General features: G+C 38.4%; 6 protein-coding genes and 1 pseudogene across 15 annotated transcripts; 4 read left to right on the top strand and 3 right to left on the bottom strand.

Annotated features, from left to right (window-relative positions):
• Window positions 1–12,530: 12,530 nt before the first annotated feature.
• On the top strand, window positions 12,531–24,375 carry LOC122309865 (tetratricopeptide repeat protein 5-like). 3 transcript variants are annotated; one of them, XM_043123594.1, is made up of 13 exons: window positions 12,531–12,827; window positions 14,488–14,597; window positions 14,740–14,850; window positions 14,949–15,006; window positions 15,424–15,513; window positions 15,769–15,863; window positions 16,022–16,075; window positions 21,684–21,821; window positions 22,313–22,370; window positions 22,475–22,589; window positions 22,694–22,763; window positions 23,667–23,738; window positions 23,917–24,375. In XM_043123594.1, the coding sequence occupies exons 1-13, from the start codon at window positions 12,662–12,664 to the stop codon at window positions 24,022–24,024; spliced, it is 1,245 nt and encodes a 414-aa protein (XP_042979528.1). In that variant the 5' UTR covers window positions 12,531–12,661; the 3' UTR covers window positions 24,025–24,375. The 3 variants fall into 3 exon arrangements, with proteins under 3 accessions (XP_042979528.1, XP_042979529.1, XP_042979527.1); XM_043123595.1 differs by having other exon boundaries at window positions 23,883–24,375; XM_043123593.1 differs by having other exon boundaries at window positions 12,533–12,827; window positions 23,908–24,375.
• Window positions 24,376–24,611: 236 nt separating this feature from the next.
• On the top strand, window positions 24,612–27,549 carry LOC122309866 (loganic acid O-methyltransferase-like). Of its 3 annotated transcripts, none has more exons than XM_043123597.1 (4): window positions 24,612–25,278; window positions 25,582–25,751; window positions 26,058–26,717; window positions 27,030–27,549. In XM_043123597.1, the coding sequence occupies exons 2-4, from the start codon at window positions 25,659–25,661 to the stop codon at window positions 27,369–27,371; spliced, it is 1,095 nt and encodes a 364-aa protein (XP_042979531.1). In that variant the 5' UTR covers window positions 24,612–25,278; window positions 25,582–25,658; the 3' UTR covers window positions 27,372–27,549. The 3 variants fall into 3 exon arrangements, with proteins under 3 accessions (XP_042979531.1, XP_042979532.1, XP_042979530.1); XM_043123598.1 differs by lacking the exon at window positions 24,612–25,278 and adding an exon at window positions 25,285–25,519 and having other exon boundaries at window positions 25,609–25,751; XM_043123596.1 differs by lacking the exon at window positions 24,612–25,278 and having other exon boundaries at window positions 25,285–25,751.
• A 12,156-nt stretch (window positions 27,550–39,705) lies between these two features.
• On the top strand, window positions 39,706–41,458 carry LOC122309196 (annotated as a pseudogene).
• Window positions 41,459–41,634: 176 nt separating this feature from the next.
• Window positions 41,635–58,887, bottom strand: LOC122309194 (vacuolar-sorting protein BRO1-like). The gene is made up of 8 exons (XM_043122576.1): window positions 58,102–58,887; window positions 56,870–57,820; window positions 47,642–47,731; window positions 46,112–46,180; window positions 43,817–43,957; window positions 43,485–43,533; window positions 42,603–42,706; window positions 41,635–42,420 (listed from the first exon to the last, which is right to left on the bottom strand). The coding sequence occupies exons 1-8, from the start codon at window positions 58,783–58,785 to the stop codon at window positions 41,899–41,901; spliced, it is 2,610 nt and encodes an 869-aa protein (XP_042978510.1). The 5' UTR covers window positions 58,786–58,887; the 3' UTR covers window positions 41,635–41,898.
• Window positions 58,888–59,087: 200 nt separating this feature from the next.
• Window positions 59,088–61,234, top strand: LOC122309198 (sarcoplasmic reticulum histidine-rich calcium-binding protein). Of its 4 annotated transcripts, none has more exons than XM_043122581.1 (3): window positions 59,088–59,248; window positions 59,843–59,917; window positions 60,136–61,234. In XM_043122581.1, exon 3 carries the CDS (start codon window positions 60,161–60,163, stop codon window positions 60,881–60,883), a length of 723 nt encoding a protein of 240 aa, XP_042978515.1. In that variant the 5' UTR covers window positions 59,088–59,248; window positions 59,843–59,917; window positions 60,136–60,160; the 3' UTR covers window positions 60,884–61,234. The 4 variants fall into 4 exon arrangements, with proteins under 4 accessions (XP_042978515.1, XP_042978516.1, XP_042978513.1 ...); XM_043122579.1 differs by having other exon boundaries at window positions 59,089–59,248; window positions 60,102–61,234; XM_043122582.1 differs by lacking the exon at window positions 59,843–59,917.
• A 199-nt stretch (window positions 61,235–61,433) lies between these two features.
• LOC122309197 (fruit protein pKIWI502-like) lies at window positions 61,434–64,880 on the bottom strand. 3 transcript variants are annotated; one of them, XR_006242374.1, is made up of 6 exons: window positions 64,150–64,880; window positions 63,562–63,661; window positions 63,360–63,455; window positions 63,196–63,276; window positions 61,847–61,988; window positions 61,434–61,766 (listed from the first exon to the last, which is right to left on the bottom strand). XR_006242374.1 is itself a non-coding variant. In XM_043122578.1 (5 exons), exons 1-5 carry the CDS (start codon window positions 64,707–64,709, stop codon window positions 61,926–61,928), a joined length of 900 nt encoding a protein of 299 aa, XP_042978512.1. In that variant the 5' UTR covers window positions 64,710–64,879; the 3' UTR covers window positions 61,434–61,925. The 3 variants fall into 3 exon arrangements, 1 of the variants encoding a protein (XP_042978512.1); XR_006242373.1 differs by having other exon boundaries at window positions 61,434–61,771; window positions 64,150–64,879; XM_043122578.1 differs by having other exon boundaries at window positions 61,434–61,988; window positions 64,150–64,879.
• Window positions 64,881–65,490: 610 nt separating this feature from the next.
• Window positions 65,491–69,778, bottom strand: LOC122309195 (ATP synthase subunit beta, mitochondrial). The gene is made up of 9 exons (XM_043122577.1): window positions 69,230–69,778; window positions 68,023–68,098; window positions 67,834–67,922; window positions 67,603–67,720; window positions 67,413–67,516; window positions 67,140–67,298; window positions 66,811–67,035; window positions 66,403–66,714; window positions 65,491–65,902 (listed from the first exon to the last, which is right to left on the bottom strand). The coding sequence occupies exons 1-9, from the start codon at window positions 69,710–69,712 to the stop codon at window positions 65,789–65,791; spliced, it is 1,680 nt and encodes a 559-aa protein (XP_042978511.1). The 5' UTR covers window positions 69,713–69,778; the 3' UTR covers window positions 65,491–65,788.
• Window positions 69,779–70,123: the final 345 nt, after the last annotated feature.

The raw sequence follows: 70,123 nt of genomic DNA, 5'->3' as shown, positions 1-70,123 counted from the left end.
AGTCATATGTCTCTTCTTGAAACACACGAGTATATATATTAAAACCACATACTACCCTTCATACCTTAAGAAATTCAAGCCTACTGACGACTAAAATTTCAATCCTAATGTTTGGTGCATTTCCTAAGGACATGTGGATTTACTACCCAGAGACGTATTGCTCTGATACCACCCTGTGACGCCCCCAAATTCCGTTTGGGATCGGACGGACATTTGAAGCGTCGAGACATGCAACACAAGGTTACCTGCCCCCGTTCATGACATATAAGATGCAATATTCCTAACATGCATCTAACAATATGCAATATTCGCAGCGGATAAATTTTTTCTTTAGCAATACTATGCACCAAATTGAAAATATCCCAAATGCTTAAAACATACTTCATACATAAAAATCCATTGAACAACTAAGATCACAACACTAGTCCAAAATGGTTATGATCCAAAAAGTAGTAGAGATGCAACTCAATCGTACAAATAGTAATTTACGTTAATTACTATATCAACATTTATGTCGCACCGTCACTTAGTCAACTGTGTCTAGTTGATCAGCTCCTGATTCTCCTTCAGGTCCTGTAACAAGATCTACCATTCGGGGGGAATGGTAGTTGGGACTACCAAAGTGAGATTTGATTACAAATCTCAGCAAGTTAACAAAAAACTTCCATACAGACTAATGATACATGTATGACAGTAAAAGCATAAATGCATAATCAAATTCATAAGTAATTAAAGCATAACTTAGCGTACAACATAGCATAATTGACATAGCTTAAATTGAATCATGAACTGAACTTGACTTGACATGAACTTGATCTGAAACTTGCCTTAGCATGAACTTGCTCTGAAACTTGAATTAACATGCAAAATACATACTCCACAGTTGTTGTGGCCCCATGTATTCTACACAAATTTGACTTAACATTAAAAATACATACTCCACAGTTGTTGTGGCCCCATGTATTCGACATAAACTTGACTTAACATGAAAAATACATACTCCACAGTTGTTGTGGCCCCATGTATTCTACGTGTAAATACATACTCCACAGTTGTTGTGGCCCCATGTATTCTACACAAACTTGACTTAACATTAAAAAATACATACTCCACAGTTGTTGTGGCCCCATGTATTCGACATAAACTTGACTTAACATGAAAAATACATACTCCACAGTTGTTGTGGCCCCATGTATTCTACGTGTAAATACATACTCCACAGTTGTTGTGGCCCCATGTATTCTACACAAACTTGACTTAACATGAAAAATACACACTCCACAGTTGTTGTGGCCCCATGTATTCTACGTGTAAATACATACTCCACAGTTGTTGTGGCCCCATGTATTCTACGCATCACAATTGTAGTAAAATACATACTCCACAGTTGTTGTGGCCCCATGTATTCTACACAAACATAATGTACTCAAGATGAAACGTGACTTGAACATAACTTGAAATACATGACCAACTTGAGATAGAAACATTTCGTAACATGGCATAACATATAATAGACAAAATATTTAACATGACATACTTGCAACAGTGAATATTACATGACTTGACATACATGTAATAGATGGCATACTTAGCATGACGTACTTGTAATGTACAGTAATACATAACAGAATATATTATATAACAGATAAAAATTGATGACAGAATAAATTCTGTATAATAAACAATTACGTGATAACTTGGCGTGGCATGACATATATGATAACACACATACATACACTATAGTTCTTTTACTTAGCACACATACACAGTAGACTGCTAGTAAGTTAAAAGCTAACTTACCTCGATCTCCGCGTTTCTTATAAAACCTCAAGCGCGATCACGAGGAACTGTAATTAGTGATTCTAAAAGTTAGTACTAAATCACTAATAATTTGAAATATGGAAAAATACTAACTTAAAGAGTAAAATTTCCATTTTACTTCTTACATGTAGGAAAATGACCGTTTTACCCATAACTTAAGGATTTTGCATACTAACTCCAAAAGTCACCAAAATTTACATGCCTCATGTAAATTTTATCCTCAACTCAAATATCAATTTAGAAAAATTTAAAACTAATCACAACTATTAAAACTCCATAGGGCCGAAATTCTCATATGCTATTTCTATTGATTTTTGTTTCTAACTTGTTTTGATCAACCTTTTGATCTATGACTTATAAATATGTAATCTTCAAACCAAACCATCACATGGTTTAAAAAGATGTCTTAAAACATATATAAGCTTCTAATTCAAGATCACATGGTTAAAAATTAACCAAAACATAAATTTAGCCAAGAACATCCACACTTTGGCTTATCTGAATATCTCTTTGTATAAAATTTCATATCTTTGAAACTAACATCAAATATCTTCAAAATAATAATATAACATGTATATAAGATGCTTAGGATCCTCCAATAAAATTATCAAAGTCATTAGAATAGGTTTAGACCACCAAAGAGTTAAACTTTCTCAAAATAGAAACTGTTTTTCTTCTTCCAGTTTCTAAGTTTCTAAATCTAAGCAAATATTTCATCAAAACCTTCAATCATGCAAAAATCCTCAACCAATAGTCATATATACATGTTAACAATACTCCATAAAAATTTCGGACCAATATCTATCCATTAGCTTGGTCAAAAACTCCAAACTATAACATATTCTCCAGTTTATCTCCCAGAATGACCTTTCTATAGTTTACACAATATTTGACTGACCAAATGATCTTCAAATGGGGCAAATAAGATATCCATGTAAACTAGACTCAAAAAGGAACAACTTATATGAAGGAGACTTTATGATAAAACACTTACAACAGCTTCGAAATGGGCATGCAAAAGAACTCCTAAAAGCTGTCCGAGAGAGAATGTTTGATATTCTTTTAAAGAAACGTGTAAATGAAGATCAGTTCGTGGGTGATGGCTGGAGATGCTTATGGAAGAAATAAGGGAGATGATAAGGCTGGAGTTGAGAGTTGAGTGTGGTTTTCTCCTACCCAAAATATCTATAAAATATTATCTCAAAATATTCTATCCAATAATATCTATAAAAATCAGCTCAATATATTTTCCAAATGTGGAGTAGACTTGGAAGAGTAAGGTGGCTAAAATCTTTCTATGTGTATTTTAAATCTCTATTCTTAAGATATTTTCCAAATGTGTATTTTGCTTAAGTGTCATGATCTCACACCTTGATTTCCTTCACAATTCCATCTAATGGTTTCTCTTTGTGCCAAGTATCTAATACTATTCATTATGTGTGGTTAAGATCTTGCCAAGTGTCCAAATAAAATATCGCTATCCTAATTTGGACATTTCACACTATGATTTTGAAAACACTGCGCTCAGTACATTTACCGAGGTTACTATTCACTCCAAAAATAAACGTAATAAACTTAGTACTGAAAAATTCTAAATATTTAATTAAGCCTAGTGGTGTAGACTATAATGTATTCTGACACTTTTAACTATCTCAAATAATTAAAATCGCATTTCTAGCACCATAGTGAGTGATAACACTAACTATGTTGACAAGCTAAAATTTATGCGATTAGTCGATTCGTGTAAACTTACAGAGTTTTCACGAGGTTCCTAAAGTCAATAGAAATTCCTTAATTGAATTTCTAGCGGGCTGTTACACTCCCCTGAGGTTCCACCTTGCGTAGGAAGGCTCCCACGAGGGAATGCTCCCTTGAGAGAATAAACAAAGGCTCCCCTGAGGCAATGACAACCTCCTCTGATGATCCATCTCACGTGGGAAAACTCCCATGAGGGAATACTCCCCTAAGGGAATGAATAAAGGCTCCACTGACGGAATGATGGACGTCCTATAGGAATCACCTCGCGCGAGAAAGCTCTTATGAGGGAATGAACGAGTCGGCATATAAGGTCCTTTGATGATCCATCTCGCGAGGAAAAGCTCCCCTGAGGGAATGAATGAAGGCTACTCCAAGGATCCACCTTGCATGGGAAAGCTCCCACAAGGGAATGCTCCCCTGAGGGAAAGCCCAACATGCCGAGTCGACAAGATAGGTCCGTAATGGTCAAGTTAAATTACATATATACACCTATGCATTGACTTTTGCAGCAAACTTGATTGTGTTTGGCTTACACGTCGCTCGGCCATCTACCAAAAAAACGCCAAATCAGTAAGACAACACATCGAGGAAATTTTCATCATGGCTTCAGGGATGGGGACCTTATGTGCAAGATTGCAAGCTAGTTACACTACAAATAGCCTCAGGGGTGGGCAAGGGTAGAAGGTCAGTTATGTCTAGGGGGCACCGGTAGGATAATCATCAACTCACTGTGATGTGAGCAAACGAACGGTGCATCGCTGCCCGTGAAAGGCGTGCGTAATGAAAAGTATCGCAAGTAAAAGCATCAAAAGTAAAGGCAACTGAACAGGAAGACATAAAGAATAGAATTTTATTCATCAATTGCCAAGACAATTATAACCAAGGGAATACGACATAACAATGAGAAACCATGCAAAGAAAAAAAAAAAAAAAGAACAGTTTGAAAGCCCAAGTCAGGTCCTGCACCATCGGTAGAAAGGGACAGCGGCTCCCAGGGTTCAAACAGCAAGTCCAGAGAGGCACCATCCCAGAAATGTAGAGGCAAGATTGGGAAGTAGGAAAGGAATTGGCTCAAAAGGGGGGCGTGGTTAGCCCGAACTCTATGGACTCCCCGAAGAGCTCGAGTTGAAGGAAAGTCTCTCCCATCACACGGGACCCCTTTCCTACTCCTATTCCTCCCTAGGCTGGAGAGGAAGTGTCCAGGTTTGAGCAAACCCAGGATGCCAGAAATCTCATTCAATAACCTGTCCAAGGAAGGAAGCCTTGCTCTTCCCTGATGTAGGGGCAACTCGGGATGTAAGGAAGAATCGTGAATTGTACGATGAGTTCTGAGGCAGAGAAATCCACTGAATAGTCGTCCCACAAAGTTGGAGACATGCCATCTTTTCAAAACATCGCCCGATAATGAAGAACAGCATAAATTTTGGAAAGGCATCCGCGTGAGCCTCAAGGAGGTCACCACATGCATGTCTCTATAAGAACTCATCACAGGATTTGGCATTACAAAGCCAACCCTGAGCCACGATACCCATTGAAGTTAAGAGCAACTAGTATGAGTGCAATGAGGAAAGAAAGAAAGTAGGATTTTAGAACGCTTGATGAAGCAGGAGAGAAGACTTGGTGGTAGGCAACGAAGAGGGGGAGACTTACATATAGGCTGGGAATGATGGTTCACATCCTGAAGTTCAGAATATATGCATGTCAAAAGGTTCTATCAGATTAGACACGAATCTCATGGAAACCTCCAGCACAAATTCCATGGCACGCATGAGGAAACGACACCCACACCATAAAGGTAGGACAACCAACGAATGAGCAATGAATGACTAACTGTTCGAAATCCTTCCGGATCGGCAAAAGAAATGCTAGTCATTAACTCACTTCCTCGGGAAGGCTAAAGGGCAGGTACAACAATAATGATAGAAGAGTAGAATTCAAAGTGTCACCTCAAAAAAGAAAATGCTACAAGTAAATAGCAGCCAGATGGTCTTCCCCAAGGAGGACCTCAAAGTGAACCAGGAGTGGGTGCTGAGTTGCCCAGTCCTACATGATCGCGATGCGATGCACTTCATCTAACGTGGCCATAGGGTGCACTGCCTTGTCATCCTACAATACTCCATAGGCTGCCTTTATTGAGAACTCAGCCTTGGAAACTTGCCCCACTGGGAATTCCCATCATCGGCCATCCACAAAGAAGAATCTACGGGACTAGTTCAAGACTTTGCGATATCTCGACTCCAGCACAACCAATGCAGGCGCCATTTCCCTAAAGTTGCAAATCTCTCATGTTCCTCTTTATACATGGTGAGTCAGGAGGAACTCACAGTAAGTAAGATCAACATTTTCTAGGTCAGACTTCAATAGAGCTCGCCGCCATAGCACGCAACAGCACATCAAATCCGCCAAGCATTCAGATGAAGCTAAGCGGGCGCCAGCCCCAAGCTGTACATGATTTCACAGACAGGACAGGGAAAGGGCAGTCTTAGCCTGCATGTTAACATGCTAGGAAAAAGGGCGACCCGCGGCCTCAAACCATCTACACCATAGCCCTTTCACATGGTCCAAGAACTTTTAGAGTATTTGAATTTGGAATGTGGTAGGTCAGTACCAGGGATTGAAGAAAGGTCGATGTGGCCCCAGAGTACCAGTGGCGACCCAAGAACCCAGGCTCTAATGAGCTGGCCTTAGAGCGATGCACGGAGCCAGTCAGGTTGGTGGATTTCTGAGAAGCCATCGGGGCTAGGAAAGCTAAGTTAAGCAAGGAAGGGTAGAAGTAGTAGACACAACGAAAATGCAAAAGGCAAAAGAAATGTAGCAATGCGGATGGAAGGGGGAGCAAATTTAAAAGCACGATCTCACAATTGTAAAAAAGGGGTAATATCTGATAGCCTAACTTGCAGGGTATGTGAAGTGACGGGAACCGTATCAACACCCCTGGTAGTAGTATAGGAGGAATCGACATCGGACAAGTGGTACGACCACTAACCAACCCATGTCGCCATTTGGTGACAAGAAGAGTGGTCAACCATGATAAGCAAGAAGCTATGAAAATTTCCATCAAATCAATCCGATGAGAATTGATAGGATAACTGTTAAGGGGTATTTTCGTCAAAGCCTAAAGCCCATAATACTGCCTAAGTCTCATTATTTCGCCAGGCTTCATGAGCCATAGGAATGCCGGCCCGAGCCCAGAAAGATCCTCCTTGGTAGCCCAAGACGGGTCCTAGACCTGTGCGGGTAGAGAGTAATCATTAACATTAAGATGTGACGTTGCAAAACGGCATAGGAAATCATGATCAGGGAAAAGGGAAGAGACGGTATCAGGAATTCTGCCAGAGACCCATGCCGCATTAAATGACTGACACCAATAAAACAACGTCATATTAAATGCAGTATGGAGATGAAGACTCTAGGGAGAGGTGTCCATCTACCCCAGAACACAAGGCATGGCCCTCCTAACCTGAAAGACCAAATATAAAGGTCGCCTAGAACTATAAGATAAGGAGGACGAATTCAAATTTGTTATCAATTACATACAATTGTTGTCTTCTTTTTTAAAGTATTTTGATCTCTATTCTATACTAATTTTGGCATCGGAGGTTCCTCGGGCCACTCCTCTCTTGCCTCAAGATCCGCCACGACTAAAGACTCGCAACGCTAAGCAACCGGCTCAAGGACGTACGAAACAAGACATTAACACATTCAATATATAAAGATCTATCGATCTTTCAAGAATACTATTATACATCTCTTATGCTGCTTAATAGCACTTATACATCTCCAAAATTTCACAATCTTACAACTAGGCATCACACATACCTGACACAAATATAAAATACAGGAAATACCACTTTAAACAGAAACCTTTTAATATTTAGAAACCAACAATCACCATGCTTCACAACCATTATTCATGCACAACACCTAACATACTCAAATCTTCCAATTCTTGAACCTCATGACTTTCAGTAGAATGATTTTTAGAATATCTCAATTCAGTTAAGAGTTAAACTTAAAAAAAAACACTAAAATTAAGTAGACGAAAGTCACTTCAATTTTAAAAATATAAGTGGGAGATAGAGTTGGAAAGAGGTAGATCTTGCAATATTTATATCATTAACATTGTTTATTATGCATATATGCCAAATACACGAGCTATCAGCTTTCTCCGTGATTTTCAGAGAATGATATTTATAATATCTTGGTTGAGTTAAGAGTTATACTCGGTAAAACTATAAACTTTAGTAGACAAAAGTCTCTTTGTATTTTAAAAATGCAAGTGGGAGATAGAGTTGTAAAGAGGTAGATCTTGCCATTTATATCTTTAATACTATCTCTTTTGAATACAAAGAAATTTCTTTGTAAAAATACAAAGAAATTTCTTTGTATTTTTACAAGTGGGAGATAGAATTGGAAAGAGGTATATCGTATAATTTATATCTTAAACACCGTCTCTTTTGAATATATGCTATATATAGTAATTAGCTTTCTCCACAGTTTTCAGGAGAATGATATTTAGAATATCCTGGTTGAGTTAAGAGTTATACTCGATAAAAACACTAAAATAAGATAGACGAAAGTCTCTTTGTATTTTTTTTTTTTTAAAGAAGACAATATTTTCATTGATTAAAAGCACCTCAAATGAGGGAAAGAATACAAGAGGGACAACTCTCTAACTCAACAATATATTCAGATATTCCTAGAGCACTCTTGGCTAGTACATCTACAACTTCATTTGACCCTCTTCTAATGTGAACTGCTTTTGAATACTCTAACTGTGCAAGAACAGTTTTTGTGTCCCAATTAATATCCCTCGAATAATGACATGAATCCAAGTTCTGATTAATGTGTTTGACAACACTTAAGGCATCACCTTCAAGAATTACCTTTCTAATGCCAATCTCTAAAGCAAATTTTACTGCTTGATAGGCCCCATATAATCAACCATATGAGAATCTTGAGCATACTTTTCCTACATTCTTTTTGTAGCAGTCACCTATCTGTCATAATCTCTTATTATAACTCCAATGCTCGCCTTACCATCTTTCCTACTCAAAGATGCATCCCAATTAACTTTATAGATCCCTTGAGGTGGTGGTTCACAACTAGCATTGTTAGAGCTCAAAATTATCACATTGCTGCTCTCCTTTTTATTTGCTTCTTGAAAATCTGCTGCCATCTTCATTGCCTAAACCATAAGTTTTGTTGGATGAATAAAGTATCTTTGTATTTTAAAAATACAAGTGAAAGATAGAGTTGGAAAGAGGTAGATCTTGTAATTTATATTTTTAACACCATCTCTTTTGAATTTATATCAAATACACTAATTAGCTTTCTCCACGATTTTCAGGTGAATAATTTTTAGAATATCCTGGTTGAGTTAAGAGTTAAACTCGGTAAAAAAATTAAAACTTAGTACACGAAAGTCTCTTGATATTTTAATAATATAAGTGAGAGATAGAGTTAGAAAGATGTTGATCTTATTATTTATATATTAGTTAGAAAGATGTTGATCTTATTATTTATATATTTAACATTGTTTATTAGAAATATATGTGAAATGTAAAGGTTAGTTTTCTCTACGACTTTTAGGAGATGATCCTCAGAATATCTTGATTAAGTTATGAGTTATACTCGATAAAAACACTCAAATGAGTTAAGAATTAGAATATCCACCTTTGCCTCCTTATCCACAATCTCATCCTCAATTATAGAATATTGTAACTGTCTGAAACCAAGAACCTAGTTGTCATTTTAGATATTAATTGTTTTCCCAGATCTCATTCTCCATCTACACCCTTGGGCTAACTTCTATTTAACTTCCCATATCCCTTTCCAAACATAGGATGTACTTCTTTCCATATTCAATTCAAGAAATTTTCCATGAGGAAAATATCTTACTTTGAAAATTCTGTGAAGCAAAGAATCTCTATTTTGCATTAATCTCTATCCCTCTATAGCAAGTAATCCTTCATTGAATATTCTGAGATCCTTAAATCCCATTCTACCAGCTTGTTTAGGAGTATACATTCTCTCCCAACTCATCCAATGGATTTTACTTTCCTCTCTTCTTTGTCCCCATCCTAAGTTGGCCATTATATGTTGTTCCCAAGCCCTTAGAGAGGATACCAGGAAGCTTGAAACAACTCATGGAATATCTTAGGATTAATAGTGTCACTACTTTAATAAGGATCTCCCTACCCCCTTATGACATAGCTTCTTCTTCCAGCCATGGAGTTTCTTCCACACCTATGCTAAATGTTAGAGAAAGCATTATACTTAGATAGTAACCACGTCTCTTTTGAATGTATGCCAAATACGCTAGCTAGTTTTCTCCATGATTTTAAGGAGAATGATATTAAAAATATCCTAGTTGAGTTAAGACAACTAGTTATACTCAGTAAAAACACAAAAAATTAAGTAGACGAAAGTCTCGTATTTTTAAAATACGAGTGAAAGATAAAGTTGGAAAAAGACAGATCTTATATTTTATATCTTTAACCTAGTCTCTTTTGAATAAATGCCAAATACATGAGTTAGTTTTCTCCACGATCTTTAAGAGAATGATATTTAGAATATCCTGGTCAAGTTAAGAGTTATATTCGGTAAAAATACTAAAATTAGGTAGACGAAAGATGTTCCTTCGTATTTTAAAAATATAATAGAGAGATAGAGTTGGAAAGATATAGATCTTGTAATTTATTTCTTTAACACTATCTTTTTTGAATATATGTCAAATACAGTAATTAGATTTCTCCACAGTTTTCAAGAGAATGATATTTAGAATATCCCGGTCGAACTAAGAGCTATACCTAGTAAAAAAACTAAAATCTAGTAGACGAAAGTCACGTTATATTTTAAAAATACAAGAGAGAAATAAAGTGGGAAAGATCCTAATCTTATTATTTATATCTTTAACATTGTTTATTATGAATATATGCTAAATACATGAGTTAGCTAATTTTTTCATGACTTTCAGGAGAATGATCTTTAGAATATCATGTCTGAGTTAAGAGTTATATTAAGTAAAATCACTAAAATTACTTAGATGAAAGTCTTTTTGTATTTTAAAAATACAAGTGAGATAGAGTTGGAAATAATTAGATCTTATTAGTTATATCTGTAACACCGTCTCTTTTAAATATATGCTAAATACACGAGTTAGCCTTCTCCACAATTTTAAGGAAAATGATATTTAGAATATCTTAGTTAAGTTAAGTCTAGTTATATTCGGTAAAAATACTAAAATTAAGTAAACAAAAGTCTCATTGTATTTTAAAAATACAAGTGAGAGATACAGTTGAAAAGAGGTAGATCTTATGATTTATATCTCTAACGCCGTCTCTTTTGAATATATGCCAGATATTGTAATAAGCATTCTCTACAATTTTTGGGAGAATGATTTTTAGGATATCCCGATCGAGTAAAGAGTTATACTCGGTAAAACTACTAAAATTGCATAGACGAAAGTCTCTTTGTATTTTAAAAATATATATGAGTGATAGAGTTGGAAAGATATAGATCTTATTATTTATATCTGTAACATATTTCTTTTAAATATATGTCAAATACATGAGTAAGCTTTCTCCACGATTTTAAGGAGAATGATATTTATAATATCCTAGTAGAGTTAAGACTAGTTATACACGGTAAAAACACTATAGTCTAAAGTCTGTTTGTATTTTAAAACTACAAGTAAGATATAGAGTTGGAAAGAGCGAGGTAGATCTTATAATTTATATCTTTAACACCGTCTCTTTTGAATATATGCCAAATACATTAATTAGTTTTCTCCACACCTTTTAGGATAATGACATTTAAAGTATCCTAGTTGAGTTAATAGTTATACTCCGTAAAAGTACTAAAATTAAGTAGAAGAAAGTCTATTTGTATTTTAAAAACATAAGAGAGAGGTAAAGTTGGAAATAGGATCTTCAATTTAGGTCCTTGACCCACTAGACCGAACCAGACTAATTACATCGCTACCTACAGTACACATCTTTTAAGGGAAAAAAATAAAAACAAATGTATAGGATATGAATGATAAGTAAAAGAACTCCTCAAAATAATAAGGTGAAATAAAAATTTTATGTACAGTCTTTTTACGTATTTCTTATGCACTCCATTAATGTGATAATTGGCTACATCATTTTTTAAAATTTAAAATAACTAATTTGGCCAATTATATTAATAGAGTACGCAAAGAATATGAAAAAATGATTATATATAACATAACTCAACTTAAAAGTATGGAGGTAGCTAACTAGCCAACAACATAGCCCGGCGATCACTCACCATGCTTCACTTGCAACGCAAATGTCCCTTTCCTCGTAACCATTCTCTCTCTCTCTCTCTCTCTCTCTCTATTATTTTGAGTTTTTTTTTTTCTTTTGAGTGCTGAGATTTTCTTTTTTCTAGATTCTTTTTTCTGAGTTCATTTTCTTTTAGGGAGGAGGAACGACATTCATAAACCTTATTCACATAGTATGATTAGATGGTTTGTTGAAGGAGATGTTAAGCAGGCACTTTTTGAATGAATAATATCACATTTGCACGGTTGAAGCTCGATTTTGTTAGTTATATATTTCTCCTAGTACGAAGACAAGCGCAGCGATAATGATGTGTTTCTTGATTCATCTTCATTCAAGTATGAAATCTATAGCCTCCACTAAGCTGCTAATTTATCATAAGAAAAAAGAAAATTAGGTATATAGCAGATAACAAATCAGATGGATAAGGAAAGAAATATTTTCTCTTTGTTCAAACATTTTTAGCATTTCCAAATCTTCCACAATTGTCTAAAAAAAAGATGGGATATTTGAGGATGGGAATCATGAGTAACAAACCTTGTGTTGGACTCCAAAATTGTTATTTTAAATACTTTTTAAGGCAAAAATCTTAAAATATATATATTTGAGTGGCTTGAGATGCACCAGTATTTAAAGTTGCACGACGCCGTTTAATGATCCCGTAAGGCCGCAATTCCTCGGGCAGTAAGAAACGGGTCATTTCGGGCATACTCTCGGATTATCTCTCCATCGCCACCTTCGTCTCTCTCCGCGGTGCGCATTCTCACTGGGAGATGAGCAACCAAGCAGAACAAGATCCCATGGCCAAAGCCACTATCGCAGCTGAAGAGCTTTACCACATTCGGGAAACTTATTTTCCTGCAAACCCAGATGAGAAAATCTCCAAACTGCAAACAGAATCCGATCTTGCTCTCAAGCTCCTCGATTCTGTTCCTCCAGGTTATTCCTCTTTTCATTTCAACCGCAAGCATTCATTTTTATTTTTTTCAATATCGCAAAAATTTCCTGGTATTATACGCCTTTGATTGCTGAGAAATAGGAAAAAGGGTGAAAAATGAATCTTTGGACTGGGCACACCCTGCTGTTTCGCTTTTGAAAGTTGAAAGAAGGAATCCTCTAAAACAAACATAGACAAACTTTTGTGTAAAAGGACTTATGAGGTTGCAAGAATGCTATTCAAGCATAGTTAACATTGTTAGCTATTCAAGCATGCTATCTTGGGATTTGCACTACTGAGTTTGGTATGGAATGCCAAGCTTGATTATTTTAATATTGCATCGTAATAAGGACGAAACCGGAATAGGGTCAATGGTCGAGAAACTGGGAAAAAATGAGTTAAGAACTTAAGAGAATTGAGAAATAAAATCTACTAGAGTACGTAAATTTTGTTGACGCCTTTGGGGTCTAGTGGATCAAAAACTCATAAAGAAGTAACATATGTTGTCCATTTTTTAAATTTGTTTTACTCTTCTCTCATCAATAAAATTCTTGTTTAGTGATAATAAAAAAATAAAAAAAAAAATCTTTCCCTCTTATTTGTTGCATCATTTTGTTATGCTGTTGAGGGTTAAAGATTTAACCAAATTCAACAGTCTTAAGCCTTTTGGATCAATGGTTAAGATTTTAACAATTTGTATCAGAACAGGAACATTACGAAGGGGGTGGTCGATATGTTAGATTAAAATGCTTTGATACTATGTATGAGCATAGTGTTAAGTCATTGAATACTAATAGATGAGTGAAGCCGCCAAGAGGGAAAGGGTTACTTTTTTTTTTATAAGTAATAAGAGAATTTTATTCATACGAATGAAGAAGACATAGCCCGTGTAAACAGGAAGTATACAAAAGAGACACCTAATTACATTCTAGCTAAGGAAAGAAAATCATGGACATTGTTTCCATCAAGTATAATGGCTGAAAACCACAACATTAAAGTGCGCATAAAAATACTACTTAGTCAGTGTCAATAGAGTAGGCCGCCGTGGACATTGCATTTGAAAGTGTGGTGGAATGTTATAATGCTGAGGGTTAAAAGTTTAACTAAACTAGTATCCAACTGTCCTAGGGCTTTTGGATCAATGGTTGAGCCTTTAATACATTTCGAGTGCTTTTTTTCCCATGTATAGAAGGGGTTTCTCCATAGCTTTCCGTTCATTCTCTCAAGATAATATTGTGTTAAGTCTTCCCCCCTTCTGGCAATGACTGGAAATTCTGTAACATAGTGTCCCCTCTTTTTATAGGTCTAACCATTTAGGAAGCCTTGAGTAAATAGGTTATCATATCATAGCTTTTTATCAGTAGTTCTATTTATGATTATATGGGTGCATCTGTCCATAGGAGCCATAGGCAGTTGGATGTGGAATTGAAACAAATGATTGCATTGCGAATATAAGATGAGCAGAAGAAGTTGGCATTTGCTTGTGCATAACCTCTTATGCTGTGCATCTGCACTTGTTATAGCACTCTAGATTGCTTCTGCCAATGATACAGCTGACTATAGATTAGTACTTCGGGAATTTGCCATTATTATTCATTCTTTGCTAATCTATATTTATGTCTCATTTGAGTCTATTTGAGACATTATTGTGTCATTGGGCAGAACAAAGGAAATTGCCCATGCAGCGTGCAGCATATGAATATCTGAGAGGAAAAATATTGGATGTATTTCCAGACTATAGGAAAGAAGCAGAGGATCATCTCTCAAAAGCTGTGAGTGAGAAGAAATTGTTGGTTTTCAAAAATCTTGTTTACCAATAAAAAAAAAAACATAAATTGTTAGTTTCAATACTGTAACCCATTTTAGTGCTCAGGCTGAAGTTCCTCTTTCAATTTTGGCTGTTCCCTGTTCCAGGTTAAATTGAATCCATCTCTTGCAGATGCTTGGCTGTGTTTAGGCAACTGCATTTGGAAGAAGGAAGATCTATCTGCAGCAAAGAACTGCTTCACTCTTGCATTAAGCAAGGTCATCACTTATATTGAAGTTCTGTTTTTCTTATAATCAGTCATCCCTTGTGCTTCCACATCAGTTTCTGATAGATCATTATAATTTGTCTCATGCAGGGTCCTAACAAAAAAATACTTTGTCAGTTATCCATGCTTGAAAGACGAATGGCTCAAGGCACAGCACTTTTCCATGTTACCTATTTATCCTATTTTCCAGTAAACAGCAGGAATCTTTTGGATAAGGATTCTTTTTCTCTGCTATATGCCACGATAAACCTTAAGTTGGAGAATTGAATTGTACCCTGATTACAATTAATGCTTCTCCATTCTTAATTAGCTGAAGTTGATATATAGATTCTTCTTTCATATTGGAGTTTAATGGTGACAAATCTGATGATTACACTTCTCTCTCTCTTGTTTGGATTGTTTTTTGGAGGGGGAGAGGGTTAGGAAAATAGGTATAGTAGGTTGAGGATAAAAACATACCTCTCCTACTGCACCCTCTTGTGAAAAGCTATACATAAGTTAAGAACTTTATTTTGGCCTTCAATATCTATGTGTCATTAAGCTTACAAAATTTCCCCTTTTAAAGGAACTGAGAATGAGGCAGAACTTATTGAGGAAAGCATCCATCATGCAAAGGAAGCTATTACTTTGGACGTCAAGGATGGGAATTCTTGGTGTAAGACTTCCTATAAAATCCATAATTTGCACAATATATAGATCTTCAAATGTGATATACATGTGGCATGTTGCAATGCATTCTAGAAGGCGTAATGACTTTATATCTGGTAGTCTTTATTCTGGCTTAAAGTATGATGTCTCATGTACATTTAAGCTGCTGGTTTACTTGCTTATTTATTTTATTAAAAAGCATACTGACGTTTGGTTGATTCCATCTCTGTTGAAAATCTTAATGGTTTCGTCTTATGCACAGACAACCTAGGAAATGCATGCCTCACCAGTTTCTTCGTGACCGGAGCTTGGGATCACAGCAAACTTCTGCAGTCTTTGAAAGCATACCAAAATGCTGTAAGTCTCCAGAGTAAGGGCTTCTCTTAGGCATTTTCTGGTCCTTTCTCATGATTTTGGTTGCCAATCTTGTTGAATTTTCTCTTATACTATAATATACAAGGGTTGTTTCCCTTTCATTTCTTGTGTTGTAATATCATTTTTTGATAATATTTCAGGAGAAAGATGAAAGAATGAAGTCCAATCCAGACCTTTATTTTAACAATGCTACTGTGAGTTGCAATCTCTCTCTGTCTTTTCCTTTATATTCTTGGTCATGTTGGTGGGGATTCTGTCCTTCCTTTCTCTCCATCACGAATGTACTCTCTCTCTCTCTCTAGGAAGAGCTCAATTTGGTTTAAGTGAAAGTTGGATGGGATAAAGAACTAGGATCTCAAGTCTTGTGAGGACACCTATGTATGAAACAGAGAAAATACAATGATCTAGTGTTTGTATTTGAGTGATGATTTTGAGGGACAGGTCTTTTGTGTCACAGACAGAGTTGTGATAAGACCTATATATAGAGAAAAGGATAATAGTATGTGTAATATGGTGCGGGATAGTTTTTTTTAATATATAATTTTTTTTTTTACTAGAACAAGTTATTAGGCATAGCCCAAGTAGATAAGGAGTATACAAGAGAGAAAACCTAATTACAAGCTAGGAGCTAGAAAAGGAAACAAGAAAATCATGAAAATTTTCCTGATGAAGAACAATTGCAGAGGCCCAAAGAAATAAGGTATGGATGGCATGGGATAGTTAAAGATTAGATTCATTGCTAAAAGAGCCATTTTAGATATAAGTCTGGTCTGAGATCTAGGTGATGTAGGACTGCAGATCAGATTTCAAAAGCGGATGGAGGCTCCTTGTTTCAGCACAATCCTGTGAGGTAATTCAGGATCTGAGGGAAATTGAGGGAAAATAAAGGAGGATGGTAATTTGACAGTGGGATGACTTTTTCTCTCCATACAAGTTGATGAAAAGTTTCCATTTTTTTTTTCTCTCTGATGACGTTTGGTGGTCTGTAGTGGTGAGATTAAGATTGAATTTATAGTTGTTAGGTGTGATTACGATGGGATTTTCAAAACACTTAGTGATAGAATCAAAGGTTCTTTCGTTATCAAAGGAGGGAAGCTTTTTGCTTATTACTGAGAGAAGCTGGAAGGTGTTGAACAAGCTGAGATTGGGGTTGTCCACGGTTCATTGGCTTGCTAAAGCATTGGAGGACTGTATGAAAGGAGTAAAAAATGACTTCCACACCATGGTAAGGGATGGGGATCACATCGTTGCCCAAATACTCACAGTTGTTTCATGGAAATAGTGGAATATGGTGGTGGTAGCAGGCGCAACCTTATCTTCCTACCAAAAGATATGGAGGGGAAGGGATAGAAGAGGATGATGGAGGCGCTGTGGGAGTTCACATACGAAGGGAGAGGCAAAAGCCACAACAGCGGAGGGGTAGCTTTGAGGCCATTGGTGGTAGTGCTTCAGTTGCAGAATCGCTCCTATAGGGAGGCTCTGGAGTCGGTGCAATCCCCATGAAAATAGGGGCAGAGGCTGCGGCAACGTGAAGGCTCGAAGAAGAGCCTTTGCAAGTCAGGGAAATGGGCATGGGTTGGGCAAAGCTCCTCTTACCGCTGTTAGATTCACTGCACAGTGGAAGGGTGGCAATGGCAAGCCTGGCAGAGGGGGGTGCACATAGTATGCTACCGGACGTGAAGGCACAAATGGGTGTACTTCAGGACATAGTGGATTATTTGATAAGGTGTGATGAGGAAAAAAGAGATACGGACGTGGGCTGGGAAATCAGTGGACTTGGTATAGGCTTGGGCTTGGAGATTAATAGAGCTTTAGATGGGCAGCTCAAAAGGGTTCAAATGGGACTAGGCTCAGATGTTATTGGACCCAGCATGGCAACTAGTTTGGAGAATCTCAGTAGCCTTCATGGACCTCGTAGAGCACAACAATAGAACGGGTGGGCTACTCCTTTGGGCCTTAGCCCGTGAGACAAAATGGAAGAAAGGAAAGGTTTAGGACCCAGGCCGTGTGGAGGATTAGAGAGGGGGGTGACCCATGGCCCTCTACTGGCTGGAGTCTAGCATCCTTGCTAGAAAAGGCTTCGGAACCGGCAGAGGGACACCCGACGGTGGCCCAGAGGGTTATAGTGACAATGGAGGAGTCATCGGAAGCTATTTCCGTTAGGGCTCTGGATGTTTCTTTACCAGAAAATGTTAGATCTCCAGCACATCTTGGCCAGAAAATGCCAACAAGTAGCAGGGAAGTGGTACCTCATCTAGCGAAGGCTTGACAACAAACTGAAGAAGGTCATGATGCTTGCTTCGATGCCTATTCCTTCCCTGGAAGTGAAGGGGAAGTTGTTGAGGGGTCCTCACAGATGCTTATCCCAATGTAGGGCCCCTCTAAATGGGAGGGTAGGAATCTCTTTGTGGAGGAGGAAAAGGGGACGTTGATAGATTCACAGTGGACTACTAGAGATGGAGAACCCATACCCCTAAACTGTATGTTACCAAGTCAGTCTAGTGTTTTTGATTGGATACTACATAAGGTGAAGGAAATTCAATATTATGTGGGGATGGAGTGTGAGGATTGGAGGAACAATTTATATCTTTTCTTATTGCCATTGAAGTGGGTCATGCTTAGCTTAAGAAATTTGGTTCCAAAAAACAGAGGGAGTTAAAGAGACTTACATGGTCTCTAAATTATGAGGGCAACTCAAGCTAAGAAAGATCCAAAAGGAAGGGGCTAGCTTCTTCTTTATAAAGCCAAAAATTGTTTTGGAATGTTCGAGGGCTCAACGAGGCCAATAAGCGTTTTCGTATATAAGATTTGCTTCATGAGTGGAAGGTGGACAGGAAAATAAGTTGAAATCTATTCCAAGAAGAATTGTTTGAAGTATTTGGAGTTGTACATATGTGGGTTGGGCTTATCTTGCATTGGATGAGGCTTCAAGAGGTGTTCTAGTGATATAGGAATGAAGAGTGGTGAAGAAAATGGAGGAATTCTTAGGGGAATACACAGTAGAAAATTCCTTTAAGAGTGTGGAAGACAATTTCTTGTGGGCTTTTGGTGGTATTTATGGGCTGAATTTGGACAGCAGCAGAAGACTTTTATGTGAGGAATTAGCTGGAGGTACCATGGTGCATAGGTTGGGATTTTAATGTTTTAAGGTTCCCAGGCAAACGTTCAGGCGAAAGTAGGATGTGACTAGTAATGATAGAATTCTTGGAGTGTATTTTTATTTGAGTTTGGTGGACATTCCTTTCGTGGGGAGAACATTCACGTGGTCTAATAATCAGACATGATCTAATAATTAGATATGGTCTAGATTTTCATTTAACTATCTGGATGTATGTCAAAAGAGGCTGCCTCGTCTTTGTTCGCATCATTTTCCTATATTGTTGGATTGTGGTGGTATCCAAGAAGGGCATCAATACTTTAAATTTGAAAATTTGTGGTTGAAACTTGAAGGTTTTGTGGACAGGGATAGGCAATGGTGGTCTTCATATTAGATTCATGGTATCCTTAGTTTCATCTTTGCAGGAAAATTGAAAGCTTTAAAAAAAAGATTTAAAACTTTGGAATACTCCACCCTTTGATGATATAGGTGAACATGAGAAATCCATGTTGGAGGAGCTACAACAGTTAGAGAGGATACAGGAGGGCCGGGTCCTTATCTTAGAAGAACTATCCTGGAAATCAGAGTTGGTCTTAGAATTAGAGAGGGTTACCTTATTAGAGGAGATCTCTTGTCACCAAAAATTAAGAGCTTTGTGGTTGAAAAAAGGGGATCAAAGTACGAAGTTCTTTCATAGAGTGGCTAACTCTTATAGGAGAACTAATAACATTGAGATGCTGAATATAGATGATGTGGATTGTATGGATGCCCCTATGATTCGAGAATATGTTGCTTATTTTTTTGAACACATGCTTACTGAGCAAGAGGGGTGGTGGCCAAAGCTTGATGGACTAGGTGTTACTTTACTTGGGAGGTGTGGATTTGGGGAAAGATGATGTATATCAATGGTGAAGTTTTCAATCTCGGTGAATGGCAGTCCAGTTGGTTTCTTTAATAGTTCTTGAGGCCTAAGACAAGGGGATCCGTCCCCACTCCCCTATCATTGTCATGGAGGCACCTAGTAAAATGATCTCGGCTTTGGTTACTAATGGTTTTGTGGCAAAATTCATGGTTGGTGACCCCAATAGGGGTACTCTTTAACATTTCTCACTTGTTGTTTGTAGATGATATACTAATATTTTGTGAGGCAAACCAAAACCAGATTCGAGCACTGAGAGCACTTCTACTCTGCTTTGAAGTCGCATCAAGTTTGAAAGTTAACTTTGAGAAATCACAGAACTAGTGCCAGTTGGCAATGTTCGTAACATCTAGCAGTTGACTAACACTCTTGGATGTAAGGTTTCCTTTCTTCCCATGAGTTACCTTGGCCTTCCGTTGGGGGCTGCCTCAAGGGCTAAATCAATCTGGGATATAGTGATTGAGTGAAGATAGAACATAAATTGACACGTTGGAAGAGAATGTACTTGTCAAAAGGTGGCAAAATCACCTTAATCAAGAGTACCCTGTATAATTTACCAACATACTTCCTATCTCTATTCCCAATTCCAACAAGTGTGGCGACTCGGATTGAGAAACTTCATCGTGATTTCCTCTGAAGTGTTTTGTAGATTAGGGCTAGCTTGGGTAATGCCCGCCATAGTGGTTGCATTGTTGGCCAACTGGATAGACTTAGGAAATATTCCACAAATCAAAGTTGTGTGGAAGATGGTTCCTATCTATATTCTGTGATGCTTGTGGCAAGAGCAAAATAACCGGACATTCAAAGACAAGGAGCGCATGATAGAGGAACTTAGATCTCTTTTTATTAGGACTTTATTTCTATGGGCCATAGCTATAGATTTTAATGGCCTCGATGTTCATGATTTTCTTGTTTCTATTGCTTCTTCCTAGATAGGTGTTACCTTTTGTATACCATCTTGTGTACTTGGGCTATGCCTATTCTTATTAATACAATCATTTTACTAATTAAAAAAAAAAAAAACTATGTAGAAGAAAAGGTAAACAAAAATAGAACAAACATAGGCATCACATCTGACGGAGAATGCACCACACAACCAGCATATGGCATCACTCCACACAATATATCATGGCAATCTAAACATAGTTTTTCATCATCCTTACAAGATACGGTAATATGTGATATGTAAAGGTCAAAAGAGCTTGCATGCAAGCTAGGATCCCAGCGAAATTGCTTGGCCATTTAAGCTAAGACTCCTACCTATTGAAACCTGTGAGAGCTGATCAAGACCAGACAGGCTAACAAAAGTTTCTAGAGACATCTGAATTCTGAACAGCTGCTGGCTAAAAGAGAAATGACCAAGATTCTCTTTTCATAGAAACGAGCAGGATGAAACTAGGGGGCATTAAGAGAGCTTTTTAGGGTATTCTTTTGTTACTTCAATTGTGGCTCCAAAGAACTTTTTTACTCATGAAAAAATATTTTGTGGACCTACAAAACTTTAAGTGCATTTCAGCCCCTCCTTGATTTGATTCCTAGCTTCTTCACTGGAAACAAAAACACTCTTATGGCTGAAGACCTGCGGCATTTACCTTATTTCAGCATACTAAGATTCCTATCTAATTTTATTTTATTAGCTACTGTGCTCGTCAAGCACACAAGTTCCTGGCTTATCATCAACAGATACTTTGTCCTATTGACTAACAGCAACAACAACCACATGAAGAATACAAGGATTTTGTCTGTTATGTTATTTACATTAAACAGATGGGATTTCTGTTTTCAGGTAAATAAATATTTAGAGAACTATGAGAGGGCCCTCAGAGGATTTGAAGCTGCTGCTTTGAAGGATCCTGGTCTTAATGCTGGAGAGGAGGTTCAAAAGATGGTTAACCTTCTTGACAAGTTGGAGAATATGTTGAGGGTAATTCATCTATTTGTAAATGTAGCAATATGTTAATTTAGTATTTATCTAAATCTAGTGGTTGGTCCCCATGTTCTTGGGCTATGCCTATCGATGTCATAGAAGTTTTATATAGCAATCAAAAAATAAATAAATCTAGTGGTTTTGGTTTGGTGGCCGAGACTCAATTTCGGTGCTCTGAAAGCGCCCTAACTAGAGAGATCTTTAAGGATATTGTGGAGAGAGCAGAGGTTTTCACTTTTCTTCTCGACAACAATTAGTATTCTTTTCTCCATTATTCCACAATGTGCTGAGACTATGAAACGGTATTCAGAAGCATGTTCAAGATGTTGACAATTTTTGCCATGGACATTTATTCACAGAAGCAGTCAATAAGTCAAGAAAATTCTTTAGTATATACTTTCACTTCTAGCAACATATTGTCTTTCTGAGGTCAGTAGAAGATCTAACGACAAAGATGCAACTAGTTCTTACAAAAGTTTTCTTTTCAGGGACATGCTCGAGCTAAGCGACTTGCATCTTTAGCATCATCACTGGGAGCTGTTAATTGTACTGTTCCTGAGTTCTCCATGTGTTTAAGTTTGTGGTTGATTGTGGATGAGTGAGCCTGATTTTTATTTTCTTTATTTCTTGTCTGCTTTTGTGTTTGAAAGTGAGTTCCTCATACAAACAAGCCACTATAGATCTTCTGGTGGAGGGTCTGAACAAAGCAGTGGCAGTAGTAGGGAAAGTGGTATTCTTCATTAAGCATGAAGGTGTTGCTCCCCTGTAAGTTTTCTGTGTGACAGCACTAAAATTTTAAATGTCACACACGCCCCCAATTTTGTTTTCTTTTTTTTACCGATGAATAAAAATTGTTTTCATTTTTGCAGATACTACCTGGTATGTGATTCAAATCAAATATGCTTCATTCTGTCACTCTATGGTACACGCAATGATGCGGTAAGATTAGCTGCCAAAATTTGTCTCTTTTCTACTTTCTTCATTTTTTTTCTTCTCTTTTCTATATATATATTTTTGAGAGGGGGATTGGGGATTGAAGCACCCCGTTGCCTCACTAATTTCTTCTGCATAACTATGTCTAAAGCTTCTTCTCATCATGTGCAGATTTATTCTTCTTCTTCCGTTTTCTTTCTTTTTTAATTTTCTGCAGTTCATTTTCCTGTATGAAGATATATTATTAGATCTTAGGAAACACTCCATTAATTCCCATTAAACTTAACTACTTCTAGGACTACTGCTACTGCTATTAATAATAATGATTAAGAATCTTAGTAATTGTAATTGAAGAAAGGTTTTTTTAATTAAAAAAAAAAGTGGAACACTTCTGTTCTATAGGTAATTGTCTCTCCTGGCCAAGTCAAAAGTTTCTTGATTCACCATTAGATCAACTTTTCTGTTCCATTGCTATATCAGCCAAATTCACTTATGTAGTTAAGACAACTATGGAGTTTGCATTTGCTCTCAAAGCCGTCCCTGAAATGTCCGCTGATTGTTGTCAATATTTTATCCCGAGGAAGATATCTATATTTCATTGCACTCTACGAAAGTATGAGCACTTGTATTTTTGTTGTTGCCTATGTGTACCCGTGTGGTTAAGCATATGGGTTTCTACTGATTTTTCCTTTAGTTCCTGGCTTCCCATGCTTACTGCTAGCCATCCTATGAATCTGGAGATTTTTAATAATTGATCATGGATAGGGTCAAGAAATTGTAGTCCAAAAATTATTCAATACATTGATTTGTCCTCAACCCTAGATATATTTTGCAAACACATGTTTCCCTCTGTTGCTCATTTTGTGAAACTAGTATTAGAACTGAACCTTATCCTTACTATCCTTACAGATCAAAGAAGGAGATCAGCTATCTTTATTGGAACCTTATTATCGTTATATTGATTTTTCTTGGAAGGGAAAGGTACTTTCTTTCGGAATATTTTTTCTGTTCTTGCTTTTTTGTTTGTAGATATAAAAACTAACTTGCATACTTCATGTAATGTTATATTGTCTACTTAATGAATAACTTCAAAATTTTCTTTTTCCTTTTATTCATGTATCCAAGTTAAATAATGAGTCCATTCTGGCAGCATTACCAGTTCAAGTCAATTCGTGTTGATTTCTTGGAACAAGTTCTTGTGAATGGCAAAGCTCTGTCTCCTCGCCAAGCAGTCCCTACATCCATCTTTGCACAACATAAACCATGAAAAGTTGAATCAAGTCACTTTTTTTCTTTGCTGGGTTTTGTTGGTCCTCGTTCACTTTGTGATGTATCATTTGTAAATAGTATAGGGATAAAAAACTAAAGGAAAATGGTATTTGCCTGGAGTGAAATAGTGCAAATGGATTAACTGGAAATGGTTTCATTATGTGGAATTGCGCATAGATGAATATTGAACTAAGTTACAAAATTGTTTCTTTCAGATATTTCTGAGGTTCTGTGGGATGGCCATGCATGGTTTTGTAATCACCATGTATTCAGTCCAAAATGTATCATGAACTACTCCATTATTTTACTCTGTTGACAGAATGCATTGCGCTAATTCTTTGCGTGGCCATGACAGTATTGCTTTACTCTGGCATTACCACTTCAAATAAACACGATATATTTTTACCTCGGATCGCGAAGTGCAGCGAATACAATCTTTTTTGTGGTGTTGATCTTTATATTTTAATAGAAATAGAGCTTTCCTAAATTGACTGGATTTTGTCAGATCGATTGATGCTTTAGCTGGAAACCATCCCTGCTGAAAGCTATTTGATGAAAATTGAGAAAATGCGGATATTTCTGATCAGCAATTTGAATAAGTTGGTTTGACTTTGTCTAAGATAAAGGCTGGTTTGCTTTTACCACTCTCCTACTGTCTCAAAGCTCACCCATCATTTACACATTATTTTTACATGTGAGAGTCGACTATGCAACATTCTGACTAAGATAAAGCTCTAGGAAGATAATTCACAATGAATGGTGGAAATGACCTCGACAGCTAAAGCCAGAATTCCAGATGAAGGAAAGTGACTTGGAGCCACAGAATCATTATGGAGACTTTCCAGTGTTTATCTTCCTAATATGTGGGTCTTAAAGTTAGCACATATAGTCTGGATTAATTGGGAGTACCAGATGCATCTAGAATGAGGCAGAATTCCTGAAGTTAGACCTCAAAACTCTTTGGTCGCATATGGACAATATCAAACCTCGCAATCTGAAATTAAGGTCGATAAGATGCACCACTCTTTGCCAGTTTCCTACTACCTTTGAATTGTTCTTTTCAAGGGCACTGACAGTGGCCAAAATTCTGTAAGATTTTTCTTTCTATCGCATTAATCAGCCACCCAAAGTTGTCTTCTTCTTCCCAGGTTTCTTGTCCTACGTACGCAGCGTTTACAGGTACTACGGCATTACAATCTATAAAGCAAGATGGAAGAGCAGGGAATTAAGGCGTCACGATCGAGGGGCCAAGGTCAGTCTGGGAATTGAATCTCTCTGCCGACAAAAATGGATGAGAATTATTTCTTGATGACTGAATTTCTCACCGATCACAAAGTGCATGCATCGATCATCATGCACTTCTAGCCTTTACACAGACTAAACTGTCAGTACTGGCATCATCAAGGACATCAGTCCCACCCTCTCTTACTTCAAAGATGTAAAAAGATTCATTGATTTAGCGTAAATCAAAGTGGCTAATCGTCTACAAATGGGTTTGTACTCACCAAATCTCTTGTCCTGCCTCTGATCTTGAACATATTCTTAACTTCTACAGACCTCTAAAACCAGACATGCACTTCAGCCTAGGTGTGCGTTTGTTTGAGCCCGTGTGTGTTTTTGAGAGGGAGAGAGATGGAGGATGAAAAAACCCGTGCGTTACCTGAATCAAAAGCAATGAATGGAGGCGAGGGCCCTTGCAGCTATGCTCAAAACTCCTCCTATCAGGTAATACTCTTTACTCTTTTTAACATTCCAGCCTACCTCTTTCTCTTTTCCTTTCTGTTTTGAGCCACACTGCCGTTTGATGGTCTTTTTTTAATCATCTACTACGTTACGAAATCTGAAGAACTAGAAAAACCAATTTATACCGTCCGAACTGATAAAAATTACCCAGAAACTACCAACAAGCGGACCGGTTGAGTTATAGAACTTCAGAATTAATGGATTCCTTTGAGATACATAGTGATTATCATGTCCTTGATTATGATAAATATTCAAAGTAATAATCAATACTTGGCACTTGCGATGTAGAGAGGAGTTGTGGAAGCTGCCAAAATAAGGATCAACGAGGCCATAGCCAATCACTTCGACATTGAGTCCCATTCTACTTCTCTAGGCCCAGTGTTTATAGCGGATTTGGGTTGTTCTGCAGGACCCAATGCCTTAATTGCAGTGCAAAACATATTAGAGGCCATTGATCTTAAATACAAATCAAAAGGACTAGACGCTCAGATCTCAGAATTCCTAGTGTTCTTCAATGACCACGTCTCCAATGACTTCAACACTCTCTTCAAATCCCTCCCACCCAACAGGCAATACTTTGCAGCTGGGGTGCCGGGTTCTTTCTACCGTCGCTTGTTTCCAAAGGCATCTCTTCATTTTATGCACTCCTCTTGTGCACTGAACTGGCTGTCGAGGGTCCCCAGACAGGTCATGGATGAGGCCTCTCCTGCATGGAATAAAGGGAGGATTCACTACACAAATGCGCCAAGGGAAGTTGTGGAGGCCTATGCAACTTGGTTTGCCAAGGACATGGAGTCCTTTCTGACAGCTAGAGCACAAGAGCTTGTTGTTGGAGGGCTATTGGCACTTTTCGTACCTGCCATCCCCGATGTCATGAGTAATTCTGACACATTTACGGGTACAGAGATGGAACTTCTAGGATCTTGCCTCATCGACATGGTCAAAGTGGTAAGTAAACGATGTTTTTCTTGTTTAAACTAGGATGATTGATACGAGAATGAAGTTTCTGTTCTTTATCCAACATTTTGAGATGAGATTGCTGCAAAGTTCTCCCCCATTAGTGGGGAAGTTTTGGTCAAGCTTGGGTGAAACGTTGCATATGATACAATTTGGCACCGACTATTGAACATGGTCGTCATTGGAGTTCCATTTTTCAGTGACTAGTGTGATTGGATAGTGTAGTATTGGTTCACCATTTTCCCGAGACTTAAATATGGTCGTTTTTTTTTTTTTTTTTTTTTTCTTTTTTTTCAACTGCAGGGATTGGTCGGTGAAGCAAAGGTGGATTCTTTCAATTTGCCGGTTTATTACACCTTCCCCAAGGAACTGAAGGCATTGATAGAAAGAAATGAGCATTTCAGCATTCAGAGAATGGAAAAATTGAATAACCAGAAGAAGCATCTCAGCCTGCCGAATCCCTCAATGCGTAGTTTATACTTGAGAGCCGTATTGGAAGGAGAAGTTGCTAAGCATTTTGGGAATGAGATCATGGACGATTTGTTTAATAGATACACTAAAAAGGTTGCAGGGTCGTCCTTTTTCTTAAACCCAGAGACCGATAAATCCACTATAATCTTTGTCCTTCTAAAGCGAAAGAATTAAACTGGTTTAGTTTCATCAAAACCAAATTGTGATGGGACACGAATTCCTACAGTTCTTTTTGAGTAATCGTCTTCGATGAGTTATATTCTTTTTAGCTCCTGTTTGCGTTCTGCACTAATTGGTGTGCTGAGATTTTGTATTGCCTACTCTGGTTGTAAAAGATTTATTCATTTGTTTCTGTCTATGTCCCTAAAAAAAATAAATAAATAAATAAAAGAAAAAAAAAAACAAAACAAAAGAAAGACGATATTTTTATGTGAGCTTGTTGCCATTCAAAGGTAGTAGAAAATTGGAAGAGCGTGATGCTTACATCGAGCATTCTTCTTTCTGTCATACATCATTTCCTTTCTGTCATTAAGATTGTCTTCTTCAAAGGTTTCGTAGTCGTGCAGTCTGTTTGCGGGGCCACAACATCACAACCTAAGCAAGCTAGAAGAGCACGGAAATGCGTCAGGAAGGGTGAGGACATTCTGAGATTTGAATCGTTCTACCGACAATAACGAACGATAATAATAGTGATGTTGTGTTTAGTAACTTGGGCAACTCAGCAGTTTCTCCCTTCGACTGGTAAGACCCAGGAAATAAAGGCTCAGGGTGGGGAGGAACACTTCCAATTAAGTTCAAATTATCTCTTTATATGTGATGTAAGGAGAAAAGTATTAAGAGAGCTCTACCTAAGCCCGGGACGTGTTTACATACCCGGTCGTGGTGGTCCTCACCCACTACTAGCAAATCGTGCAAGGGTGTACTAGACATTGTATTGGTGGCAAGTTTCTCCCTTGTCATGTCAACCGTCGTCCTGCCGCATTATGTGTGGGTCTCCAATTAGTCCCATGTGGCAAGCAAGGGTTGGAAGGTACCTTGACCACATAGGTGAGTGGGCATCTGGCTTTGTCGTTGCATGCTAGCTTCCCAAATCATAAATAAATCCCCTTCTCAAATAATATTTCAATGAATACATTCCTCATTCACTTTGACAAATGCACCAATCATGATTGATGCACTTTTTCTATTTCTTTTTTAAAAGTAAAACATTGTTCCATTCATTTATTAAAGTGGATAATTACAACTGTTAATTTATAAAATACAAGTCAAATTCTAACATTTTCCCGTTCTTCAACTCATAAATTTCTTTGTAACTGACAAGGTCTTGTTCAACGCTTTCAGACTAACTGTCTGAGAGACTTAACTCTGTCTTAGACTACCGTCTAAGACAGTCCACACAATTTCCCTTCCCAAGGAGTAAAGTACAAATTCTACGGACCCTCGATCATAGAGATAATGTTTCCTACTGCTATCTAAAACAAACTAAATGAACAAAAATACAACAAAAAAACACCACTTGTTGCCCAGATGACTAACACAAGAGGGGGGGTGAATTGAGTTGTATTAAAAAAAATAACAATTATAAATCAAATATATAATATAAAATATAAACAAAATATGAAATAACAATAAATATAAAGAGTAAGGGTAAGAGAGAAGCAAACTCAGTATGTTAACGAGGTTCGGCCCCACTGCCTACGTCCTCGCCTCAAGCTACCCCTTGAGGATTCCCAAATTCACTATTCAACCTCCTTCAGGTGGAGATAGAAACCTATTACACCTTTGAACAACACCGCTACAAAGGATCCGCGTAGAACACCCTCTACACTTGCAATCACCTTACACGTGGTGATTCAACTATTCCCTGTGTAGAATACTTTCTACACACACAAGGGTTATACACACCCTTTTTCTGATACAAAAGCTGATAGTGGGTAGGTTATCAGAAAACACTCCTCAACGAGTGAAATAAGAACAATACAGCGCAAGCTATATCTCTCAAAATGAACAAGGATTAAGGCTCAATGTTTAGAAAAGAGAGAATGAAAGCTTTGAATGAATGTTGTATGCTCTTGGTGTTGTAAATGTGAAGCTCTCAAATGATCTATTTATAGGCATATGAGACTTCATATTCAAATTTAAAAAGATTCACATGTCAAAGACAACATCATTCACTTTTTCAAAAAATTCAAATAAAAGGTTCTTCTTTTTCAATTGTCAAAGACAACATCATTCACTTTTTCAAAGAATTCAAATAAAAGGTTCTTCTTTTTCAATTGTCAAAGATAACATCATTCACTTTTTCAAAAAAATCAAACCTAATCTTTTACTTTTGGCATATGACAAAATGAGCATACTTTCATTTTCAAAAAATTCAAACCTAATCTTTTACTTTTTGTATAAGTCTAAAAAAGCATCAATCACTTTTGAAAATATTCAAATAAAACATGCACATGTGAAAGATGACAATCAATCATCTTTAATATTTTCAAAGTTCAACCCTTTAATCAAGGCATGCACATGCAAAAGATGACAATCAATCATCTTTCAAAATTTTCAAATTTAATTTTCAAAAATATTCATGCACATGTGGAAAATGTATTTTAATGCTTTATGATAAAATATTAATTTTGAGCATTAATCCTAATTTCGAATTTTGAAGAGATTTACAACATTACTCTATAATTTTAATGTGAACTTGTTCCCTTCTTGCTCATGCTTGTTTCCTTGATGTGCTTGACTCCATTGTGTAGACAACTTGAGCTTGAGACTTCTTTATTCTTTGAATTCATTTGTTATCATCAAAATCCATGTGTAGATTTATAATCACATGAAACTTGAAATCTTGAGTTCAACAATCTCCCCCTTTTTGATGATGACAAATATTTGATAGAACTTGAAACCTATATTAATACTTAAGCTCCCCCTGAAAATATGCGTTAGTTTTTCAAGCAAAAGTATAAATATAATTCCAAGCATATATAACAAGTTTAGCAATTTAAACAATGTTAATGTTCTAGTCTAACACTTCTCCCCCTTTTGGCATCATTAAAAAGGATCCGCAACAAGAAAATGGACTGAAGAAAACGATGCGTTTAATAGTCACTGTAGATAGTTGAAAAATGGAGCCGTCCGTGACCCGACAAGTGCTGCAAAGCCTCGAGGCCTAACTCTATGAATTTAATACGGCTGAAGATTTAAACAATCGCCTGATGTTGTTGACAAACGGGATTGAAGGCTCCGAGTTTCTATAAAAAAATGATCATTTTCATCTATCGGATGCCAAAAAAATAATCACTTCTTGACCTGAGTTCTGTTTTTCCACAACGATAGAATGGCTGAGCAATTCTCTTCCACTAATGTTCCAGACTTGAATCAGGAACCCTTGACGCATCAATCATCAATCTTCTCTCCTGAGGCCGTCAATACCATGATAGGAGCAGTGAACCGTTTTTCTAGTAAGGCTGATTCTGAGATTATTGCAGAATCAAGAATGCTCAGTAATCAATATGCTGCCTCTGTTACGATCATGTCTCGAAGGTTAATGGCGAGGGTGAGTGAGATTGATCATCTTAACATGCAAATATCTGAGTTACGACAGAAGCTTGCTAATAAGGATAGTGAGAATAAAATGTTAAAGCAAGAAAACCAAGAGTTGAAAAAATTTGCAGATTGGTATGCTCATGATCTGCAACCACGAATAGAAGAGCTGGAACGAGAAAGGGTTCAGATACAAGGTCAACATCGGCAGATAACAGCAGAGGTTCATCGTTTACTAGAAAAATAGGGACAATCTACTGTTAATCTCGCTGGCTTAGTAAGAAAACTTTTGACAATGTGTGTCCAGCATATCTTGTATTTCTTTTGACTAAATAAGATTTGAAGAGAAAATAGTTTGTCTTATTCTTTATGCTATCTCTATAAAATCAGTCCTGAAGTTCATCTAATCCGCATCAAGTTTTCATCTCATCTCTATAATTCATCTGCATTCCTTCAGCATTCTCGTTTTAAGCCTTCTATTCTTTTCTCAATGGCTCATTCTTCTAACATTTCTCTAGATCCATCCATGAGGCATTCTGCATCTCAACCTCCTGTTCTTTCTGCAGCTACCATTGGTGTCATGTTGCAGCAAGAAAATAATAATCTGACTAATAAGTCAGATTCTGATGCTATTTATGACTTGGTGAGTCTTGGGACTCGCTACTCTTCCTCTATTGTGGCTTTTTCTCAGCGGCTACAAGCCAAAAATCACGAAGTTGAAAAGCTCAAAGAACAAATTGTTGTACTTCAACAAATTGTTCAAGAGTCTCACACAAGGGAAGGAATCATTCGGCAGAAGAATAAACAGTTGAAATCTTTATTAGATTCTTCATTCCGCTTGCCGGTTCCCATGAATAAGAATGACATGATATTGTATGAAGAGAATGAGCGTCTCAAACATGAGGCTAAGAATCTCAAATTTATGTAAAAGTATTAAAAAAAATCTATCTCTATTTTTATTGACTCTGGTCTATCTTTTAAGAGATATTCATAGCATGCATCATACCTATTTCTCTTCTGATCATACATAATCTATCTTCTGGTAAAGGTTTTGTGAAAATATCTGCTAACTGATCGTGTGTGTTTGTGAACTCTAACATTATATCACCTTTTTGCACATGATCTCGAAGAAAATGATACCTTATTTCAATATGCTTAGTTCTAGAATGTTGTATAGGGTTCTTTGAAAGATTTATAGCACTTGTATTATCACATTTGATTGGAATGTGATTATACATGAGTTTAAAATCTTCAAGTTGTTGCTTCATGTAGAGAACTTGAGCACAACAACTACCCGCAGCAACATATTCTGTCTCAGCAGTAGATAGTGCAACAGAATTTTGTTTTTTACTAAACCAGGAAACTAATGCATGACCTAAGAAATGGCATGCTCCACTAGTGCTTTTTCGATCTATTTTACAGCCAGCATAATCTGCATCTGTGTAGCTGATTAGATCGAAAGATGTGTGCTTAGGGTACCATAACCCTAGGTTAATTGTACCACTAAGATATCTAAGAATGCGCTTAACTGCAATTAAATGTGATTCTTTTGGAGATGATTGAAAACGTGCACATAAGCACACACTAAACATAATATCTGGTCTACTGGCTGTTAAATATAATAAGCTACCAATCATACCTCGATATATCTTCGAGTCAACTGGCTTACCGGATTCATCTTTATCAAGTTTAGTTGATGGGCTCATTGGTGTTCCAATTTCCTTAGCATTTTCCATCCCAAACTTCTTCAGTAATTCCTTAATATATTTTGATTGATTAATGAATGTCCCACTTTTTGCTTGCTTAATTTGCAATCCGAGAAAGAATGTAAGTTCACCCATCATGCTCATCTCAAATTCTTCCTGCATAGTCTTAGCAAAAACTTGACACATATTTTCATTAGTAGCACCGAATATTATATCATCAACATAAATCTGAATCAAAAGAATATCATCATTTTCATATTTAATGAAAAGAGTTGTGTCGATTTTTCCTCTTGAAAAACCTTTTTCAATCAAGAAACCACTGAGTCTCTCGTACCAAGCTCTAGGAGCTTGTTTAAGTCCATATAGTGCTTTTGTGAGTTTGAAAACATGATTTGGGGAAATATGATTTTCAAAACCTGGAGGTTGCTCAACATATACCTCTTCATTTATAAAACCATTTAAGAAAGCACTTTTAACATCCATTTGAAAAAGTTTGAAATCTTTATAACAAGCATATGCAAGTAGCATTCGAATAGCTTCTAATCTTGCGACAGGTGCATATGTCTCATCATAATCGATTCCTTCTTCTTGATTAAAACCTTGGGCTACAAGTCGAGCCTTATTTCTAGTAATGACTCCAAACTCATCTTTCTTGTTTCTAAAAACCCATTTTGTTCCAATAATAGTATAATTTTTGGGTCTAGGAACAAGTGTCCAAACATCATTTCTTTCAAATTGATTCAACTCTTCTTGCATAGCTAGAATCCAAGATTCATCAAGAAGTGCGTCATCAATATTTTTGGGTTCAATTTGAGATAGAAAAGCAGTATGATTACAAATATTTCTAAGAGATGATCGAGTACTTACACCTTGTGAAGGTTCTCCCAAAATTTGTTCCACTGGATGATCTTTCACAAATTTCCACTGTTTGGTTGCATCTTGTATTAAATTTTGATGATCTTTCCTGATGGCTCCATGTTGAACTTCCTCTATTGCTTTCTCTTTGTTGAGATTGAGACTTTCCGTGTTATTTATACCTTCTGTTTCTTCATCAATAGATTTCTTGGAGAGTGGAGAATTAGATTCATCAAATACTACATGCATAGATTCTTGTACAGTTAAAGTCTTTTTGTTGAATACTCTATAAGCTTTACTATTAGTAGAATACCCGAGAAAAATACCTTCATCAGATTTTGCATCAAACTTGCCTAAATTATCTCTGTCATTCAAAATAAAACATTTGCATCCAAATACATGAAAGTAACCAATGTTGGGCCTTTTCTCATTCCAAAACTCATAGGGGGTTTTATCTAATTTAGACCTTAACATAACTCTATTTATAACATAACATGCAGTACTTACCGCTTCGGCCCAAAAATAACTAGGCAAGTTGTTCTCATTGAGCATTGTTCTTGCCATCTCTTGAAGAGATCTATTTTTCCTCTCTACTACCCCATTTTGTTGAGGAGTTCAAGGAGCAGAAAAATTATGAATAAAACCGTTTTCATCACAAAATGTTTCAATATTTTTATTAACAAACTCTTTTCCCCTATCACTTCGGATACTTGAAATAGTATAGCCCTTTTCATTTTGAATTCTCTTGCATAACTTGGTAAAGGCATTATGTGCCTCATCTTTATGAGCAAGAAAGATGACCCAAGTATATCTAGAGAAATCATCAACAATAACAAATGCATAATATTTTCCTCCTAGACTTGCAACTCTATTTGGTCCAAAAAGATCCATGTGTATCAGTTGCAATGGTCTAGTAGTGGAAATATGTTTCTTAGTTTTAAAAGAAGTTTTTGTTTGTTTACCAAATTGACATGCATCACAAATTTTGTCTTTAAGAAAATATGTTTTTGGTAAACCTCTCACAAGATCATTTTTTGAAAGTTTGGAAATAAGTTCCATGTTGGCATGACCTAATCTTCTATGCCATAACCAACTAGTTTCATTTTGAGCTGACAAGCAAATAGCATCTTGTGAGGTAATTTCTTCAAAATCAATTGTATAAACATTATTGTTTCTAAAAGCAATAAAACAAATATTACAATCATGATCATTCAAAATAATGCATTTATCCATTTTAAAAGTAACTGTAAATCCTTTATCACATAATTGACTTATGCTCAAAAGATTATGTTTTAAACCTTCAACAAATAGAACATCTTCAATTATGAGAGAAGATTCATTACCAATTTTACCTATTTCCACGATCTTCCCTTTCGAGTTGTCTCCAAATGTCACGTGTCCTTCTTCTTTAGATCTAAGATCAAAGAACTTAGTCTTGTCTCCCGTCATGTGTCTTGAACATCCACTATCTAAAAACCACTTATTTTTGCTTGTGGATGACTTCATGCATACCTATAAAAACAATTAAAATGATTTTTCTTGGTACCCAAGTTCTTTGGGTCCTTTATTTATTAGTATTAGAAGAAACAAGATTTTTAGGTACCCATATGGCCCTAATAGTCATTGTATGATTTCTTCGAATAGGACAAGTATGATAATTATGACCATTTCTATTACAAAAATTACAAATAGCATGTGACATATATGAAAAACTTGAATGATTATAATAATATCCTTTTTTGACAAAATTATTTTTATGAAAAGAATTTTGAATATTAGTCTTTGAGGTAGAATGATTATCAAAGAAATTTTTATAAGGTTTGTATTTTTGTTTTGGCATATATCCCAAACCTGCCTTGTCAAAAACACATCTTTGACTACCAAGAAGTTTTTCAAAATTTCTTTTTCCATTCGTAAAGTTTTCAACAATATTTTCTAAATCGGTTTTCTTCTTATTCAATTCAAGATTTTCATCTTTCAAAATGATACTTTCTTTTCTTAAAATTTCAATTTCGTTTGTTAAAGAAGAATTTTTCTTTTTCAAAGCAGTATACTTGATACCCAATTTTTCAAATTCCTCATAAATCTCTTCTAAAACATTTTGCAATTCTTCATATGAAGGATTTTCAATATTATCAAGATTTGTTACCTCAATGTCATCTTTAGCCATAAGACAAAGATTTGCTGATTCTTCATTGCTTACTTCACTATCTGAGCTACTTGAATCATCATCCCATGTAGCTTTCATTGCTTTCTTGCCCTTGTTTCGATCTTTCTTTAGCAGAGGACAATCTGGCTTGATATGACCAGGTTTATTGCATTTATAACAAATTAAAGTGTCGTTTTTACCTGAATCTTTCTTGGAAAACTTTTTGAAAGATTTCCTCGGAGGAGTTCTATTTTTCTTCAAGAACCTCTGAATTCTTCTTGTTATCATCGCAACTTCTTCATCTTTATCGTCATTTTCCTCATCTTCATCACTTTCACTTTCATGAGGAACAGCTTTAAGTGCTAAGCTCTTCTTTGGCTTTCCTTCTTCTTCTCCTCTTTTCAATGTGTACTCATGGGTGATAAGTGACCCGATGAGTTCATTGACTTCGAGCTTCTTGAGGTCTCTAACTTCAAGAATCGCTGTAACTTTTGATTCCCAACGTTTTGGTAAAGAGTTGAGAATTTTTCTTACTATCTCCACCTTGGAATAAACTTTGCCAAGAGCTGTCAAGCTGTTTATGATGTTAGTAAAACGAGTGTGCATACTAGAAATAGATTCATCATCATTCATCTTAAACATTTCATATTCATGAGTAAGAATATAAATTTTTGATTCCTTGACTTGCGAAGTTCCTTCATAAGTTACTTCCAAGTTATCCCAAATTTCCTTTGCCGTAGCGCAATTCATTATTCTATTAAACTCATTTCCATTAAGAGCATTATATAATAAATTCATAGCAGTTAAATTTAAAGTATAAAGTCTATCGTCTTCACGATCAAACTCTTCTTCTTCCTTTTTGACCTTTACTCCACCAACCACTTTTGTTGGAATATAAGGTCCATTTACAATACATTTCCATATTTCTCTACCTTGAGCTTGAAGAAATATTCTCATTCTAACTTTCCAGAATGAGTAATTATCTCCACAAAAGAGTGGAGGCCGACTACTAGATTGACCTTCACCAAATGAAGCTGCAATGTTAGCCATAAGATCTTAACTCAAAAGATAGTTAATCTTATAATAGAGCTCTTAGCTCTGATACCAATTGTTACTGATCATAGGCCGCACCTATGTCACCTAACAATTGTACCTACCAGACTAGCCGGCCACCGTCTCTACCGGTGCACCGTCACCCATGGTCGGAGAGTCTTGCTTCGGTGACACAGTCACAAGCGAGAGTTCCCATGAGTGATCTGCCTGTATGAACAGTACAGGTCAACTAGCTCTGATACCAATTGTTGCCCAGATGACTAACACAAAAGGGGGGCTGAATTGAGTTGTATTAAAAAAAAATAACAATTATAAATCAAATATATAATATAAAATATAAACAAAATATGAAATAACAATAAATATAAAGAGTAAGGGTAAGAGAGAAGCAAACTCAATATGTTAACGAGGTTCGGCCCCACTGCCTACGTCCTCGCCTCAAGCTACCCCTTGAGGATTCCCAAATTCACTATTCAACCTCCTTCAGGTGGAGATAGAAACCTATTACACCTTTGAACAACACCGCTACAAAGGATCCGTGTAGAACACCCTCTACACTTGCAATCACCTTACACGTGGTGATTCAACTATTCCCTGTGTAGAATACTTTCTACACACACAAGGGTTATACACACCATTTTTCTGATACAAAAGCTGATAGTGGGTAGGTTATCAGAAAACACTCCTCAACGAGTGAAATAAGAACAATACAGCGCAAGCTATATCTCTCAAAATGAACAAGGATTAAGGCTCAATGTTTAGAGAAGAGAGAATGAAAGCTTTGAATGAATGTTGTATGCTCTTGGTGTTGTAAATGTGAAGCTCTCAAATGATCTATTTATAGGCATATGAGACTTCATATTCAAATTTAAAAAGATTCACATGTCAAAGACAACATCATTCACTTTTTCAAAAAATTCAAATAAAAGGTTCTTCTTTTTCAATTGTCAAAGACAACATCATTCACTTTTTCAAAGAATTCAAATAAAAGGTTCTTCTTTTTCAATTGTCAAAGACAACATCATTCACGTTTTCAAAAAAATCAAACCTAATCTTTTACTTTTGGCATATGACAAAATGAGCATACTTTCATTTTCAAAAAATTCAAACCTAATCTTTTACTTTTTGTATAAGTCTAAAAAAGCATCAATCACTTTTGAAAATATTCAAATAAAACATGCACATGTGAAATATGACAATCAATCATCTTTAATATTTTCAAAGTTCAACCCTTTAATCAAGGCATGCACATGCAAAAGATGACAATCAATCATCTTTCAAAATTTTCAAATTTAATTTTCAAAAATATTCATGCACATGTGGAAAATGTATTTTAATGCTTTATGATAAAATATTAATTTTGAGCATTAATCCTAATTTCGAATTTTGAAGAGATTTACAACATTACTCTATAATTTTAATGTGAACTTGTTCCCTTCTTGCTCATGCTTGTTTCCTTGATGTGCTTGACTCCATTGTGTAGACAACTTGAGTTTGAGACTTCTTTATTCTTTGAATTCATTTGTTATCATCAAAATCCATGTGTAGATTTATAATCACATGAAACTTGAAATCTTGAGTTCAACACCACTTAAAAAACACCTTGGGCCAAGCCCAAAAGCCCAACCCAAACAAAAATCCAGCCCATTGGGAGAGCACTTAGGGTTTCATCTCTTCCTGCTGCTGCTACTCCCTCTTCGTGCTATGTCGTCCCTCCAAACAGGTGCAGAAACCACCAAGTGCAAAGAAAGCACTTCTCCTCCAAGCTCACAACTCCACATTCCTCCACGCCATTTGAAATACAATGACTACTCACGGCTCCAAGCTCCTCCACGTTGTCTAAAAACCCATATACATGCATGCTCTCCAGCGATCTTCTGCAAACCATAAAGAAAGCTCTACTCTCCGGTATCGTACGTCGACAAAGAAAACGGCAGGGCACCTTCCTCTTCATTCCATCTCCATGCACTTTTCTGACTTTTCATCTTCGTTCTGACCAGCACCAACTTGTACGCAGTGCGCCACCTTGTCTTTATTCCATCTCCACCAGCTCGTATACCGTGGGCCACGTCTATAACAGAGCTAGGGGCCATCTCAAGTCTGGACCTCTCATGACCGAGCAGATCATGCTTTTAGCCCCCGCTCTATGGCCTCGAGAACAAGCACCTCTCCCTTAAAACATCTGGACCTCATCCCCCTAACACCTTGCGCCATAGCGCCATAGCCATGAAGAATAGAGACCGTCTCATCTTATTAGCAACACCAGATCTAAATTAATAAGGACTGGAAAAAAAATAAAAATAAAACTAACGAAACAAAGAAATGAGTGAGAGGGAGGAGCCGAAGCTCCCACCTCCCTCTGGGGAGATTTTCTTTTTTTTTTTTTTGGTTCTAGAAAGATGAGAGAGTTTCTCTCTCTAAAACCTATCAATAATATGATAAGATGAGAGATGCACTTATAACCCTTGGATAAATGGATAATTATTAGGCGGGGGTGGTGGGAGCTTTGAGTGGCACATGTCATACCTCAAACTTCTTAAGAGCAACGCCGCAAACTTGCAACGTCTCTTCTTCATGCGCCACCCATAGTCAGAGCTCCAAATGACATACCCATTGCTTCATTAGATTCTTGAGTCTCGAATCTTCAAGATCTGATCATTCATACCCCTCCATATTTGACGCGTGCACCGCACACACCAGTACCTAGCTGTGTGCTTTTTAGATACAAGCAAGAGTGTGATTGAGTTGATTCTTTGTTCCAACCCAACTTACTACTTTTCCTAAAACTGCGGAGTAGGAGAATGAAACCTTCTTCAATTGCAACAATCTGTTCAGGGTGAATCCCATCTACGACAATCTCTCACGTATGGTTGTAGTATAAACTTTGGACAATTCACAAAACGAAAATCACCTTCATGGACAATATTTTAATCTATTAACCATGAGAATAAAGGGTCTATGCTACTTTGTTAGTCTCAACTTCCCCTCCCTATATTTTTTTTTAACATTTAATTAACTATTTAACAGACTTGAAAATCTTGAGAAGATTATAGGATTAGGGTCCCTAGCCCCACCTATTATACTTTGAATTATTACAATGAAATCATTTGCCTATATAAAGAATTTAAAGAATGTATTACAGCGTAAATCACGTGGTTTGGTACTCACCAAATCTCTTGTCCCAGTTGTCTCATAGGTATTTCTCTTATTTCTAACCAACACGTCTTAAAAAGCAGCACACACGGAAACATATGGCAGGTGGTCCGGTGGATGTGTATATGTTTGAGAGAGAGACGGAGAGAGAGAGAGAGAGAGAGAAAGATGGAGGAAGAAAAGACCCATCTTTTGCCTGAGTCATGTGTAATGAATGGAGGAGAGGGACCTTGTAGCTATGCTCTGAACTCCACCTATCAGGTACAACTCTCTCAACAGTCTAGCCTGCGTTTTTTTTTTCTCTTCTCCCGTTTGCTTGTACAACTCTGCCAATATTTAATGAAATCTGATGGACACTAGACCTACTTATAAGCAATTTCTGAATGAAATTATAGTAGAAATACAATAGAGAAAGTTATTTTACACTGGATTCTACTATTTGTGCTGTAGAGAGGAGTAGTTGAAGCTGCCAAAGAAGTGATCAAAGAGGTCATAGCCAATTACTTAGACGTCAGCACGCTTTCTACTTCTCTGAAGCCAGTGTGTATAGCGGACTTGGGTTGTTCTACAGGTCCCAATACCTTCATCACAGTACAAAACATAATAGAGGCCATTCAAATCCAATACAGATCAGGAGGACAAAACACTCGGATCCCAGAATTTGTAGTGTTCTTCAATGACCATGCCTCCAATGATTTCAACACTCTCTTCAAGTCCCTCCCACCCAACAGACAATACTTCGCAGCTGGGGTCCGGGTTCTTTCTATGGCCGCTTGTTTCCAAAGGCATCTCTTCCTTTCATTCACTCCTCTTATGCACTACACTGGCTGTCCACGGTCCCCATAGAGGTCATGGATAAGGGCTCTCCTGCATGGAATAAAGGGAGGATTCACTACACAAATGCGCCGAAGGAAGTTGTGGAGGCCTATGCAACTAGGTTTGCCAAGGACATGGAGTCCTTTCTCATTGCTAGAGCACAAGAGCTTGTTGTTGGAGGACTATTGGCACTTTTCATACCTGCCGTCCCCGATGTCTTGAGCAAATCTGACTCATTTACTGGTTTAGAGCTTGACCTTCTAGGATCTTGCCTAATGGACATGGCCAAAGTGGTAAGTAACTATTTTTTTTTCTTTTCTTCATTTAAAACAGGAAGAGTGATATCATGAAAGATTTTTTATGTTCTTGACCCAACATTATGAGACTGCTGCAAAGTCCATACGCTCGCTGTTCCATATAATACAATTTGGAATCGATTATTGAAGTGCTTGGAGTACCATTTTTCAGTACCAACTTAATGAGGCATAGCAAGGTGGGAAATTAAGCCCCGATGGCTGTTTTTTAACTGCAGGGATTAGTCAGTGAAGCAAAGGTGGATTCTTTCAATTTGCCGGTTTATTACACCTCCCCAAAGGAATTGAAGGCATTGATAGAAAGAAATGAGCATTACAGCATTGAGAGGATGGAAAATTTGAATAACCAGAAGAAGCATCTCATCCTGCCGAATCCCTCGATGCGTAGTTTATACCTGAGAGCAGCATTGGAAGGAGAATTTGCTAAGCATTTTGGGAATGAGATAATGGATGAGTTGTTTAATCGCTACTCTGAGAAAGTTGTAGGGTCCTCCTTTTTCTTAAACCCAGAGACCCATAAATCCATTATATTGTTTGCCCTTCTAAAGCGCAAGGATTAGGCTGTACTTAAATTTCATTCAAAGCAAATAATAATGGGACACCAATCAAACTCGTACAGCTAAGCTATTATTCCTATTCAATGATCTGAGGTAATGCAGCATATTTTTCGTTTTATTTATTGAACAGTTTCTTGTAATTATAGACCAATTCTTAATCACGATTATCATCTTGAAAATTGAAATTGCTAGACAACAAAAACCCCCAGGGAAATACTTCCTCAGAAAGAGACTCGACAGGAAATTTCCCTCTTCAATGTCTAACAACAAAAATGGCCCTCTAGTAATGGAAGGTTTTCTATCAAACATTGCACATTATTAGTGTCATTTCATAAATCCCAACATTCTTTAAATGCTATACATAGAAGAAAAATCCTTGTATAAGCCGTGCTATTCACGTACAAAGAACATTATGCAGACCAACGGAGGGACTATCAAGAAGGATATACTACGCAATCATATATTACATTAAACTATATCCAATCCATTTTACAATAAGTGACCGATCCCAAGCAATCCAATTATATAGCCAAAAAAAGGACATGCCACACCGCTACACTATTGTTGCTGATAGTAGCCACTTTGGTGAGGAGGAGGATATGGAGCTGGAATGGTATATGGAGGCCGAGGAACAGATCCATGTTGTTGTGCATGGGCATTGTAGTATGGGCCTCGCCACCCCGGATAAGCAGGTTGGCCATACTCGTGGCTTGCAGGAAGCTGCTGTTGGGCCTGAGGAGGTGGATACGGACCAGCAGAAGCAGCTGGAACTTGGTAAGGAGGCAGTGGTGGCTGAGGGGAGCTATAAGGGGGAGGGTTAGCATACCCTGGCATTGTCGGTAGCTCACGTGGCTGGTAATAAGGTGTCTGTGGACGAGGATCTGCTTGCTGCTGTGAATTAGATCTCTGATTCTGATGTCCTACCGAAGCGTAGTTGTGGTTGTACGCACTTGTGCTTTTACCATCCTGGAAACTGAGGCCTGCCATTTGTCTTTGCACATCTTCTATCATTTCCCGGCACTGGATGCTTCTGGTCATGACAAAATCACTACACTGCTGCTTTACATTTGTGATTGCATCCTATTTAAGAAAAGACAAAACATATATCAATTATTATGTGAAATTCACACACAAGCATCCAAACAAGGAGACATTTGAGCACATACACGACTACAAAAAGGAGCAGGTTCAACACATGAACAATAGCTTTTAAAGAAATAATCACACCATACAGTATAGAAGAACAATCGACAACTTGTTACCTGAAGAGTAACATAGAACTTCAATCCTTCATTGATGTTCTCCTTAATCTCTCGAAACTTTGCAATGGCAGCTTGAATCTGCTTGTAACATTTCTCACGCGATGCTGGAAAAGGAATTATGGTACCATATTAAGAAAGACTGAAAAGAACCTACTAAAGCAAGAATCGTAGTATTATTAGAGACAAAAAAGGACTGACAATCGAGGAATGTATAATACTAGCATCTCATTACGTGATGTCATTAGACCACGTGAATGTGAACTTCAGAGAAACTTGAATAGAATAGAGTAGAACTAATGGACAAGAGACCTCTAAACAAGCAAGCCCCAGGGCTCATTAGAAACAGCTATACCTGAGCCTAAGCGCTCTGCCATGGGGTGGTTCTCCCATCATATAATATATATATATTGTTCGAAACAGCTGGACATAACAAGCATGGATACTTGCTCATAAGGCTTGCAAAAACCTAGGATACCTTTAGTCAATCCCAGAAGCCAGGAGAAGCTGACACGACCACAGAATTGTGTATATTTGAACCTTGAGACATTCAAAACTGTTTGGTTCTAGAAAGCATTTTTTTTATTGGCACCGGGTGACTGGAACAAAGTCCTGACTAATTCCGGGGTTGCACAGGCCCACAGCAAGAAGATTCCCGTAGATGCACCTCAGGTAATTCAAGGGAAAATTCCCGCAGTCTGATAGTCCTTATAAATTACTTGCACTCAAAGGTTCAAACCTAAGGTTCTAGAAAGCATATCATGCACATCGTTCACATATTTAAAAATACATAAATGGCAGTAAATTGAATTCATACTTTAGAAAGAATTTTGTAATGTTAAACAAAAGTACAAATAATTATGATCCCCAACAAAAGCAACCAACCTTTATAATCTTCAAGATTAAAGATGGCAGAAAAATCATCATTTTGAGCCTGTAAGAAAACAAACAATTCTTAGAATCATGAAAACACCCCATTCAAATCTCCTTTTCTCCCATAGAGATATCAGAAGCTAACAATTATATAGATAAAGATGTCAGATTGATGCATAAACATTCTATAATCAAGATGAATTCTACAAAACCAAAAGCCTTACAATAAAACATCACACTCAACAAAAAAAAAAAAAAAAAAACAAAACAAAACAAAACAAAAACAAAAGGCTGATATTTATAGAAAATAAACGAAAGGACTGCAGTTAAATAAAGAACTAGACCTGGATTTGCAGCAATAATTGTTCCTGTGCTTCAATATTTTGGGCAATGTCTTCACATATGTGATCGTACTTTGATATCTCCTTTCTGAAAAGATCCTCATAGGAGCCAGTTGATGTCATCAGCTTTGGTAGTATATCATCCTGAAGATATATATAGACATAAGCACAACCAAGTATACAAAATGTATTGCAGGAAAACAAACAATCGCAGGCACAACAAAACGCATAAAGCAAGCATATATATGATAATGATACAATCTTCTAACCACCCTGTATATTTCCCATGTACTTAGGCACTTGCCTATACTAATTATCTATTTCTGTCGGGTGGCTTCTTTGGGCAAAGTTTTGACAATTGATAATCTTAGAAGGAGAGGACTGTTTATTTCTGATCGGTGTGTTACGTGCAAAAAGGATGGAGAATCTGTAAATCATCTTTTCCTTCACTGTGAAGTATCCAGATTCTTGTGGGATGAGGTTCTGAGTTGGACAGGTTTTCATTGGGTGATGCCCAAAGATGTAGTGGATTTAATGGTGGGATGGAAAGGTTTGAAGGGCTGTAAGAAGGCAGCGTCTGTTTGGAAGATGATTCCTCCTTGTCTCATGTGGTGCTTGTGGATAGAAAGAAATAGGAGATGTTTTGAAGATAAAGAAAGTACTTTGGAAGATCTTAGGGTTTTTTTCATGGGTACTTTGGGTTTTTGGGCGAAAGTTTATGTAATGGTGGATAATTTCCTGAACCTGTTTTAGTTTTCTGGGTTTTTTTTTTTCTTTTTGTTTTCTGGAAGTTGTAGGTTTATCCTTTGTATACTTTCTGTGAACTTGGGCTTATGCCTATTTCTTCAATAAAATTATTACTTATCAAAAAATTATCTATTTTTGTTTACCCCTAAAAAAACAATTTTCTAACCAGTACAATAGCCAGCTACATACAAAGAAAGAAACAACCAAATGATTGGTTTCTACATGCAAAAACCCAAACTATAATAATGCTCACATAGCATCGCATCCCATACAGTATTTTTGGTAAGTATACTTGCTTGGAACATAAAATGCCATAAACAAACATAAGTGCAAAACCCGGATATTCCAAAATTCGAACATATATTGCAAACCACCACCAAATACATCTGTATGCATCCCGATTCCCAATCCCTTGCAAAGCATCGAATATCAGTCCAAACCTTCTTGTACTACGTAATTCAACTGCTGTTTTTGTATAACCACTGTGAATATCGTATTCAAACCATATTAGCCTATAAATTTAGATCATATGCTTATTAGCAGTTTCAAAGTTTAGTTGTGTCTTTACTTCTATGAATATCCGCATGCTAAAATATTGATCCAGAATTACAAGTTTCTGAACTCAAAGGTGTTCGACCAAGCCCACTTTATACCTGCAGTGGTGGGACCTACGTTTGCATAATTTATACCCTAGTTTTTAATCATAATTTTGTAAAAATCTCAATGTGTCACACATCAGAAAAGTTGCCCCCTCCACCCCCCCCCCCCCCAAAAAAAAAGAAAAGAGAAATTGCTGGTTCTGTCACTGTATACATGTCTATTCACTGAACCCAAAATCATACCACAAGTATTAAGATCAATCTTTTTATATAATAAATGACCAAAATCAAAAGATATAATCTTAACAACACAAATTGAGACATTCCTTCTAATTAGGCCCTTTCAGCAAACAACTCATGGTCAGAGATACTGTTGTAATAGTTTTATGATCTTAACCCATGTAACTTTATTTATATTGCTGAAAATATTCCGAACAATAATGACCTCAAGATAATCCAAAAGAGAGGTCTACAGTAAGTCCCATGGTTAAGAATCAATTGAAAAGTAAACCACAAGGTCCTCGTTTAGCTTGAGGCAAATTAAGCCTAAGAGAACATATGTGTTGAACATAAAAAGAATTATCCTAGCTGAAACAATAGACCATATCAATCCAAGAATCACATTTCATTCTAGGTTTGATTGCTGCCTTTTTCTAATTCGTAAGTTATGTGCCCAACAGTCATGAACCCAAGGTGTCACCATCCACTTTATTTATATGGGAGGAAATGCCATTTGAAATAGAGTTCATTGGCATTTTAGGTTGAGACTGCAGGGAAATATAAATGTGACCTCAAAGATAAGATCTGCCCACTTAATAATCACATGCATACAATAAACAAGCCAAACAAGGTGTAATAACTTCACACTACCGGCATACAAGATTACACTCTTTTCTTGAATAAAAGCTTTATAACTTAATTTTAAAAAAATCAATAACTTAGTAATGCACACCTTCCTTTTCATCTCTTTAAGCATGTCTTCAAGACCAGCCCGTTGTGCACCAAGAGTTTCCAATTGCCTCTGTATCATTGAGCATGCAAAGTTAAAAGAATAGTCAAATATAAGCATAGCACATAAGTATACCAACCTTAAAACAACTCTAAGATTGGGTATATGACCTTTAGCTCTAATCCCAAATGCATAAAACCTTAAAAAATGACATAGTATTTCTTGGCCACTTTTCCTTAAGACTTGAAAGGTAAGAAAAGATGCTGTGTATTCCGGTTTTACACAATTTTCCAGTTCCTAATATACTTTATACGTGTTCAACATTCCTTTTCATTTTTATTTATTTATAGTAACATGTTCAACTTACCTAGCAGCTCATTGTTTTGCATGCCACTGCTCTCCAATATCTTGTCAGTTTTTAGCATAAGCCGTCAGAGGTATGTTTTGAGGATCGGTTAAGCACATGCATGTATTCATGTATGTACATAAATACACACATGGCATGCCAATGTACCACATGCCCATCATGAAGCACAAGTCCCAGTGCATGAGTGCAACTGTTTATCATCAAATTCTGACCTTGTATTCGCACCTCTTAACATTTTCTGAGCCACTTGCCATGCAGATTCATTTTTTTTTTATAGGTAAAAGAAACTGAAGCGGTTCATTGTTCCAATCATTCATTGAATAACTAAGAGTCTATGGCAAAGGTATCCTTACACCAATTCTAAGTATTAAAATTTACAATTTCCAAACCTATAATAACGGCACTATAAGTACGGTTCAACCACGAAAAAAATCCTAGTTTCCAGAGTCCCAGTTGTTTAGTCATTCTTTTTCATTCAATTTCTCTTTTATAGACCTATTTTTATAAGAAACACATATATATTCAAAATAATTATTTCAAACAACAACGTTAAGATCAGACATATCCAATAAAAGTAGCAAGATTTGTTCACTGTAAGCAATCTGAGACAACCAGTATGACCAGATTGTTGTCATCTTTTTAAAGCTTGAAAATGTTATAGAAGAAAATGAGAGGATGAAAAGATATGTAGCTTGCAAGATGTACATACTATTTTGCAGTAGGAAAATACTTTAGCCATAAGAGATTACACAAAAATAAATCCACAAACTGATGTGGCTTAATGTGATACATCAGATTAAGCCAGTTACTTTTATTATAAAGTAGATCTAACAGATTTCATGAAGACACGTCAGTTTGTAGGTTTATTTTGTGTAATCTCTGTCTGTAACAGTTCTCTTTGCAGTATCCTATTATTAGAATCATTATTGTTTGTCCATTACAAAGTTGATCATGTATGAAGAGAAAAGGAAAGATGAAACCAACAGACAACTGTCATAGGACATCAGGATAAAGGATAACATCAAAAGGGGAAAGCAAGGAGGGAGGGAGGCGAGAAGGGAAGAGTGGGTGATAAACCGAAAAGTATAATTACAAGCATTATAGATTGATAAGACAATCAGAAAATAACTTTCTGGCTCAGAAATTAAAGGAAAAAAATATTTTACCAAGCTCTGCTTCAGGGCCCCAACAACAGCATCTTCATTGGCATCTAGGGACATTATTGGCCTAGCCAACGTTGGGAGGGCTGATTCAATCTGACAAAAGAAAATGCACATATCAGATTTTGAAGCATATTCAACCCACAAAAGCAGAAAATTAAAGACTAACAACACTAGCCAATCTGTAATGCCAAAAACTACACCTAGGTTGGTAAATCTTAACCAGACAACACAGAATAAAAATGAAATAAAAATTGTGAGTAATTGCAAATTTGTTTCATTTTTTATAAGTAGTCATTGAAAATTCATACTAAGGAGATCCAAAAAAAGATGAGAAATTGGCAGCACAAAGGGCAGTATTTGAGAGCTGTTTTGCTTTGTTTTGAAGCGGTTTCAGGTCTGAAGGTAAGCCTTTCAAAGTCTGAAATGGTCCCTGTGGGTAGTGTGAAAAATATTCAAAGCTTTGCATCTATCTTGGACTGTCGGATTTCTTCACTGCCTTTGCAATACCTTGGTCTTCCATTGGGGGCAGCGTTCAAGACCAAATCTATTTGGGATGGAGTGGTAGAAAAAATTGAAAGAAGATTGGCTGGATGGAAACGGTTATATCTGTCCAAGGGTGGTAAATGGACTCTCATTAAGAGTACATTATCTAACCTCCCCATGTACTTTCTTTCCTTATTTCTGATACCTGCAAGTGTAGCTTCTCGTATTGAGAAAATTTTTCGTAATTTTCTTTGGGGAGGAATGAGGGATGAACCTAAAATCCATCTTGTGGGTTGGGATAAAGTTTGTTCTCCAATTCGATGGGGAGGATTGGGCATGCGTAATGCAACGGTTTTCAACAAAGCATTATTGGGGAAATGGTTGTGGAGGTATCATAGTGAAGGAGAGGGCTTGTGGAGAGAAGTGATAGAGTCTAAGTACGGGAGTCTTCGGGGGGGTTGGTGCTCTAACGAACTCAGGGGTGCACGTGGAGTGGGATTGTGGAAAAACGTAAGAGCTGGTTGGGACAGATTTTCTCAATTTTTCAGAGTTACAATTGGCAGCAGCAACAATGTTTTATTTTGGCACGATGTTTGGTGAGGGGGCATGGCTCTTATGTAGGTGTTTCCTATGCTTTACCAAATTGCATGGGATAAAGAGGTTGTTGTGGCTGATTTATTGATACGCTCTAATGGTGCTTTTCATTGGAGTGTGAGATTTCTAAGAGCAGCTCAAGATTGGGAGTTGGACATGTTTTCTGGTTTTTTTGACTCATTATATGCTATATCAATTGAAAATGAGATGAGGGATAGGCTGTTGTGGAATCCAAGTGGAAATAAAAAATTCTTGGTGCAGTCCTTTTACTCGGCTCTCTTGGGTTTATACAATGGTCATAGCTATCCTTGGAAGGCTATTTGGAAGTGCAAGGTACCTTCCAGAATTGCATTCTTTGTCTGGACAGCATCTATTGGGCAGATTCTTACCTCGGATAACTTGAAAAAACGTGGGTTCATTATTTCAGATTGGTGTTATATGTGATGGAGAACCAATTGATCATCTCTTATTACACTGTGAAGTGGCCCAATGTTTATGGTATGAAGTTTTTAATAGGATAGGGGTGGCATGGGTCATGCCTAGAAGTGTTCGGGATCTTATTTGCTATTGGAAAGGTATCCGGGGAAATGCTCAAATCGCTGCTGTGTGGAGAATGATACCTCACTGCATTATGTGGTGTGTGTGGTTGGAGAGAAACAAGAGGTGCTTCAAATATATGGAGCACTCTATGGCTGAACTGAAATGTTTTTTTTACAGTACACTGCTTTCCTAGGCTTTGGCTATTATTTGTAACACAGATAATCTCCATACTTTGCTTGTAACTCTCACTAGTACTTAGTTGTAACCTGGCATGTTCTTTGTATACCTCTAGTGTACTCAAGCTATGCCTCTTTTATCCATAAAACTTTTTTTGAGAGAAGTAAAAGAGTATATTAATAAAAGAATAGGCAAAATGCCACGTTCAGTACAAAGAATGTCCTAGATTATGTAGGATCCACAAACGTAAGAAAATCATGTAGGCTTTGGCCATTAAAACTAATAGCAATAGCCCAAGTACAAAGAGTTTTAAAAAAGAAAACCGTCAGGCTTTCAGCTCCTCCAATGATCTCTCTTTGTCCTCGAAAGTCCGTTCGTTGCGTTCCTTCCATATGCACCACATAATGCATATCGGGATCATCTTCCAAATCGCCTTTATCTGGTTATTGCCTCTCAAACCTGTCCAGCTAGCAATAGCCGCCACTACTGAATCTGGCATAACCGAGCCAAGTCGAGTCTACAAAAAACCTCATTCCATAACCCTCTAGCTACCTCACAATGTAATAATAGATGGTCCACGGATTCACACCCCTTCCTACACATACAACACCAATCTATAATGATAACCCTCCGTTTTCTCAAATTATCCGTTGTGAAGATCTTACCTAGAGAAGCGGTCCACACGAAAAACGCTGCTTTGAGAGGCGCCTTGTGTTTCCAAAGTTTTTTCCACAGGAACTGAGAGGGTTGCCCTTGTATTAGGGCCTTGTAGAAAGCGCGCACTGAAAACAGTCCTTTTCCTGATGGTATCCACCACAAAGAATCTATAAGCTAATTACTTGGTCTGGTTGAGTACAAAAGACTGAAAAAGGCTTCAAAAGTGTCCATTTCCCAATCTTGTGCCGCCCTGCTGAAACTGATGTTCCACTGGATATGCTCCCCCACTACCACCATGACTTCCGCCACTGATTTATCTTTGTCACTTGCCACTGCGAATAATGTTGGAAATAAATCTTTAAGTGCACAATTACCACACCAAGTGTCATACCAAAAATTGATCCTGTTTCCTTCTCCTAGAAAAAACCTAGTGTATTGAGAGAAAACCCCCCATCCTTATCTGATATATTTCCACACTCCTACACCATACGCCCCTCGCACTTCCTTAGTACACCACCCACCCCATAAACCCCCGTACTTACTTTCAATCACCACCTTCCAAAGAGCAGCTGGTTCTCTATGATATCTCCATAGCCACTTGCCAAGTAACGCCTGATTAAAGGTTTTTAGCTTTCTAATGCCCAACCTGCCACTCAAGATGGGTCTACAAACCTGCTCCCACCTGACAAGATGATATTTGAACTCCTCCCCTATTCCGCCCCACAGGAAGTCACGCTGTAATTTCTCAATGTGGAGTGCTACCCTTGCTGGAATGGGAAACAAAGATAGAAAATAGGTTGGGAGGTTAAAAAGAGTACTCTTTATTAGCGTAATCCGGCCCCCTTTAGAAAGGTACATTCTCTTCCACCCCGCTAAGCGTCGCTCGACTTTCTCAATCACTGTGTCCCAGAGCGTGACAGCTCTCGATGGAGCCTCCAAAGGAAGACCAAGATATGTCATGGGAAGAGTAGCAATCTTACACCCAAGAGTATTAGCCAACTGTCTTAAGCGTAGAACCCCACCCACCGGCACCATCTTTGATTTGTCCAGATTCACTTTCAAACCTGAAACTACCTCAAAGCATAGAAGAAGTGCATTCAGTACTCGAACCTGTGGTTGATTCGCCTCACAAAAAATTAGGGTGTCATCTGCAAACAACAGATGAGAAATGTTAATGCTAACCCCTCTTGGGGTTCCAATCGAAAAACCAGTCATCTGTCCATTTGCCACCAGTGCTACTATCATTCTGCTCAAAGCCTCCATCACAATAACAAAAAGTAATGGAGACAGTGGATCTCCTTGTCTTAGGCCTCGAGTACTGTTGAAAAATCCAGTAGGGCTTCCATTTATAAGAACTGAAAATTTTACCGTAGATATGCACCAACGGATCCATGCTCGCCATCTCTCCCCGAAGCCACACTTCCCCAAAATGTCAATAAGAAAATCCCACTTAACATGATCATACGCCTTCTCCATGTCTAACTTGCATATAATCTCTGGTAAACCAGCCTTCATTCTAGGGTCCAGGCATTCCTTAGCGATGAGCACAGCATCTAAAATTTGTCTATCCTTTACAAAAGCATTTTGGGGCTTCGAAATTATCTTCCCTACAGCCTCGCTAAGTCGGTTTGCAAGTACCTTAGATAGAATCTTATAGACCCCATTGACTAGGCTAATGGGCCTATACTCCTTAATATCCTCTGCCCCCACCCTTTTTGGAATCAAGGCTAGAAAAGTTGCATTTAAGCTTTTCTCGAACTTTCCATACGAATGAAACTCCTGGAACACCTTCATAAGATCATCCTTTAGAATCTCCCAACAAGATTAGAAAAATCCCATAGAGAACCCATCAGGACCCGGGGCCTTATCTTTAGTCATTTTCCTTACCACTTCTAATATCTCTGCTTCTTCAAACGGCCTCTCCATACGGCTAACATCCATTGGCCCAATGGATTCGAACGCCATACCCTCTAGCTTTGGTCTCCACCCCTCCTGTTCAGTAAGAAGTTGTTCAAAAAAATGAACCACGTGATTGTTGATCACCTGCTCATCCCTACACTCTGCCCCATCAATCTTCAGTGTCTCAATGTTGTTGGATCTCCTGTGGGAGTTAGCTACTTTGTGGAAAAACTTAGTGCTACGATCACCTTCCTTCAACCATAGTGCTCTAGACTTTTGCCTCCACGAGATCTCTTCTAATAGGATAAGCCTCTCAAGCTCTACAACCAAAGCTAGCTTTTGGGCTACTTCCTCCGGATTCAATGGCCTTGACTCTTGAACCCTTTCTAGTTCTTGTAACTCCCTTAGCTTTATCTCTTGAGTTCCCCGACATTACCAAAAGACTGCAAATTCCATAGCTTTAAATCTTGCTTTAAAGCCTTTAGTTTTCCAGCAAAAATGAAACTAGGGGTACCCTGGATCTGGTATGAAGACCACCACTGTCCGACCCTATCCACAAAAACTTCTAATTTCAGCCACATGTTTTCAAACTTGAAGTGCTGCCTCCTTCTTTGAATCCCCCCACAATCTAACAAGATGGGCCAATGGTCCGAGCACAAATGAGGCAGTCTCTTTTGCCACACCTCGGGAAAGTGGATTTCCCACTCTGGGGAAATTAAAAATCTATCTAATCTAGTCCAAGTCTGATTATTAGCCCACGTATATAGACCCCCTGCCAGTGGTAGATCCACGAGGTTCAGCTCAAAAATGCATTCCGAAAATTCAGACATTGCAGGACGCATTCTTCTATTTCCAAAACACTCGCTTGTGAATCTTATAGCATTAAAGTCACCACCAATACAGCACGGAAGGTCCCACCAGCTATGTAGACCAGCTAGTCCATCCCACAATAGTCTACGGTCCCTATCTATGTTAGGACCATAGACACCTGCAAATGCCCACTTGAACCCGTCACTCGCACTTCTAAAGGAGCATGCTACTGTGAACAAACCCACGGCCACCTCCAATTTCTCCACCACCCGTTGGTCCCACATCAATAACACACCTCCCGAGGCCCCATTAGCTGCCAAAAATGCCCAATCAATATAAACACAGCTCCATATACTTCGTATAATGTTCGTAGTGACCGTTTTCAACTTCGTCTCCTGTAAACACACAATGTCCGCATTGCATCCCCGCAATAAGTTTCTTACTTGAAGACGCTTACCGGCATCATTTAGACCACGGACATTCCAAGAAATGATTTTTGGTTTCATTTATTGGAAGAAGCTAGCCCTTTCCCTTTTGATCTCTCCCTGCTTGAGCTACCTTCAAAATTCATTGACCAAGTTAGCCTATTGAGTTCTCGCTGCTTCTTGGACCCCGTTTTCCTTTGTTGTTGATGACTCACTTCAATGGCGGTAAGTAACGCCATGAATTGCTCTTCATAACCTTCACACTTTAGTCCCACCATGTCCTTAATGTCATTTACTGTCTGGAACACCCAATCTGTTACGCTTGCTGAGTCTGGGTACATACACTTCAGGGGAATTGGATTCTGCACCCTAAAGTCCCTCTGTCCCTCTATGTTCAGGTCACCTGTCACTAAGCCAAGCTCCCCTCCATGATCATTTGTCCCCTGTAATAACCTCTGTGAACTCTCTTCATTTGATAGGAACAATTCACTGGCCGAGTCTTCTACTTCACCATTCTCACTATTTTCCACCTCCACAATGGCACTGTTCATCCCTGAATTTCTCAGCTGGCCTCCATCCTTTTCCTCTTGTCCTGTCGGCATGATCTGTATCATATCCACAGAATGACAGTCCCCTTGTCCCGTCGGCAAGATCTGACTCCCCAAGAGCATTGTGTCGTTTTCCCCTCCCGTCGACAGTTTCGCCGTCGTTTGTTGAAAGGCCGACAGGTTCTGATCAGTCGCCATAGGTGGACCACCACACGGAGGTGGAGTGAGCACCACCACAGGTTCTGGAGTAGGGTCTGCCGGTAACAACTGGGTGAGCGGAACAACTTCGACACCATCGCCGGCGTCGGATCTGTTGCCTTCCGCTTCCGGTGACTTCGTCAGCGCCGTCTGTTGGTCGGACGGCCTTTGCTGCCGTCGATGAGAGGCTTTTGGGTTGGGTACGTTCCTTTCGTACCCGGGCACCGGGTCTTTGCCTCTAACCCGTGCCTTTCATGCCTGGCGGACCGGGCTCTTCTTATGATAAGGCCCAGGCCCAGCCCAAAAGGTTGGCCTTCCCACTCTGTCCCTACCCGAGTGATAGCTATGGGCCTTGGGCTTCGGCCTATATCCAGCCCAACCCACTGCCCTTCCGTCCCACCTTAAGTGATTCTGGTCGTTATTAAAGCTATGCCTTAAACGCATCGTTTCATCCCCTTCCCTATATGCCTCGACCACCTTTCTGGCCCAGGACACTTCCTCCTGTAAATTCCTCATTTGGACCTGCAGATCACGTACAGCAACCAGCGTCTCCCTCACGTCTCTTCCGTCCTCTCTCTCTGTGGACACGGCACCCTCTCCGACACCAGAAAACATCTCATACGTTCCTTCCATTGTAACTGCTTCTTTGTAAGACTTCACCATCTTACCCCCTGGTTTCTTCTGGACAACTACAGACTTGCCATGGTTGTTGCTTGCCACCTGAAGACTTTCCCGCAACGCCTCACACAGTTTTCTCCACCCCCGACCACCCTCTTCCTCAGGAATAAAGATGGCAATGTTTCGTCCCCCTTCACCGTAAACCGCCACCTTCACGTAACGGCCCCGACTGTTTGAGGACCTTTGTACAATGAAACTCCGGTATCCTTCCCTCTTTGCCAAATAAAAATCTTCCCTTTTATCTGACGCACATCCCTCCAAAGCTCCCCCTAGCCATTGCGCAGTTCCCAGTCCGAGAAGTAGCTCCTGTTTGAACCTCCTTCCTCTCTCAGAGATACGGATCAAGCCGCCCTCTCTTTTTACAGAAAATAACTTAGTTTCAATCACAAACTCTTTAATAAAACTCATCACGAAGTACCGTCGATGTATAGATCACTAAGAAACCATCTTCGACGATGAAACTAACGTAGAAAGTTTTTTCACACTCGTACGGAGAGAAAATATTTCACACTCGTATGTATTATGAAATATTTCATAAAACTTACTTTTACCTATCAAAAAAAAACAAGGTGAATGAGAACCTAGGCTGTATTTGTTTCTTTTTTGGTATAGAATTGGCATAATTGTTCCACTAAAAATAATATTCCAGGAAAAATATTTTCTCTCTACCTATTTCAGAGATAAATTCTTGAAAACTTCAAAAGTAAGGTCATAAAGTAGGAAAATAGCATCTTCATATTTAGAAATAGATTCCTGGAAAAAAAAATTCTATCTATCCATTTCATAGATAACCAAATTCTTGAAAACTTCAAAAATAGAATCATATGGAAAATAGGATCCAGGAAGGGGTGGAAGGTGTTTGCTACACACATTAACTGTGAGTTCGGACAGGGTACAAGAATTAGGTTCTGGTTTGATGAGTGGTGTGGTGAGAGAGCACTACCTTCCGTTTTTCCAGGTGTTTTCAGATTGGCTGGAAATCAGCGGGCCGCTTTTTCAGATATGCTGTGTCGAGCCAATGGTTCCCATGCATTGGAATATAATATTTTCTAGAAATGTGCAGGACTGGGATGTCAAGGAGATAGCAGATTTTTTCAGCTTGCTCTATTCAAGGAGGATAGGAGGCAATGGGAGCAATAGAATGTTGTGGAAACCTTCGGAGAGTAAAACATTTTCAGTTAAATCTTTCTATAAGGTGCTGACTAATTACCAGCCCATTGTGTTTCAATGGAACGTATTTGGAGAGTTCCTGTGCCTCCCAAAGTTTCTTTTTTCACTTGGACCACAGCTTTAGGAAAGATTTTGACGGCCGACAACTCAATGAAATGGGGGATGGTCGTAACGGAGTGGTGTTATATGTGCAAGAACAATGGCAAATCAATCGACCACCTTCTTCTACATTGCAAGGTGGCAAAGGAGTCATGGGATGGCCTGCTTGGTAGAGCCGGGCTGTCTTGAGTTACGCTTAAGAGGGTTGCGGAGCTCTTAGCATGCTGGAATAGACATCATCAGAATCCTCAACTGGCTGCAATGTGGAGGATGGCCCCTTTGTGCTTATTGTGGTGTATACGGATGGAAAGAAATGACAGCTGCTTCAACTACAAAGAGAGAGCTCGGGGGGAATTATGGATTTTTTTTGGACTTTCTTTGGTTCAATGGCTTTCTGCTATAGTTTTAAAGGGAGGGAATGTTCATGAGTTTTTGCTTTCTTTTCAGCTTTCTAGAATGTAACTAGGTGTCTCTTTTGTATACTTCCTGTATATATGGGCTTTTCCTAATTTTATTCCATCAATGATATTTCTTATAAAAAAAAAAAAAAATAGGATCCAGAGTATTATTGAAGAATACTTTTTTTCCAACTCTCTTCTAGAATTAACTTTAACGTCCCTTTTTGGTGATCATGATACTTCCCAGAAAGAAAAATCTAAACTTGGTAATGAATTTATTTTGGAGATATCTCATAAAGAAAAATCTTCATAAATCAAATAATCAAACAGAGACATAAGGGAAAAAAAAAAAAAACACACACACACACACACACACACATACACACACATGCTTTAGTGATAAATAACTTAAAATAAATTTTCTACTAAAACAAAAAAAGCCTCAATACTAAAAATTTTGCACCAAGAAACTAAGCATGCAAAATCAAGAACCTTTAAAAATCTTTATGAGATAACAATTTAATATAAATAACAAAAAAAGTTGCACAAACATACTGGACGGCGATCAAGGATTGACATAAGTGCTGAATGTTCCCTCACTGAACGCTCGATCCGGCCATCACTTTCTGCAGCTTGCTTCAAGTTAGCTGCAAATCTGTTCAACCTATCCTGTAAGTTCTTTGTAAGAGTGCTGGACTGAGGTCTAGTCCAACGCGTTCCAAATTGGCTTCTAAATTGAGCATCTTCTCTTGCCTCTTTCTGCAAGAGTTCCTCTACCTGGATCAGCATTTCCTGGTTCACCCTCCTCAGATCCCTAAGTTGCTGTAACTCTGCTTCCAAACCAGCTGGGCCCCCACTTATCTGCACTGCCTCCACATCTTCTTTAAGATCTGTTGGAAGAGTAAAATTCCCTTCTAAAGCAAGAATAGATTCCGGTAGGTCCATCTCCTTGAGCCTTACTCGGGTCAACTCACTGGCTTGTTGTAACTTTTCAGCTTGCGTTCTGATAATGTCATCCGCCATTTCAGTGTACCTGGAAAGTGCCTTAGCACTGCTGTCTGGAACAAGGCTTGCAAACATCTTCTCCCTGCTTGCATCCAGTACCTCATTCATTGCCACTGGCTTGACCAGGGAGAATGCTGAAAGAGGTGGCAAGGAACTCGGGGAAGGAACCCTCATGAGGTAAACTCTATCGTTCTCCTTCATGGCCCTCTCCAAATTTCGGTTGAGATTAGCCTCTAACTTGCTGATTGCTTCCAGAAGTTGCGCTGAAGCTCCCTTTGAGGATTTCTTTACCTCGGTTAAAGCACTGACCCCACTCCTCAACCGTGCGATTTCCTCTGCAATGTCTTCCTTCTCGTGAAGCTCTAGACTGTACCTATAGCAAGCTTCTGCGTAAAACAGAGCTGCCTTTAGTTGCACATGAGATATCCAGGCCTTTTCAAAATGCTGGTTTAAAGGTGCAACATTCAGGGCTGCCAAAGCTTCTTCGTAGTACACCCCAACCTGTAATGTCCACATCTCAAAGCACTTAACAAAAAGAAAATCGATCACTGACTAAACCTACAAGACCCGTACTTGTGGATTATAAACATGCACTTGATAGTCTCGAATTATAGTTATCAAAGGCAACTATAGTCCACTAAAGCAGCACATAACTCTATTGCAAAAATGCTAGTTTTACACTTCTTGCGAATCAACCAAATTGACATTCATATCTATTTGACCGAAACTGATCGCTTATCTAATTCATTTAGCTGTTATAAAAGGAAATTTTGTACACATACCTGCCTGGAGATCTTGGCGCAGACCCCCGGGGTACTCCCTTTAGCTATGCTATTCTCGAACACGCACTCCTGGGCCTGCGCAAGCATTAGGCGCTCGAGCATCCCGGCGCACTCCAAGGATATGTCCACGGTGGTCGAGCTCCCGATCGACGCTTTGGTTGAAGCATTGTCTCTTAAAAACGCGAACGCCCCGGCCGCCCCCATGAACGCGTGCGATGCCAGCTTCCGCCCATCGACCGTGGACCGATCGTAGGAGAGCCCAATCTGGCTGTACACAGCGCCCAGATTGAATAGCACGGCAGCCTTCTCCAAATGAATATTCTGCTGCGAGGCTTTCTGCTTCTGCTTAAACGCGTCGTGCCAGGTGAAGGTGACGGTGTTGATGTGGTCCTTGTCTGGTGAGATTGGGAAGCGAGTCTCGACGAGACAAAGGGCCTTGAAGTAATTCTGGAGGAGGTCGCGACGGGCTGAAGGGGTCGGATCGGGTTGGCGCTCGAGATCGGAGCGGAACTGCTTTAGGGTTTGGAGGTCATCCTCGAGGTTCTGGGCCTCGCGGTCAGAGTAGTTGAAGGCGATGTAGTTGCGGAGCGGGCGGTAGAGATCAACGGAGGTGGTCTTCTTCTCGAATATCGCAAGCATTACGTTGGTGGCAGTCGCCGACGACGACGGAGAAGAAGCGGCCATAGCGGAGGACGTTGGAATGGAGTCGAAGGAAGTAGAACAAGAGGAAGGAGTAATAACCAATAAGGATCGGTTAGTCAAACTGAGAGTAGCATGGTGCCACGGGTATGGCTTTTCTTAGGCAGGAAGCAAAAGCGTTTCGTTGGGATGGGATGGGCCGGGCCGGACAGGTCCGGGAGTAACGCAATCTGAACCCATTCGCTGGATGACCCAGTCCAATGCAAAGGCATCGGGTCGCAGGCTGGCTTCGGAATATATCGTAAGTCGTAACCCCCAAAAAAGAAAAACGTGTTTTTTGAACTCTAGCGTGGGCGGTGCGCGATCGTCTATATACACCCAATCAGACGTCGAAGAAAATTCTGGAGAGAAGCGTGAGACCAGAGAAAGTCAAGCCCGAGTTCAATCTAGAAGCCGGCTCGACCACGCCTCTTCGATCTGGGTCTCCTTCGCTTATTCTTCGACTCAGGTACCAGATCTTGATCGTCGGTTTTACGTTTTACTCACCTGCTGAGTCGTTCTAGTGTTTTCTCCGTCATTTTTTTTGTTGATTAATTTTTCCGAAGTTTGATGATCTGGAAGATGCAGGTTTTCTTGTTAATTTATATTGTAATTGTTAAATTTCTGGATTTGTTCTTGATCAATATTGGTTTGTATAGATTCGTATTTTATGCGTTCTCGATGTGTTCTATAGTTTTTTGTTGCTTGCAATTCATAATGATAAATGCGTTATATCTCCGGTTTCTCAATTACATGTTTGGTTGCTAAGATAAATAAGTTGAAGGGAAAAATACAATTTTTAACCTTTTGCTGGATTGGGGACTCTAGGAAACAAAAGATCTCAACTTCAACACTCGCAAAAGAACTCTTTGCATAGTTGACGGGATGTTGACAATGGATATACTTGAACTGCTCTTTTATTTATTTTCTTTCTTTTTGGTATCAAAAAATGATGTCCATTTTTTTCATTTTGAGTTTTAATGATTAAAGAGTCGTAGTACGTAGGATTATGATTGTGGACGGATTGTCTGATCTACTTGTTTTCATTGTCTTCTTTCTACAGATCTGTGTTGGGTAGCCTGGTGTGCCACACACATTGTCATTTTCATTGTCATTGTCAGTCTGGTGAATATTGAAAGTATGTTCCATGTTCATTGTCAATCTGATGAATTACATTACCTATATTTGAGTATATTATTTGTGTAACTCATTAGGAGGAATATTGAAAATTTGAAAGTATGTTTTATTGTACATTACATGTTATTCTGCAAAGCTATGATTCGATGATGGAAGAGCTAACATTGTTTTTTCTCTTCTGTGAGATGTACTTCTGGTCATCATCATACCAAAATGCAGGTATTGAACTGGTTTTTGTATTTCAATGGACGCCAAGAGGTTCATCCAATTGGTTGAGGAGAAAAAGAAGAGAGCTTTGGAGAAGAAGGAGGCCCCTTTGAAATGGGAGCAGAAGCTAGAAGCTGCTGCTAAGGCAAAGGCTGATGCTGAAGCCAAAGAGAGGAAGCTGAAGGCTACAAAGCATAAAAGAAAATCAGTGTCCCATTCAGATAATGACAGTGATAGTAACAGCAGTGATGGGGGAAGGAAGTCGAATAAAAGAAGCCACAAGAGGCACAGGAAGCATGCCCACTCTGACTCGAGTGGTGACAATGAAAGAAAAAAGGAGAAGAAAACCAAGCAAAAGATGAGGAGACAATCCTCTAGCTCAAGTGATGATAGTGCTGATGACCATGAAGGTGGATCAGGTGAAGATTGGAAGAGAAAAAGGCAAAACCACAGAAGGCACAGGCATCATGATTCAAGATCTGATTCTGATAGTTCTTCGAGTGATGATGATGGTGAGGTAATCAAGAGGAGAGGCCATGCAAAGCGTCACAAACACCACAGACGGTTGGAATCTAGTACTTCAGATTCTTTTAGTGAGAACGATGCAAAAATTCGAAAGAGAAGTCATGCAAAGCACCACAAACGCCATGAAAGGAGTGAATCTATTGAAAGTGCATCAGATGACAACCATGAAGAAGCAGGTAAACGAGCAAGGCACATGACGTCTGGCCCCCAAGGCCACTACCGCCACAAACATTGACGCCATCACTTCGATGGGGACAGAAACCATTTGCCCAGGGAAGATTGAGAACAAAAATTTTGCTCGTGATGGTGACATGTATGAAGATTTCTGATATCCGTGATGATCAAGCTACCTTATTAGCGTTAATTTGCTTTGTTTTTTGGTTCATGGATTCCATGAAATTTTGATGCAAACTGGACGTGATTGGTACCAAAATTTGTGGAAGTCTCATGTTCAGACTTGATTAGTAATTAATTCCTAACGTATTTCTAAACCAGACTGACAGTTTTTGAACCAAATTTTAACTTGTGGTTTTGTATGGATTCTTGAGGTTTAAATTTTAGCTTCCAATATATATTGATTTTTTAAGTTTTAGCTTCCAATCTGATTGATCATGATTTCCCATGACTACCACCCTCAATTGTCTCTGCGATTCCATCCGTGGTAGCTTTGTCTGAGTATTTACTTTTGACTTGACCCCGTATTGAATTCCATGGTGGCATTTTCATAGGGATGTAATTGGACTGGTTCCTCGATTGCAGATTTCCAAATAATCCAAACACATTGATTACGATATCGACTAAGAATTTTTGGAATCCATTGGATTGTTCACTATTCTGTGCACGACTCTTGCGGCTAAAGCAACAAGAAAATTGCAGACAAAATTATTGTCAACATGAAAAAGTCAAGCTGCGGGGGTCATCATCTCCTTGTACACTTGTCCTTTAATTCAAGTCCATTGCAGGATAGCACGTACCTCCATATTCTGTTCTCATATAACCGCAGGTTCACTTGAGGTCTACGACCTGTATGATACACCCAGATTCCTGGATAGAAAAGAAAAATTGTAGACATCCACTGGAAAGGATCCTATTATTGCTAGACTTGTCATCGTTCAGATCTGCACTGCAAGTTTACTCCTTTGTCAAAACTCATGTATGAATCCTGTAATTTAGCTTTGCTGCAATGTATCTCACGTACCAAGAAGATTATCATAAATCTCAAAATTGAGTCTTATTTTTTTATGAAAAGCTGACATAAATATTGAGTATCTGGTTTGTCAAAAGTTCTTTAGTATCTTCTCACTTGACACTCCATCTGATACAAGAATCGTGGTAACTTCCTGCAAAAAGCGGAATATTGTTAATCCTAAACATTCAATTTTGTTGATGATGACGTGATGCTTGAATTTGTAAATGCTAAAATCACTAGCTCCTTATCAGTGACTTACATAATACTGTGTTTTTGGGTTTTTTTTTTTTTTTTTTTTTTTTTTGGGAAAAGGGGGAGGGGGTTTGTTAATACATATAATTTGGGGGAGCAACACCGGTCTGACATGGGGCAATGACATAAATAACAGCAGCTATACTATCATATAGCATCCAAGAAAGGGTCTCATAACTATCTGCGGGAGGAGAACAAAAAAAGAAAGTGGCATGTACAGACAAAGGTAAAGTAATGTAGATTAACAGAAGACAGATACCATGCTGCTGCTATCAGAAAGCATCTACAATTATAAATTGGTTTCATGCAGCATTGTGCATGCTACATTAGTGATCTATAAAGGCTTTGAAAATATGGCACAGCACTCTTCAAAAGAAAAGACCTTAACAGTGGTAGATCTAAACAGCAGAAAAGTGTGCGCGCCGCATCTCATGTAGTTAACCTAAAATTATGGGTATTCAAGGCTTTTCCCAAGCTAACTGTTGAAATAAGATCTGATGACATTGCATTAGGGAAACCAAACCCCTCGTCTCTCCATATCTCAACACTCCAGCACAGTTGTTACATGTAGCAGCTTATACAGTAATTATGTGGTCGTTCAGATAATACTCACACAGCAAGGAAGCAAATTCAATTCAGAATTTGTGGTGTTTACTACTGCCTAAGTCTATCTCATCCTTTTCAAGATGCTGCCCATACACTTGAAGTAACCCCCCCCCCCCCCCCTTTCCCTTTTTCCCATTGCAATCCGTTCATTAATAGGGTTGCTACTCCCATACCAATTAAGTCTTAATTGCCACTCCTATAGATTTAAGTGTTAATGACATGAGACCTGATGTTCACAAATTGGAAGTGAACCAGACTATATTCTAGATGCCAACTAGTACAAAATCCAACAACCATAATTTTAATGCATTTTGGCTTTTTGATCCTAACGAGAATATCCATAGTTTTGGACATTATTACCTAACTACTGGCTTGGATTATAGTATAGTGTTGATGCATATAGGGCCCAAAAGGCATATCATGAACTTGAAGATAGGTTATCATCTGTTATGAGACAGAAAGAAGCAAATAAAATAAATTTAACTAAAATAATGGAAGACCTCAGTCATCTGATTCTGCCCACAGAGCACAGCACCAACTGACTGAGGACTGGAAATTCGCTTCTCTCTAGTGAAAGCAGCCTGCAGAAGCAAACACGTCGCAGATATTAATTCAACTCTAGGGACAGACGACCAAAGCTCAATTTCTTGCGTATACACTCTACCTGGACAAAGCCACTTTCACCGGTCCAACTGTCATCTGGTTGGGATAATACGGGCACAATCTTAACCCCAGAAGATTCCCAATGTTTAAATCTATCCTATAAGAGGGCAAATCACAAGTTTTAAAATTGGCTTCTATTTAGTGGACTAGTTCTGCATTTAACAAAATAAACATGTAACACAAACTACAAACAGGAAGCAAACCTGATAAGCCATACGCTTTAGGTTTCTAGCACCATAATAAAGCCTCACATCAGATCTCTTAGAAGTATTAAATCCAGACTCAATGAGAGACCGAATGGGACTGTAAAGTCACGAAAATTATTAAATGATGAGAAAGTGAAGATGGAAAAATCTACAAGCATTGACACTTGAGCGGAGATCAAGTAACACTATCAAATTATCGGGTATGGACCGGAGTGCAGAATAATGCAAGAAAATTAGATTCAGCGGACAAAAGGTAGTTAAGAGAACATAGGCGCTCGATCAAATTTACAATCTTTATGCCAAGATTCAAACCACTGATGATATCAGCCAAAAAGCTCTATGTAGTTTGCTTTGCAGGCATTACATTATAGGGAATGAGGCTCAGACAAGGTATAAACCGGAATCCTTTTGCTCAAAAAATGGTGGCACAAAGGACTTATAATCTTCAAATAGAAAAGGTTTCCACTTCGAGTACAGTTGGTAAGCACTGATAAAGGTACTTTTGGTACAAAACGATCCCTTTTGCTTCAGTAATTTCCAGGGACCAAACGACAATAAGGTACGAAAATCAATCAGAAATCTGACCTAATTGCCGATCCTGTGGCGAAAATCAGAACCGTAGAATAAACTTCGGGAGGCTCGATCCGGTCGATTTGAAAGCCTCTGCCCATGACCTGGCTGAGCTCAACCACATCTCCCTTCTTCAAGCCACAGAGAAGCTCGGCGGTCGAACCAGAAACACTCTTCACCAGGAAGTCGAAAGCGCCACGCTCAGCGGCGAACGAGGGCGGGGAAGCGATTGCGAAGAAGGAAGGCTTGGAAACGTCGGGAACTCGGAGCTGGAGGTACTGACCGGCACAGGTGTGGGACGCGACGAGGTCGGGGGCGTCGGATAGGTCGATGGACACGTGGAAGAGGGACTCAGCGGCTGGCTCTACTTCGGAGAGGGACGCTTGGGTCCAGACGGTGGTATCCTGCCGTACTGCTGCGGCAGATACGGTGGAGAATCGGCGGTAGCGGAGGAGCCTCAATTGGCAAAGGTTGAGGCGGCGTAGGATACACATGGGAGGGAGGAGAGGGCTAAAGTGCGCATAGGGAAGAGAAGGCTTTACACAGAGGCGAGTAGGGGAGAGTGTCAAGAACATGCTTTCCTTTTATGAAGTGTTTCTGTTAACTCGGTCTTCGCGGCGGAGACAGAGGGAGCCATGCTGCCTTAGACGGTGAAGGTAAGAGATCTTGTCCACGTGTGATGATTATAACTTTATCAAAATTTTTATGCGCATCACTTTTACGGACTTTCTATTGAATTTTGAGACTCGACAGGTATTATCCTTACATCGAACGAACGAGAAAGCTCCTTTAAATTATTACTCGCTTTCCCAACTGAGGATTTTAGGAATTAATATTGTAATTTTTTCAAAATATTATTTTTCGTGAAGGAAATTATTTATAAAATTTTGTTGGATAATTGGATTGCCAACCGACCAGACACGCTAGGTGTCCAAATCAGTTCAACAATCTGGTAGATTTCGGAGTGTAATTTTTTATTAGATCGATCCGAAATTGGAAAATATATTTATATATACTTTTAAATATTTTATTTATACAATATTATTTTATATAATAATTATATAATTTTTATTCAAGAAATTACTATTGATAATATATACAATAAAATTATTTAATATTTATTAATCATGTATAAAATATAGTAAAATATATATATTTATATTATATATTCATGGACCGAATCGATGTATCGATGGTTAACGGTCCTGCACGGTAAAAAGAATGAACCAAAATTACAACCCTGCATGCTCTACAACTTCGAGGCCAAATCTGGAGGACAAAAGTGAAACTTCAATCGAAGTTAAGTCCTTGAAAAAACGCGAGGATTGAACCTCGTAGTAAATAATTTCCATGTGAAAACAAAAGGAGGGGTTTAACATTAACAGGTTTCAATGTTCCGAACACAAAAAAGGGTAAAAAAATATACATGTCCGCTTTCTTTTCCCCTTATTAAACAACTAAGAAAAAAAAGGGGCAGGCCACCCTCTCTCCATTTCCTTCACTCTGCAATCAGATTGAAACAGAAATGGAAAATTCTGATCCATTCAGTCTCAAAAAAAAAAAAATATGAAAAACCCATTGCTGGCATTGTCAACACCACCTAAATTATTGATTTTTCGCAATTATGAGAAATGAGGGAGATATAGAAATTGGTCTAAGATGCAGATTCCTTGGCAATCTTCTCTGCCTTAGCAATGACCTCATCAATACCTCCAACCATGTAAAACGACTGTTCCGAAAGGTCATCATATTTTCCATCCAACACTCCCTGTCAACCAAAAGACAACAAAATATATGAATTAGTTAAGGTCATGGACACTGTCATCAAAACAAGGCACCAAAATTCGTATGCCAACGTTGTTTTTTAGCATGTATCCGTCAGCTGGCGGGTGCAGATGGATATGCCTCGTAGCTTTGTTTATTTGCACAATCGTTATTTTCCATCAACGAACAGCTATACAAACCCTACCCCATGAAACCAACAATACTAGACAAATTACATGAAGATCTGTAACCATTCAATGCCTCGGGTCCCCACACGTAGGATTGTTAATTTTTCAACTTCTAAATAAGTTTACAAAAAACTACTTCAATCAGTGAAGTTTAAGAACTTTCAATATGTTCCAGATTAAAAGCCCAGTCGGCATAAATATCCAATGAAAGATGTAGAGATTTCTTCATATGGATGATCTAGACAACAGACATGAAAATTTTCTCAAACTTCACGATCAGATGTGAATGCTAGTATTGGATGGACATAGGACGTACCTGGAAGCTGGTAATACTCTCTTTAAGTTCCACGTACTTGCCAGGAGCACCAGTGAACACTTCTGCAACATGGAAAGGCTGGCTCAAGAACCTCTGAATTTTACGTGCACGCGCAACGGTCAGCTTGTCATCTTCACTGAGTTCATCCATTCCCAAAATAGCAATGATATCTTGCAGATTCTTGTAGTTCTGGAGAACCTTCTGCACTCCACGAGCAGTGTTGTAGTGTTCCTCACCCAAAATGTGAGGGGAGAGCATACGAGATGTAGAATCTAGAGGATCGACAGCAGGATAGATACCAAGCTCGGAGATCTATTTACATTAAAGCAACAGAGAAGTAAATACACGATAAATTGGGTAATAATGATTCCACAGGAAATATTAGTACTTCATCAAACATGGGCAAACCTGTCGAGACAACACAGTTGTGGCATCCAAGTGAGCAAAGGTGGTGGCAGGAGCTGGATCTGTCAAGTCATCAGCTGGCACATAGATAGCTTGGACTGAGGTAATGGACCCTTTCTTGGTGGTTGTGATACGCTCTTGAAGGCCTCCAAGATCGGTAGCCAAAGTTGGCTGGTAACCAACAGCAGATGGAATACGACCAAGCAAAGCAGACACCTCAGAGTTAGCCTGCAGGATGCACCAGCAAGAACAGGGAGGACAGCATCGTTAGCAAGATAAATTGAAAGATTTAAGATAATCCTTCAGGGAAGGCAAAGGCTCCTTCAACTTACTTGCGTAAAGCGGAAAATGTTGTCAATAAAGAGAAGCACATCCTGCCCCTCAGCATCACGGAAATGTTCGGCCACAGTCAGACCAGTAAGACCAACACGAGCACGAGCACCAGGGGGCTCATTCATTTGACCATAGACAAGAGCACATTTGCTTTCAGCCTGAAAGATGGAAACAATGTAGCTAAAATATGAGGAATCAAAAACAAAATTAAAAGAATGACAGTTGTGTGGCAACCAACGAGATAAGGAAACATGCTAATGCATTCTATTAACCTGTTTATCACCAAGCTTAATCACACCACTCTCCATCATTTCCCTGTACAAGTCATTACCCTCTCGAGTGCGTTCTCCAACTCCAGCAAACACTGAGAAACCACCTGTAAAAAAAAAACAGATAACTAAAACTAAGAAAATTGATTAGCAAATAGTGCCTGACATGCATATTGAGTAAAATCAAACCAACCATGAGCTTTGGCAACATTGTTGATAAGTTCCATAATAAGCACCGTTTTTCCTACACCAGCACCACCGAAAAGACCAATCTTACCGCCTCTTTGGTATGGTGCAAGGAGATCAACAACCTGTAGATGAAAAATATAAAATAAAAATTTGCCAAGTTTATCACAACACACTTACCAACTCTATATTACACAAGAATCCAGGCTCTAGAATAGAAGGGACAGGCAGAAAATACCTTAATTCCAGTAACAAGGATTTCTTGTTCAGTTGCCTGCTCAACAAATGATGGAGCTTCTCTATGGATGGGCAAATAGTGATCGGTTTCTGTTGTTGTATTCCCAGTGAAATTGTCAGAAAACTCACATCATGTGAATCAACAGTAATCTTGAACTGCTATACATTCAAAGGTTTATATGGTTCTTACTGATATCACCCCTCTCATCAATAGGCTCTCCAATAACATTTATGATTCGGCCAAGAGTAGCTCTACCAACAGGCACCTAAAGGATATATAAAAAGCAACTTAGGAGAGGAAAATAAAAGGTCAGAAACAACAAAACAGTTAATAAATGGCAAAACATGTTGATAATCACATATCAAAAAATAAATAAATGAAGAAAACGCATCCGCAGGTTTTCTAACAAAAAAGTACACTACCGAGCAGATTTTTTTTTTTTTTATAAGTAACAATACCCAGTAAATATAAAGAATTTCTTTTCAAAAAGAGTAAAATTACGCTTTTCCAAAACCAAATTGAATATCCTGGTGTAAACTAAAATAAGGAACTGGGTATTGGTAGAGTTCCAGTGGCTAACCCTGATTATAGTAGCAGAATATTGATCCACAACAGGCATTTGCAACGTTTGAATTATGCTAGTCGAAAGATATTGACCTTTCACAACAATCAGAAACGCAGCAGCATGATTACCACTTCAAGGATTCATGCATCATATATTAACCATCGACCACAACTAGAACAGAATCTAGGCTTCATAATATCCTTGGTCCATTGTTCCACTTTTTTTTATAGGTAATCAAGAACTTTTATTGATAGTATAGGCATATAGCCCAAGTACACGGGTCGTATACAAGAGAATTGGTCCATTATTCCATATCAAAACAATAACTCGAAAACAGATTAGAAGAGCAATAAAAAGCTAAATTTTATTCGACAAACTAAAAGATTTTGTCAAAATTATTAGTCTTGCGTAAATCATATTCAAATGAGTGACATTGTTGATCGATAGATGTGTCGATAAAAATATCTAAAAATTAAGAGAAAGGGGAGATTCTTTTTTATGATAAAAACTTTATTCATTTCAAATTTTTTCGCAAAAAAGATTAATGATTCTGTTCCGAAGATTGGGAAAAATTATTTTCAACGGCACAAAATGTTCGTTTAAGACTAGCTGATCAGAGTGAAGTCTAGTTTAATCAAAAATATAATATTTTTTCCTTTCCAGATTTGCTCATCCCACAAAAAAAAAAAACACCCAGATCTACAAATCACAACAGCGATGAGTCAGCTAATTTCCACAAATCTGAACACCAAATTACTCATCTTTCATCACCAAATCTCGTCAAATAAGAACCATCAACCAAAAAACAAAAACCAAATGAATGTAACTCACGGTGATAGGAGAACCGGTGTTGAGTACGCGCTGCCCCCTGACCAACCCTTCGGTACCGTCCATAGCAATGGTACGGACCACGTTCTCCCCCAAGTGCTGGGCCACCTCCAGCACCAGCCGGATCGAGTTGTCCAGCACCTCCAGCGCCGTGAGGATCGGGGGAAGCCCTTCCTGGAATCTCACATCCACCACAGCACCGATCACCTGGCAAACCTGCCCGATCGATCCAGCTCCAGTGAACTCGTCAGTAATCTTGCCCCCCTTCCCGGCTTCCTTTGGCGGAGTCGGCGGAGAAGGCGGAGCAGCCGCGGCAGCAGAGGTCGAGTACTCCGCCAAGCGCGTGAGGAGGTAGCCATACGGCGACGCGCGGTTTGGGGGCGCTGGGGATGCAAGTCTAGGGCTAGGGCTGGAGATCGGAGATCTGGCAGAAGAACGCCGTGCTGACGATCGGAGAAGAGAGGATAAGACCCTTCGAGAAGCCATTGTGTAAGAGCTTCGTTAGAGTGAGAGAGAGAGAGAGAGAGAGAGAGAGGCTAGGGTTTGTGGACTTTGGGTGTGGGACTATTAAGTACAGCACTAGTGGCTAAAATGGGAATATCGAATTTATCTTTTTTTTCTTTTTTTTCGTTTTGACGTTGCCAAGGTTGCGGAACCTTGACCAGCTGCAGCATTTTATCGTGGAAACGATGTCGTCTTAACATGTTGGCGAAATAAGTTCCCGTTTTGGTGATACCCGTTAAAGTTCAATTATAATCTGGTATGGACTGAACTAAAAGACTTTTGTACCCTCGTACATATGCTCCACTAAACTGGGTGACCAACTAACAAGAAGTCAAAGGGTGGTGCAATTGCATGTGGCCTAATCCTTGAAGCCCAATTTACTGTTAAGGTATC

Source organism: Carya illinoinensis, chromosome 5, assembly GCF_018687715.1.
Source record: "Carya illinoinensis cultivar Pawnee chromosome 5, C.illinoinensisPawnee_v1, whole genome shotgun sequence".
Taxonomy (NCBI): domain Eukaryota; kingdom Viridiplantae; phylum Streptophyta; class Magnoliopsida; order Fagales; family Juglandaceae; genus Carya; species Carya illinoinensis.
The sequence above is the reverse complement of the archived record's forward strand: the minus strand, read 5'-3'. Positions and strand labels throughout refer to the sequence as shown.

Bases quoted from the DNA above. Each gene is read 5' to 3' on its own strand.
- LOC122309865 (XM_043123593.1), top strand. From the start codon at position 12,662: ATGAGCAACCAAGCAGAACAAGATCCCATGGCCAAAGCCACTATCGCA. The intron at 15,007-15,423 runs GCACAGCACTTT...CCCCTTTTAAAG, and splicing joins TGAAAGACGAATGGCTCAAG to GAACTGAGAATGAGGCAGAA. The intron at 22,371-22,474 runs GTACTGTTCCTG...TGTGTTTGAAAG, and splicing joins ATCACTGGGAGCTGTTAATT to TGAGTTCCTCATACAAACAA.
- LOC122309866 (XM_043123597.1), top strand. From the start codon at position 25,659: ATGGAGGATGAAAAAACCCGTGCGTTACCTGAATCAAAAGCAATGAAT. The intron at 25,752-26,057 runs GTAATACTCTTT...CTTGCGATGTAG, and splicing joins CTCAAAACTCCTCCTATCAG to AGAGGAGTTGTGGAAGCTGC. The intron at 26,718-27,029 runs GTAAGTAAACGA...TTTCAACTGCAG, and splicing joins TCATCGACATGGTCAAAGTG to GGATTGGTCGGTGAAGCAAA.
- LOC122309194 (XM_043122576.1), bottom strand. From the start codon at position 58,785: ATGGCCGCTTCTTCTCCGTCGTCGTCGGCGACTGCCACCAACGTAATG. The intron at 42,707-43,484 runs GTTGGTTGCTTT...TTCCTTTTCCAG, and splicing joins TAATCTTGAAGATTATAAAG to CATCGCGTGAGAAATGTTAC. The intron at 42,421-42,602 runs GTAACAAGTTGT...TTTCTTAAATAG, and splicing joins AGTTCTATGTTACTCTTCAG to GATGCAATCACAAATGTAAA.
- LOC122309198 (XM_043122582.1), top strand. From the start codon at position 60,161: ATGGACGCCAAGAGGTTCATCCAATTGGTTGAGGAGAAAAAGAAGAGA.
- LOC122309197 (XM_043122578.1), bottom strand. From the start codon at position 64,709: ATGTTCTTGACACTCTCCCCTACTCGCCTCTGTGTAAAGCCTTCTCTT. The intron at 63,662-64,149 runs GTCAGATTTCTG...GTGACTTTACAG, and splicing joins GCCACAGGATCGGCAATTAG to TCCCATTCGGTCTCTCATTG. The intron at 61,989-63,195 runs GTCTTCCATTAT...CGCTTTTTGCAG, and splicing joins GGCAGAATCAGATGACTGAG to GAAGTTACCACGATTCTTGT.
- LOC122309195 (XM_043122577.1), bottom strand. From the start codon at position 69,712: ATGGCTTCTCGAAGGGTCTTATCCTCTCTTCTCCGATCGTCAGCACGG. The intron at 67,923-68,022 runs GTAAGAACCATA...ATACAACAACAG, and splicing joins TGATGAGAGGGGTGATATCA to AAACCGATCACTATTTGCCC. The intron at 65,903-66,402 runs GTACGTCCTATG...TTTGGTTGACAG, and splicing joins AGAGTATTACCAGCTTCCAG to GGAGTGTTGGATGGAAAATA.